A 72,089-nucleotide genomic window follows, 5' to 3' on the forward strand; every position below is an offset into this window, starting at 1 on the left:
TACTTACTCCTGTCAGTTGCTCCCCGTTTTACCACAGTCACATTTTCAATCTTATTCTGGCCAGTTCACCCGAAGCGATACGCCACTTGACGAGGCATTTGGCTACCTTAAGAGAGTCATAGTTACTCCTGTCAGTTGCTCCCCGTTAAACCACAGTCACATCTACGATTTTCCTCTGCCGCTTTCACCAGACGCGATACGCCATTATTTGTCGAAATTATGACTTTCACAGTACTCATGCTAGGGGTTCCTCCAGTTTACCAATGTATTTCGCCTGTTGACGAACAATTGGGCTACCTTAAGAGAGTCATAGTTACTCCTGTCAGTTGCTCCCCGTTTTACCACAGTCACATTTTCAATCTTATTCTGGCCAGTTCAATTGAAGCGATACGCCATTATCGGTCAACCTAAAGAATTTCACAGTACTCCTGCCGGGAGCTCTCGAGTTTGCCGATGTATTTCGCCTGTTGACGAGGCATTTGGTTACCTTAAGAGAGTCATAGTTACCCCTTGCTGTTGCTCCCCATTTTACAACAGGCACATCTACAAGCTTACTCTGGCCAATTCTCCTGAAGCGATACGATAATATCTATTGACATAAAGACTTTCACAGTACTCCTGCCGGGAGTTTTTCGACTTTGCCGATGTATTTCGCCTATTGACGAGGCGCTTGGCTACCTTAAGAGAGTCATAGTTACTCCTGCCAGTGTCTCTCCGTTAAACCACAGTCACATCTACCATTTTCCTCTGCCCCTTTCACCAGACGCGATACGCCATTATTTGTCGACAACATGACTTTCAAAGTACTCCTGCTAGGGGCTCCTCCAGTTTACCAATGTATTTCGCCTGTTGACGAGGCATTTGGCTACCTTAAGAGAGTCATACTTACTCCTGTCAGTTGCTCCCCGTTTTACCACAGTCACATTTTCAATCTTATTCTGGCCAGTTCACCTGAAGCGATACGCCATTATCGGTCAACCTAAAGAATTTCACAGTACTCCTGCCGGGAACTCTCGAGTTTGCCGATGTATTTCGCCTGTTGACGAGGCATTTGGTTACCTTAAGAGAGTCATAGTTACCTCTTGCTGTTGCTCCCCATTTTACAACAGGCACATCTACAAGCTTACTCTGGCCAATTCTCCTGAAGCGATACGCTAATATCTATTGACATAAAGACTTTCACAGTACTCCTGCCGGGGGCTTCTCGAGTTTGCCGATGTATTTCGCCTGTTGACGAGGCATTTGGATACCTTAAGAGAGTCATAGTTACACCTTGCTGTTGCTCACCATTTTACAACAGGCACATCTACAAGCTTACTCTATCCAATTCTGCTGAAGCGATACGCTAATATCTGTTGACATAAAGACTTTCACGGCTCTCCTGCCGGGAGCTTCTCGACTTTGCCGACGTATTTCGCATATTGACGAGGCACCTGGCTACCTTAAGAGAGTTATAGTTACTCCTGCCAGTGTCTCTCCGTTAAACCACATTCACATTTACAGTTTTCCTCTGCCCCTTTCACCAGACGCGATACGCCATTATTTGTAGACATCATGACTTTCAAAGTACTTATGCTAGGGGCTCCTCCAGTTTACCAATGTATTTCGCCTGTTGACGAGGCATTTGGCTACCTTAAGAGAGTCATACTTACTCCTGTCAGTTGCTCCCCGTTTTACCACAGTCACATTATCAATCTTATTCTGGCCAGTTCACCCGAAGCGATACGCCACTTGACGAGGCATTTGGCTACCTTAAGAGAGTCATAGTTACTCCTGTCAGTTGCTCCCCGTTAAACCACAGTCACATCTACGATTTTCCTCTGCCGCTTTCACCAGACGCGATACGCCATTATTTGTCGAAATTATGACTTTCACAGTACTCATGCTAGGGGTTCCTCCAGTTTACCAATGTATTTCGCCTGTTGACGAACCATTGGGCTACCTTAAGAGAGTCATAGTTACTCCTGTCAGTTGCTCCCCGTTTTACCACAGTCACATTTTCAATCTTATTCTGGCCAGTTCAATTGAAGCGATACGCCATTATCGGTCAACCTAAAGAATTTCACAGTACTCCTGCCGGGAGCTCTCGAGTTTGCCGATGTATTTCGCCTGTTGACGAGGCATTTGGTTACCTTAAGAGAGTCATAGTTACCTCTTGCTGTTGCTCCCCATTTTACAACAGGCACATCTACAAGCTTACTCTGGCCAATTCTCCTGAAGCGATACGATAATATCTATTGACATAAAGACTTTCACAGTACTCCTGCCGGGAGCTTTTCGACTTTGCCGATGTATTTCGCCTATTGACGAGGCGCTTGGCTACCTTAAGAGAGTCATAGTTACTCCTGCCAGTGTCTCTCCGTTAAACCACAGTCACATCTACCATTTTCCTCTGCCCCTTTCACCAGACGCGATACGCCATTATTTGTCGACAACATGACTTTCAAAGTACTCCTGCTAGGGGCTCCTCCAGTTTACCAATGTATTTCGCCTGTTGACGAGGCATTTGGCTACCTTAAGAGAGTCATAGTTACTCCTGTCAGTTGCTCCCCGTTAAACCACAATCACATCTACGATTTTCCTCTGCCGCTTTCACCAGACGCGATACGCCATTATTTGTCGAAATTATGACTTTCACAGTACTCATGCTAGGGGTTCCTCCAGTTTACCAATGTATTTCGCCTGTTGACGAACCATTGGGCTACCTTAAGAGAGTCATAGTTACTCCTGTCAGTTGCTCCCCGTTTTACCACAGTCACATTTTCAATCTTATTCTGGCCAGTTCACCCGAAGCGATACGCCACTTGACGAGGCATTTGGCTACCTTAAGAGAGTCATAGTTACTCCTGTCAGTTGCTCCCCGTTAAACCACAGTCACATCTACGATTTTCCTCTGCCGCTTTCACCAGACGCGATACGCCATTATTTGTCGAAATTATGACTTTCACAGTACTCATGCTAGGGGTTCCTCCAGTTTACCAATGTATTTCGCCTGTTGACGAACCATTGGGCTACCTTAAGAGAGTCATAGTTACTCCTGTCAGTTGCTCCCCGTTTTACCACAGTCACATTTTCAATCTTATTCTGGCCAGTTCAATTGAAGCGATACGCCATTATCGGTCAACATAAAGAATTTCACAGTACTCCTGCCGGGAGCTCTCGAGTTTGCCGATGTATTTCGCCTGTTGACGAGGCATTTGGTTACCTTAAGAGAGTCATAGTTACCTCTTGCTGTTGCTCCCCATTTTACAACAGGCACATCTACAAGCTTACTCTGGCCAATTCTCCTGAAGCGATACAATAATATCTATTGACATAAAGACTTTCACAGTACTCCTGCCGGGAGTTTTTCGACTTTGCCGATGTATTTCGCCTATTGACGAGGCGCTTGGCTACCTTAAGAGAGTCATAGTTACTCCTGCCAGTGTCTCTCCGTTAAACCACAGTCACATCTACCATTTTCCTCTGCCCCTTTCACCAGACGCGATACGCCATTATTTGTCGACAACATGACTTTCAAAGTACTCCTGCTAGGGGCTCCTCCAGTTTACCAATGTATTTCGCCTGTTGACGAGGCATTTGGCTACCTTAAGAGAGTCATACTTACTCCTGTCAGTTGCTCCCCGTTTTACCACAGTCACATTTTCAATCTTATTCTGGCCAGTTCACCTGAAGCGATACGCCATTATCGGTCAACCTAAAGAATTTCACAGTACTCCTGCCGGGAACTCTCGAGTTTGCCGATGTATTTCGCCTGTTGACGAGGCATTTGGTTACCTTAAGAGAGTCATAGTTACCTCTTGCTGTTGCTCCCCATTTTACAACAGGCACATCTACAAGCTTACTCTGGATAATTCTCCTGAAGCGATACGCTAATATCTATTGACATAAAGACTTTCACAGTACTCCTGCCGGGGGCTTCTCGAGTTTGCCGATGTATTTCGCCTGTTGACGAGGCATTTGGATACCTTAAGAGAGTCATAGTTACACCTTGCTGTTGCTCACCATTTTACAACAGGCACATCTACAAGCTTACTCTATCCAATTCTGCTGAAGCGATACGCTAATATCTGTTGACATAAAGACTTTCACGGTTCTCCTGCCGGGAGCTTCTCGACTTTGCCGACGTATTTCGCATATTGACGAGGCACCTGGCTACCTTAAGAGAGTTATAGTTACTCCTGCCAGTGTCTCTCCGTTAAACCACATTCACATTTACAATTTTCCTCTGCCCCTTTCACCAGACGCGATACGACATTATTTGTAGACATCATGACTTTCAAAGTACTTATGCTAGGGGCTCCTCCAGTTTACCAATGTATTTCGCCTGTTGACGAGGCATTTGGCTACCTTAAGAGAGTCATACTTACTCCTGTCAGTTGCTCCCCGTTTTACCACAGTCACATTTTCAATCTTATTCTGGCCAGTTCACCCGAAGCGATACGCCACTTGACGAGGCATTTGGCTACCTTAAGAGAGTCATAGTTACTCCTGTCAGTTGCTCCCCGTTAAACCACAGTCACATCTACGATTTTCCTCTGCCGCTTTCACCAGACGCGATACGCCATTATTTGTCGAAATTATGACTTTCACAGTACACATGCTAGGGGTTCCTCCAGTTTACCAATGTATTTCGCCTGTTGACGAACCATTGGGCTACCTTAAGAGAGTCATAGTTACTCCTGTCAGTTGCTCCCCGTTTTACCACAGTCACATTTTCAATCTTATTCTGGCCAGTTCACCTGAAGCGATACGCCATTATCGGTCAACCTAAAGAATTTCACAGTACTCCTGCCGGGAACTCTCGAGTTTGCCGATGTATTTCGCCTGTTGACGAGGCATTTGGTTACCTTAAGAGAGTCATAGTTACCTCTTGCTGTTGCTCCCCATTTTACAACAGGCACATCTACAAGCTTACTCTGGCCAATTCTCCTGAAGCGATACGCTAATATCTATTGACATAAAGACTTTCACAGTACTCCTGCCGGGGGCTTCTCGAGTTTGCCGATGTATTTCGCCTGTTGACGAGGCATTTGGATACCTTAAGAGAGTCATAGTTACACCTTGCTGTTGCTCACCATTTTACAACAGGCACATCTACAAGCTTACTCTATCCAATTCTGCTGAAGCGATACGCTAATATCTGTTGACATAAAGACTTTCACGGTTCTCCTGCCGGGAGCTTCTCGACTTTGCCGACGTATTTCGCATATTGACGAGGCACCTGGCTACCTTAAGAGAGTTATAGTTACTCCTCCCAGTGTCTCTCCGTTAAACCACATTCACATTTACAATTTTCCTCTGCCCCTTTCACCAGACGCGATACGCCATTATTTGTAGACATCATGACTTTCAAAGTACTTATGCTAGGGGCTCCTCCAGTTTACCAATGTATTTCGCCTGTTGACGAGGCATTTGGCTACCTTAAGAGAGTCATACTTACTCCTGTCAGTTGCTCCCCGTTTTACCACAGTCACATTTTCAATCTTATTCTGGCCAGTTCACCCGAAGCGATACGCCACTTGACGAGGCATTTGGCTACCTTAAGAGAGTCATAGTTACTCCTGTCAGTTGCTCCCCGTTAAACCACAGTCACATCTACGATTTTCCTCTGCCGCTTTCACCAGACGCGATACGCCATTATTTGTCGAAATTATGACTTTCACAGTACTCATGCTAGGGGTTCCTCCAGTTTACCAATGTATTTCGCCTGTTGACGAACCATTGGGCTACCTTATGAGAGTCATAGTTACTCCTGTCAGTTGCTCCCCGTTTTACCACAGTCACATTTTCAATCTTATTCTGGCCAGTTCAATTGAAGCGATACGCCATTATCGGTCAACCTAAAGAATTTCACAGTACTCCTGCCGGGAGCTCTCGAGTTTGCCGAAGTATTTCGCCTGTTGACGAGGCATTTGGTTACCTTAAGAGAGTCATAGTTACCTCTTGCTGTTGCTCCCCATTTTACAACAGGCACATCTACAAGCTTACTCTGGCCAATTCTCCTGAAGCGATACGATAATATCTATTGACATAAAGACTTTCACGGTTCTCCTGCCGGGAGCTTCTCGACTTTGCCGACGTATTTCGCATATTGACGAGGCACCTGGCTACCTTAAGAGAGTTATAGTTACTCCTGCCAGTGTCTCTCCGTTAAACCACATTCACATTTACAATTTTCCTCTGCCCCTTTCACCAGACGCGATACGCCATTATTTGTAGACATCATGACTTTCAAAGTACTTATGCTAGGGGCTCCTCCAGTTTACCAATGTATTTCGCCTGTTGACGAGGCATTTGGCTACCTTAAGAGAGTCATACTTACTCCTGTCAGTTGCTCCCCGTTTTACCACAGTCACATTTTCAATCTTATTCTGGCCAGTTCACCCGAAGCGATACGCCACTTGACGAGGCATTTGGCTACCTTAAGAGAGTCATAGTTACTCCTGTCAGTTGCTCCCCGTTAAACCACAGTCACATCTACGATTTTCCTCTGCCGCTTTCACCAGACGCGATACGCCATTATTTGTCGAAATTATGACTTTCACAGTACTCATGCTAGGGGTTCCTCCAGTTTACCAATGTATTTCGCCTGTTGACGAACCATTGGGCTACCTTAAGAGAGTCATAGTTACTCCTGTCAGTTGCTCCCCGTTTTACCACAGTCACATTTTCAATCTTATTCTGGCCAGTTCAATTGAAGCGATACGCCATTATCGGTCAACCTAAAGAATTTCACAGTACTCCTGCCGGGAGCTCTCGAGTTTGCCGATGTATTTCGCCTGTTGACGAGGCATTTGGTTACCTTAAGAGAGTCATAGTTACCTCTTGCTGTTGCTCCCCATTTTACAACAGGCACATCTACAAGCTTACTCTGGCCAATTCTCCTGAAGCGATACGATAATATCTATTGACATAAAGACTTTCACAGTACTCCTGCCGGGAGCTTTTCGACTTTGCCGATGTATTTCGCCTATTGACGAGGCGCTTGGCTACCTTAAGAGAGTCATAGTTACTCCTGCCAGTGTCTCTCCGTTAAACCACAGTCACATCTACCATTTTCCTCTGCCCCTTTCACCAGACGCGATACGCCATTATTTGTCGACAACATGACTTTCAAAGTACTCCTGCTAGGGGCTCCTCCAGTTTACCAATGTATTTCGCCTGTTGACGAGGCATTTGGCTACCTTAAGAGAGTCATACTTACTCCTGTCAGTTGCTCCCCGTTTTACCACAGTCACATTTTCAATCTTATTCTGGCCAGTTCACCTGAAGCGATACGCCATTATCGGTCAACCTAAAGAATTTCACAGTACTCCTGCCGGGAACTCAAGAGTTTGCCGATGTATTTCGCCTGTTGACGAGGCATTTGGTTACCTTAAGAGAGTCATAGTTACCACTTGCTGTTGCTCCCCATTTTACAACAGGCACATCTACAAGCTTACTCTGGATAATTCTCCTGAAGCGATACGCTAATATCTATTGACATAAAGACTTTCACAGTACTCCTGCCGGGGGCTTCTCGAGTTTGCCGATGTATTTCGCCTGTTGACGAGGCATTTGGATACCTTAAGAGAGTCATAGTTACACCTTGCTGTTGCTCACCATTTTACAACAGGCACATCTACAAGCTTACTCTATCCAATTCTGCTGAAGCGATACGCTAATATCTGTTGACACAAAGACTTTAACGGTTCTCCTGCCGGGAGCTTCTCGACTTTGCCGACGTATTTCGCATATTGACGAGGCACCTGGCTACCTTAAGAGAGTTATAGTTACTCCTGCCAGTGTCTCTCCGTTAAACCACATTCACATTTACAATTTTCCTCTGCCCCTTTCACCAGACGCGATACGCCATTATTTGTAGACATCATGACTTTCAAAGTACTTACGCTAGGGGCTCCTCCAGTTTACCAATGTATTTCGCCTGTTGACGAGGCATTTGGCTACCTTAAGAGAGTCATACTTACTCCTGTCAGTTGCTCCCCGTTTTACCACAGTCACATTTTCAATCTTATTCTGGATAGTTCACCCGAAGCGATACGCCACTTGACGAGGCATTTGGCTAGCTTAAGAGAGTCATAGATACTCCTGTCAGTTGCTCCCCGTTAAACCACAGTCACATCTACGATTTTCCTCTGCCGCTTTCACCAGACGCGATACGCCATTATTTGTCGAAATTATGACTTTCACAGTACTCATGCTAGGGGTTCCTCCAGTTTACCAATGTATTTCGCCTGTTGACGAACCATTGGGCTACCTTAAGAGAGTCATAGTTACTCCTGTCAGTTGCTCCCCGTTTTACCACAGTCACATTTTCAATCTTATTCTGGCCAGTTCAATTGAAGCGATACGCCATTATCGGTCAACCTAAAGAATTTCACAGTACTCCTGCCGGGAGCTCTCGAGTTTGCCGATGTATTTCGCCTGTTGACGAGGCATTTGGTTACCTTAAGAGAGTCATAGTTACCTCTTGCTGTTGCTCCCCATTTTACAACAGGCACATCTACAAGCTTACTCTGGCCAATTCTCCTGAAGCGATACGATAATATCTATTGACATAAAGACTTTCACAGTACTCCTGCCGGGAGCTTTTCGACTTTGCCGATGTATTTCGCCTATTGACGAGGCGCTTGGCTACCTTAAGAGAGTCATAGTTACTCCTGCCAGTGTCTCTCCGTTAAACCACAGTCACATCTACCATTTTCCTCTGCCCCTTTTACCAGACGCGATACGCCATTATTTGTCGACAACATGACTTTCAAAGTACTCCTGCTAGGGGCTCCTCCAGTTTACCAATGTATTTCGCCTGTTGACGAGGCATTTGGCTACCTTAAGAGAGTCATACTTACTCCTGTCAGTTGCTCCCCGTTTTACCACAGTCACATTTTCAATCTTATTCTGGCCAGTTCACCTGAAGCGATACGCCATTATCGGTCAACCTAAAGAATTTCACAGTACTCCTGCCGGGAACTCTCGAGTTTGCCGATGTATTTCGCCTGTTGACGAGGCATTTGGTTACCTTAAGAGAGTCATAGTTACCTCTTGCTGTTGCTCCCCATTTTACAACAGGCACATCTACAAGCTTACTCTGGCCAATTCTCCTGAAGCGATACGCTAATATCTATTGACATAAAGACTTTCACAGTACTCCTGCCGGGGGCTTCTCGAGTTTGCCGATGTATTTCGCCTGTTGACGAGGCATTTGGATACCTTAAGAGAGTCATAGTTACACCTTGCTGTTGCTCACCATTTTACAACAGGCACATCTACAAGCTTACTCTATCCAATTCTGCTGAAGCGATACGCTAATATCTGTTGACATAAAGACTTTCACGGTTCTCCTGCCGGGAGCTTCTCGACTTTGCCGACGTATTTCGCATATTGACGAGGCACCTGGCTACCTTAAGAGAGTTATAGTTACTCCTGCCAGTGTCTCTCCGTTAAACCACATTCACATTTACAATTTTCCTCTGCCCCTTTCACCAGACGCGATACGCCATTATTTGTAGACATCATGACTTTCAAAGTACTTATGCTAGGGGCTCCTCCAGTTTACCAATGTATTTCGCCTGTTGACGAGGCATTTGGCTACCTTAAGAGAGTCATACTTACTCCTGTCAGTTGCTCCCCGTTTTACCACAGTCACATTTTCAATCTTATTCTGGCCAGTTCACCCGAAGCGATACGCCACTTGACGAGGCATTTGGCTACCTTAAGAGAGTCATAGTTACTCCTGTCAGTTGCTCCCCGTTAAACCACAGTCACATCTACGATTTTCCTCTGCCGCTTTCACCAGACGCGATACGCCATTATTTGTCGAAATTATGACTTTCACAGTACTCATGCTAGGGGTTCCTCCAGTTTACCAATGTATTTCGCCTGTTGACGAACCATTGGGCTACCTTATGAGAGTCATAGTTACTCCTGTCAGTTGCTCCCCGTTTTACCACAGTCACATTTTCAATCTTATTCTGGCCAGTTCAATTGAAGCGATACGCCATTATCGGTCAACCTAAAGAATTTCACAGTACTCCTGCCGGGAGCTCTCGAGTTTGCCGAAGTATTTCGCCTGTTGACGAGGCATTTGGTTACCTTAAGAGAGTCATAGTTACCTCTTGCTGTTGCTCCCCATTTTACAACAGGCACATCTACAAGCTTACTCTGGCCAATTCTCCTGAAGCGATACGATAATATCTATTGACATAAAGACTTTCACAGTACTCCTGCCGAGAGCTTTTCGACTTTGCCGATGTATTTCGCCTATTGACGAGGCGCTTGGCTACCTTAAGAGAGTCATAGTTACTCCTGCCAGTGTCTCTCCGTTAAACCACAGTCACATCTACCATTTTCCTCTGCCCCTTTCACCAGACGCGATACGCCATTATTTGTCGACAACATGACTTTCAAAGTACTCCTGCTAGGGGCTCCTCCAGTTTACCAATGTATTTCGCCTGTTGACGAGGCATTTGGCTACCTTAAGAGAGTCATACTTACTCCTGTCAGTTGCTCCCCGTTTTACCACAGTCACATTTTCAATCTTATTCTGGCCAGTTCACCTGAAGCGATACGCCATTATCGGTCAACCTAAAGAATTTCACAGTACTCCTGCCGGGAACTCTCGCGTTTGCCGATGTATTTCGCCTGTTGACGAGGCATTTGGTTACCTTAAGAGAGTCATAGTTACCTCTTGCTGTTGCTCCCCATTTTACAACAGGCACATCTACAAGCTTACTCTGGCCAATTCTCCTGAAGCGATACGCTAATATCTATTGACATAAAGACTTTCACAGTACTCCTGCCGGGGGCTTCTCGAGTTTGCCGATGTATTTCGCCTGTTGACGAGGCATTTGGATACCTTAAGAGAGTCATAGTTACACCTTGCTGTTGCTCACCATTTTACAACAGGCACATCTACAAGCTTACTCTATCCAATTCTGCTGAAGCGATACGCTAATATCTGTTGACATAAAGACTTTCACGGTTCTCCTGCCGGGAGCTTCTCGACTTTGCCGACGTATTTCGCATATTGACGAGGCACCTGGCTACCTTAAGAGAGTTATAGTTACTCCTGCCAGTGTCTCTCCGTTAAACCACATTCACATTTACAATTTTCCTCTGCCCCTTTCACCAGACGCGATACGCCATTATTTGTAGACATCATGACTTTCAAAGTACTTATGCTAGGGGCTCCTCCAGTTTACCAATGTATTTCGCCTGTTGACGAGGCATTTGGCTACCTTAAGAGAGTCATACTTACTCCTGTCAGTTGCTCCCCGTTTTACCACAGTCACATTTTCAATCTTATTCTGGCCAGTTCAATTGAAGCGATACGCCATTATCGGTCAACCTAAAGAATTTCACAGTACTCCTGCCGGGAGCTCTCGAGTTTGCCGATGTATTTCGCCTGTTGACGAGGCATTTGGTTACCTTAAGAGAGTCATAGTTACCTCTTGCTGTTGCTCCCCATTTTACAACAGGCACATCTACAAGCTTACTCTGGCCAATTCTCCTGAAGCGATACGCTAATATCTATTGACATAAAGACTTTCACAGTACTCCTGCCGGGGGCTTCTCGAGTTTGCCGATGTATTTCGCCTGTTGACGAGGCATTTGGATACCTTAAGAGAGTCATAGTTACACCTTGCTGTTGCTCACCATTTTACAACAGGCACATCTACAAGCTTACTCTATCCAATTCTGCTGAAGCGATACGCTAATATCTGTTGACATAAAGACTTTCACGGTTCTCCTGCCGGGAGCTTCTCGACTTTGCCGACGTATTTCGCATATTGACGAGGCACCTGGCTACCTTAAGAGAGTTATAGTTACTCCTGCCAGTGTCTCTCCGTTAAACCACATTCACATTTACAATTTTCCTCTGCCCCTTTCACCAGACGCGATACGCCATTATTTGTAGACATCATGACTTTCAAAGTACTTATGCTAGGGGCTCCTCCAGTTTACCAATGTATTTCGCCTGTTGACGAGGCATTTGGCTACCTTAAGAGAGTCATACTTACTCCTGTCAGTTGCTCCCCGTTTTACCACAGTCACATTTTCAATCTTATTCTGGCCAGTTCAATTGAAGCGATACGCCATTATCGGTCAACCTAAAGAATTTCACAGTACTCCTGCCGGGAGCTCTCGAGTTTGCCGATGTATTTCGCCTGTTGACGAGGCATTTGGTTACCTTAAGAGAGTCATAGTTACCTCTTGCTGTTGCTCCCCATTTTACAACAGGCACATCTACAAGCTTACTCTGGCCAATTCTCCTGAAGCGATACGCTAATATCTATTGACATAAAGACTTTCACAGTACTCCTGCCGGGGGCTTCTCGAGTTTGCCGATGTATTTCGCCTGTTGACGAGGCATTTGGATACCTTAAGAGAGTCATAGTTACACCTTGCTGTTGCTCACCATTTTACAACAGGCACATCTACAAGCTTACTCTATCCAATTCTGCTGAAGCGATACGCTAATATCTGTTGACATAAAGACTTTCACGGTTCTCCTGCCGGGAGCTTCTCGACTTTGCCGACGTATTTCGCATATTGACGAGGCACCTGGCTACCTTAAGAGAGTTATAGTTACTCCTGCCAGTGTCTCTCCGTTAAACCACATTCACATTTACAATTTTCCTCTGCCCCTTTCACCAGACGCGATACGCCATTATTTGTAGACATCATGACTTTCAAAGTACTTATGCTAGGGGCTCCTCCAGTTTACCAATGTATTTCGCCTGTTGACGAGGCATTTGGCTACCTTAAGAGAGTCATACTTACTCCTGTCAGTTGCTCCCCGTTTTACCACAGTCACATTTTCAATCTTATTCTGGCCAGTTCACCCGAAGCGATACGCCACTTGACGAGGCATTTGGCTACCTTAAGAGAGTCATAGTTACTCCTGTCAGTTGCTCCCCGTTAAACCACAGTCACATCTACGATTTTCCTCTGCCGCTTTCACCAGACGCGATACGCCATTATTTGTCGAAATTATGATTTTCACAGTACTCATGCTAGGGGTTCCTCCAGTTTACCAATGTATTTCGCCTGTTGACGAACCATTGGGCTACCTTAAGAGAGTCATAGTTACTCCTGTCAGTTGCTCCCCGTTTTACCACAGTCACATTTTCAATCTTATTCTGGCCAGTTCAATTGAAGCGATACGCCATTATCGGTCAACCTAAAGAATTTCACAGTACTCCTGCCGGGAGCTCTCGAGTTTGCCGATGTATTTCGCCTGTTGACGAGGCATTTGGTTACCTTAAGAGAGTCATAGTTACCTCTTGCTGTTGCTCCCCATTTTACAACAGGCACATCTACAAGCTTACTCTGGCCAATTCTCCTGAAGCGATACGATAATATCTATTGACATAAAGACTTTCACAGTACTCCTGCCGGGAGCTTTTCGACTTTGCCGATGTATTTCGCCTATTGACGAGGCGCTTGGCTACCTTAAGAGAGTCATAGTTACTCCTGCCAGTGTCTCTCCGTTAAACCACAGTCACATCTACCATTTTCCTCTGCCCCTTTCACCAGACGCGATACGCCATTATTTGTCGACAACATGACTTTCAAAGTACTCCTGCTAGGGGCTCCTCCAGTTTACCAATGTATTTCGCCTGTTGACGAGGCATTTGGCTACCTTAAGAGAGTCATACTTACTCCTGTCAGTTGCTCCCCGTTTTACCACAGTCACATTTTCAATCTTATTCTGGCCAGTTCACCTGAAGCGATACGCCATTATCGGTCAACCTAAAGAATTTCACAGTACTCCTGCCGGGAACTCAAGAGTTTGCCGATGTATTTCGCCTGTTGACGAGGCATTTGGTTACCTTAAGAGAGTCATAGTTACCACTTGCTGTTGCTCCCCATTTTACAACAGGCACATCTACAAGCTTACTCTGGATAATTCTCCTGAAGCGATACGCTAATATCTATTGACATAAAGACTTTCACAGTACTCCTGCCGGGGGCTTCTCGAGTTTGCCGATGTATTTCGCCTGTTGACGAGGCATTTGGATCCCTTAAGAGAGTCATAGTTACACCTTGCTGTTGCTCACCATTTTACAACAGGCACATCTACAAGCTTACTCTATCCAATTCTGCTGAAGCGATACGCTAATATCTGTTGACACAAAGACTTTCACGGTTCTCCTGCCGGGAGCTTCTCGACTTTGCCGACGTATTTCGCATATTGACGAGGCACCTGGCTACCTTAAGAGAGTTATAGTTACTCCTGCCAGTGTCTCTCCGTTAAACCACATTCACATTTACAATTTTCCTCTGCCCCTTTCACCAGACGCGATACGCCATTATTTGTAGACATCATGACTTTCAAAGTACTTACGCTAGGGGCTCCTCCAGTTTACCAATGTATTTCGCCTGTTGACGAGGCATTTGGCTACCTTAAGAGAGTCATACTTACTCCTGTCAGTTGCTCCCCGTTTTACCACAGTCACATTTTCAATCTTATTCTGGCCAGTTCACCCGAAGCGATACGCCACTTGACGAGGCATTTGGCTACCTTAAGAGAGTCATAGATACTCCTGTCAGTTGCTCCCCGTTAAACCACAGTCACATCTACGATTTTCCTCTGCCGCTTTCACCAGACGCGATACGCCATTATTTGTCGAAATTATGACTTTCACAGTACTCATGCTAGGGGTTCCTCCAGTTTACCAATGTATTTCGCCTGTTGACGAACCATTGGGCTACCTTAAGAGAGTCATAGTTACTCCTGTCAGTTGCTCCCCGTTTTACCACAGTCACATTTTCAATCTTATTCTGGCCAGTTCAATTGAAGCGATACGCCATTATCGGTCAACCTAAAGAATTTCACAGTACTCCTGCCGGGAGCTCTCGAGTTTGCCGATGTATTTCGCCTGTTGACGAGGCATTTGGTTACCTTAAGAGAGTCATAGTTACCTCTTGCTGTTGCTCCCCATTTTACAACAGGCACATCTACAAGCTTACTCTGGCCAATTCTCCTGAAGCGATACGATAATATCTATTGACATAAAGACTTTCACAGTACTCCTGCCGGGAGCTTTTCGACTTTGCCGATGTATTTCGCCTATTGACGAGGCGCTTGGCTACCTTAAGAGAGTCATAGTTACTCCTGCCAGTGTCTCTCCGTTAAACCACAGTCACATCTACCATTTTCCTCTGCCCCTTTTACCAGACGCGATACGCCATTATTTGTCGACAACATGACTTTCAAAGTACTCCTGCTAGGGGCTCCTCCAGTTTACCAATGTATTTCGCCTGTTGACGAGGCATTTGGCTACCTTAAGAGAGTCATACTTACTCCTGTCAGTTGCTCCCCGTTTTACCACAGTCACATTTTCAATCTTATTCTGGCCAGTTCACCTGAAGCGATACGCCATTATCGGTCAACCTAAAGAATTTCACAGTACTCCTGCCGGGAACTCTCGAGTTTGCCGATGTATTTCGCCTGTTGACGAGGCATTTGGTTACCTTAAGAGAGTCATAGTTACCTCTTGCTGTTGCTCCCCATTTTACAACAGGCACATCTACAAGCTTACTCTGGCCAATTCTCCTGAAGCGATACGCTAATATCTATTGTCATAAAGACTTTCACAGTACTCCTGCCGGGGGCTTCTCGAGTTTGCCGATGTATTTCGCCTGTTGACGAGGCATTTGGATACCTTAAGAGAGTCATAGTTACACCTTGCTGTTGCTCACCATTTTTCAACAGGCACATCTACAAGCTTACTCTATCCAATTCTGCTGAAGCGATACGCTAATATCTGTTGACATAAAGACTTTCACGGTTCTCCTGCCGGGAGCTTCTCGACTTTGCCGACGTATTTCGCATATTGACGAGGCACCTGGCTACCTTAAGAGAGTTATAGTTACTCCTGCCAGTGTCTCTCCGTTAAACCACATTCACATTTACAATTTTCCTCTGCCCCTTTCACCAGACGCGATACGCCATTATTTGTAGACATCATGACTTTCAAAGTACTTATGCTAGGGGCTCCTCCAGTTTACCAATGTATTTCGCCTGTTGACGAGGCATTTGGCTACCTTAAGAGAGTCATACTTACTCCTGTCAGTTGCTCCCCGTTTTACCACAGTCACATTTTCAATCTTATTCTGGCCAGTTCACCCGAAGCGATACGCCACTTGACGAGGCATTTGGCTACCTTAAGAGAGTCATAGATACTCCTGTCAGTTGCTCCCCGTTAAACCACAGTCACATCTACGATTTTCCTCTGCCGCTTTCACCAGACGCGATACGCCATTATTTGTCGAAATTATGACTTTCACAGTACTCATGCTAGGGGTTCCTCCAGTTTACCAATGTATTTCGCCTGTTGACGAACCATTGGGCTACCTTAAGAGAGTCATAGTTACTCCTGTCAGTTGCTCCCCGTTTTACCACAGTCACATTTTCAATCTTATTCTGGCCAGTTCAATTGAAGCGATACGCCATTATCGGTCAACCTAAAGAATTTCACAGTACTCCTGCCGGGAGCTCTCGAGTTTGCCGATGTATTTCGCCTGTTGACGAGGCATTTGGTTACCTTAAGAGAGTCATAGTTACCTCTTGCTGTTGCTCCCCATTTTACAACAGGCACATCTACAAGCTTACTCTGGCCAATTCTCCTGAAGCGATACGATAATATCTATTGACATAAAGACTTTCACAGTACTCCTGCCGGGAGCTTTTCGACTTTGCCGATGTATTTCGCCTATTGACGAGGCGCTTGGCTACCTTAAGAGAGTCATAGTTACTCCTGCCAGTGTCTCTCCGTTAAACCACAGTCACATCTACGATTTTCCTCTGCCCCTTTCACCAGACGCGATACGCCATTATTTGTCGCCAACATGACTTTCAAAGTACTCCTGCTAGGGGCTCCTCCAGTTTACCAATGTATTTCGCCTGTTGACGAGGCATTTGGCTACCTTAAGAGAGTCATACTTACTCCTGTCAGTTGCTCCCCGTTTTACCACAGTCACATTTTCAATCTTATTCTGGCCAGTTCACCTGAAGCGATACGCCATTATCGGTCAACCTAAAGAATTTCACAGTACTCCTGCCGGGAACTCTCGAGTTTGCCGATGTATTTCGCCTGTTGACGATGCATTTGGTTACCTTAAGAGAGTCATAGTTACCCCTTGCTGTTGCTCCCCATTTTACAACAGGCACATCTACAAGCTTACTCTGGCCAATTCTCCTGAAGCGATACGCTAATATCTATTGACATAAAGACTTTCACAGTACTCCTGCCGGGGGCTTCTCGAGTTTGCCGATGTATTTCGCCTGTTGACGAGGCATTTGGATACCTTAAGAGAGTCATAGTTACACCTTGCTGTTGCTCACCATTTTACAACAGGCACATCTACAAGCTTACTCTATCCAATTCTGCTGAAGCGATACGCTAATATCTGTTGACATAAAGACTTTCACGGTTCTCCTGCCGGGAGCTTCTCGACTTTGCCGACGTATTTCGCATATTGACGAGGCACCTGGCTACCTTAAGAGAGTTATAGTTACTCCTGCCAGTGTCTCTCCGTTAAACCACATTCACATTTACAATTTTCCTCTGCCCCTTTCACCAGACGCGATACGCCATTATTTGTAGACATCATGACTTTCAAAGTACTTATGCTAGGGGCTCCTCCAGTTTACCAATGTATTTCGCCTGTTGACGAGGCACTTGGCTACCTTAAGAGAGTCATACTTACTCCTGTCAGTTGCTCCCCGTTTTACCACAGTCACATTTTCAATCTTATTCTGGCCAGTTCAATTGAAGCGATACGCCATTATCGGTCAACCTAAAGAATTTCACAGTACTCCTGCCGGGAGCTCTCGAGTTTGCCGATGTATTTCGCCTGTTGACGAGGCATTTGGTTACCTTAAGAGAGTCATAGTTACCTCTTGCTGTTGCTCCCCATTTTACAACAGGCACATCTACAAGCTTACTTTGGCCAATTCTCCTGAAGCGATACGATAATATCTATTGACATAAAGACTTTCACAGTACTCCTGCCGGGAGCTTTTCGACTTTGCCGATGTATTTCGCCTATTGACGAGGCGCTTGGCTACCTTAAGAGAGTCATAGTTACTCCTGCCAGTGTCTCTCCGTTAAACCACAGTCACATCTACCATTTTCCTCTGCCCCTTTCACCAGACGCGATACGCCATTATTTGTCGACAACATGACTTTCAAAGTACTCCTGCTAGGGGCTCCTCCAGTTTACCAATGTATTTCGCCTGTTGACGAGGCATTTGGCTACCTTAAGAGAGTCATACTTACTCCTGTCAGTTGCTCCCCGTTTTACCACAGTCACATTTTCAATCTTATTCTGGCCAGTTCACCTGAAGCGATACGCCATTATCGGTCAACCTAAAGAATTTCACAGTACTCCTGCCGGGAACTCTCGAGTTTGCCGGTGTATTTCGCCTGTTGACGAGGCATTTGGTTACCTTAAGAGAGTCATAGTTACCTCTTGCTGTTGCTCCCCATTTTACAACAGGCACATCTACAAGCTTACTCTGGCCAATTCTCCTGAAGCGATACGCTAATATCTATTGACATAAAGACTTTCACAGTACTCCTGCCGGGGGCTTCTCGAGTTTGCCGATGTATTTCGCCTGTTGACGAGGCATTTGGATACCTTAAAAGAGTCATAGTTACACCTTGCTGTTGCTCACCATTTTACAACAGGCACATCTACAAGCTTACTCTATCCAATTCTGCTGAAGCGATACGCTAATATCTGTTGACATAAAGACTTTCACGGTTCTCCTGCCGGGAGCTTCTCGACTTTGCCGACGTATTTCGCATATTGACGAGGCACCTGGCTACCTTAAGAGAGTTATAGTTACTCCTGCCAGTGTCTCTCCGTTAAACCACATTCACATTTACAATTTTCCTCTGCCCCTTTCACCAGACGCGATACGCCATTATTTGTAGACATCATGACTTTCAAAGTACTTATGCTAGGGGCTCCTCCAGTTTACCAATGTATTTCGCCTGTTGACGAGGCATTTGGCTACCTTAAGAGAGTCATACTTACTCCTGTCAGTTGCTCCCCGTTTTACCACAGTCACATTTTCAATCTTATTCTGGCCAGTTCACCCGAAGCGATACGCCACTTGACGAGGCATTTGGCTACCTTAAGAGAGTCATAGTTACTCCTGTCAGTTGCTCCCCGTTAAACCACAGTCACATCTACGATTTTCCTCTGCCGCTTTCACCAGACGCGATACGCCATTATTTGTCGAAATTATGACTTTCACAGTACTCATGCTAGGGGTTCCTCCAGTTTACCAATGTATTTCGCCTGTTGACGAACCGTTGGGCTACCTTAAGAGAGTCATAGTTACTCCTGTCAGTTGCTCCCCGTTTTACCACAGTCACATTTTCAATCTTATTCTGGCCAGTTCAATTGAAGCGATACGCCATTATCGGTCAACCTAAAGAATTTCACAGTACTCCTGCCGGGAGCTCTCGAGTTTGCCGATGTATTTCGCCTGTTGACGAGGCATTTGGTTACCTTAAGAGAGTCATAGTTACCTCTTGCTGTTGCTCCCCATTTTACAACAGGCACATCTACAAGCTTACTCTGGCCAATTCTCCTGAAGCGATACGATAATATCTATTGACATAAAGACTTTCACAGTACTCCTGCCGGGAGCTTTTCGACTTTGCCGATGTATTTCGCCTATTGACGAGGCGCTTGGCTACCTTAAGAGAGTCATAGTTACTCCTGCCAGTGTCTCTCCGTTAAACCACAGTCACATCTACCATTTTCCTCTGCCCCTTTCACCAGACGCGATACGCCATTATTTGTCGACAACATGACTTTCAAAGTACTCCTGCTAGGGGCTCCTCCAGTTTACCAATGTATTTCGCCTGTTGACGAGGCATTTGGCTACCTTAAGAGAGTCATACTTACTCCTGTCAGTTGCTCCCCGTTTTACCACAGTCACATTTTCAATCTTATTCTGGCCAGTTCACCTGAAGCGATACGCCATTATCGGTCAACCTAAAGAATTTCACAGTACTCCTGCCGGGAACTCTCGAGTTTGCCGATGTATTTCGCCTGTTGACGAGGCATTTGGTTACCTTAAGAGAGTCATAGTTACCTCTTGCTGTTGCTCCCCATTTTACAACAGGCACATCTACAAGCTTACTCTGGCCAATTCTCCTGAAGCGATACGCTAATATCTATTGACATAAAGACTTTCACAGTACTCCTGCCGGGGGCTTCTCGAGTTTGCCGATGTATTTCGCCTGTTGACGAGGCATTTGGATACCTTAAGAGAGTCATAGTTACACCTTGCTGTTGCTCACCATTTTACAACAGGCACATCTACAAGCTTACTCTATCCAATTCTGCTGAAGCGATACGCTAATATCTGTTGACATAAAGACTTTTACGGTTCTCCTGCCGGGAGCTTCTCGACTTTGCCGACGTATTTCGCATATTGACGAGGCACCTGGCTACCTTAAGAGAGTTATAGTTACTCCTGCCAGTGTCTCTCCGTTAAACCACATACACATTTACAATTTTCCTCTGCCCCTTTCACCAGACGCGATACGCCATTATTTGTAGACATCATGACTTTCAAAGTACTTCTGCTAGGGGCTCCTCCAGTTTACCAATGTATTTCGCCTGTTGACGAGGCATTTGGCTACCTTAAGAGAGTCATACTTACTCCTGTCAGTTGCTCCCCGTTTTACCACAGTCACATTTTCAATCTTATTCTGGCCAGTTCACCCGAAGCGATACGCCACTTGACGAGGCATTTGGCTACCTTAAGAGAGTCATAGTTACTCCTGTCAGTTGCTCCCCGTTAAACCACAGTCACATCTACGATTTTCCTCTGCCGCTTTCACCAGACGCGATACGCCATTATTTGTCGAAATTATGACTTTCACAGTACTCATGCTAGGGGTTCCTCCAGTTTACCAATGTATTTCGCCTGTTGACGAACCATTGGGCTACCTTAAGAGAGTCATAGTTACTCCTGTCAGTTGCTCCCCGTTTTACCACAGTCACATTTTCAATCTCATTCTGGCCAGTTCAATTGAAGCGATACGCCATTATCGGTCAACCTAAAGAATTTCACAGTACTCCTGCCGGGAGCTCTCGAGTTTGCCGATGTATTTCGCCTGTTGACGAGGCATTTGGTTACCTTAAGAGAGTCATAGTTACCTCTTGCTGTTGCTCCCCATTTTACAACAGGCACATCTACAAGCTTACTCTGGCCAATTCTCCTGAAGCGATACGATAATATCTATTGACATAAAGACTTTCACAGTACTCCTGCCGGGAGCTTTTCGACTTTGCCGATGTATTTCGCCTATTGACGAGGCGCTTGGCTACCTTAAGAGAGTCATAGTTACTCCTGCCAGTGTCTCTCCGTTAAACCACAGTCACATCTACCATTTTCCTCTGCCCCTTTCACCAGACGCGATACGCCATTATTTGTCGACAACATGACTTTCAAAGTACTCCTGCTAGGGGCTCCTCCAGTTTACCAATGTATTTCGCCTGTTGACGAGGCATTTGGCTACCTTAAGAGAGTCATACTTACTCCTGTCAGTTGCTCCCCGTTTTACCACAGTCACATTTTCAATCTTATTCTGGCCAGTTCACCTGAAGCGATACGCCATTATCGGTCAACCTAAAGAATTTCACAGTACTCCTGCCGGGAACTCTCGAGTTTGCCGATGTATTTCGCCTGTTGACGAGGCATTTGGTTACCTTAAGAGAGTCATAGTTACCTCTTGCTGTTGCTCCCCATTTTACAACAGGCACATCTACAAGCTTACTCTGGCCAATTCTCCTGAAGCGATACGCTAATATCTATTGACATAAAGACTTTCACAGTACTCCTGCCGGGGGCTTCTCGAGTTTGCCGATGTATTTCGCCTGTTGACGAGGCATTTGGATACCTTAAGAGAGTCATAGTTACACCTTGCTCTTGCTCACCATTTTACAACAGGCACATCTACAAGCTTACTCTATCCAATTCTGCTGAAGCGATACGCTAATATCTGTTGACATAAAGACTTTCACGGTTCTCCTGCCGGGAGCTTCTCGACTTTGCCGACGTATTTCGCATATTGACGAGGCACCTGGCTACCTTAAGAGAGTTATAGTTACTCCTGCCAGTGTCTCTCCGTTAAACCACATTCACATTTACAATTTTCCTCTGCCCCTTTCACCAGACGCGATACGCCATTATTTGTAGACATCATGACTTTCAAAGTACTTCTGCTAGGGGCTCCTCCAGTTTACAAATGTATTTCGCCTGTTGACGAGGCATTTGGCTACCTTAAGAGAGTCATACTTACTCCTGTCAGTTGCTCCCCGTTAAACCACAGTCACATCTACGATTTTCCTCTGCCGCTTTCACCAGACGCGAGTCGCCATTATTTGTCGAAATTATGACTTTCACAGTACTCATGCTAGGGGTTCCTCCAGTTTACCAATGTATTTCGCCTGTTGACGAACCATTTGGCTACCTTAAGAGAGGCATAGTTACTCCTGTCAGTTGCTCCCCGTTTTACCACAGTCACATTTTCAATCTTATTCTGGCCAGTTCAATTGAAGCGATACGCCATTATCGGTCAACCTAAAGAATTTCACAGTACTCCTGCCGGGAGCTCTCGAGTTTGCCGATGTATTTCGCCTGTTGACGAGGCATTTGGTTACCTTAAGAGAGTCATAGTTACCTCTTGCTGTTGCTCCCCATTTTACAACAGGCACATCTACAAGCTTACTCTGGCCAATTCTCCTGAAGCGATACGCTAATATCTATTGACATAAAGACTTTCACAGTACTCCTGCCGGGAGCTTTTCGACTTTGCCGATGTATTTCGCCTATTGACGAGGCGTTTGGCTACCTTAAGAGAGTCATAGTTACTCCTGCCAGTGTCTCTCCGTTAAACCACAGTCACATCTACCATTTTCCTCTGCCCCTTTCACCAGACGCGATACGCCATTATTTGTCGACAACATGACTTTCAAAGTACTCCTGCTAGGGGCTCCTCCAGTTTACCAATGTATTTCGCCTGTTGACGAGGCATTTGGCTACCTTAAGAGAGTCATACTTACTCCTGTCAGTTGCTCCCCGTTTTACCACAGTCACATTTTCAATCTTATTCTGGCCAGTTCACCTGAAGCGATACGCCATTATCGGTCAACCTAAAGAATTTCACAGTACTCCTGCCGGGAACTCTCGAGTTTGCCGATGTATTTCGCCTGTTGACGAGGCATTTGGTTACCTTAAGAGAGTCATAGTTACCTCTTGCTGTTGCTCCCCATTTTACAACAGGCACATCTACAAGCTTACTCTGGCCAATTCTCCTGAAGCGATACGCTAATATCTATTGACATAAAGACTTTCACAGTACTCCTGCCGGGGGCTTCTCGAGTTTGCCGATGTATTTCGCCTGTTGACGAGGCATTTGGATACCTTAAGAGAGTCATAGTTACACCTTGCTGTTGCTCACCATTTTACAACAGGCACATCTACAAGCTTACTCTATCCAATTCTGCTGAAGCGATACGCTAATATCTGTTGACATAAAGACTTTCACGGTTCTCCTGCCGGGAGCTTCTCGACTTTGCCGACGTATTTCGCATATTGACGAGGCACCTGGCTACCTTAAGAGAGTTATAGTTACTCCTGCCAGTGTCTCTCCGTTAAACCACATTCACATTTACAATTTTCCTCTGCCCCTTTCACCAGACGCGATACGCCATTATTTGTAGACATCATGACTTTCAAAGTACTTCTGATAGGGGCTCCTCCAGTTTACCAATGTATTTCGCCTGTTGACGAGGCATTTGGCTACCTTAAGAGAGTCATACTTACTCCTGTCAGTTGCTCCCCGTTTTACCACAGTCACATTTTCAATCTTATTCTGGCCAGTTCACCCGAAGCGATACGCCACTTGACGAGGCATTTGGCTACCTTAAGAGAGTCATAGTTACTCCTGTCAGTTGCTCCCCGTTAAACCACAGTCACATCTACGATTTTCCTCTGCCGCTTTCACCAGACGCGAGTCGCCATTATTTGTCGAAATTATGACTTTCACAGTACTCATGCTAGTGGTTCCTCCAGTTTACCAATGTATTTCGCCTGTTGACGAACCATTTGGCTACCTTAAGAGAGGCATAGTTACTCCTGTCAGTTGCTCCCCGTTTTACCACAGTCACATTTTCAATCTTATTCTGGCCAGTTCAATTGAAGCGATACGCCATTATCGGTCAACCTAAAGAATTTCACAGTACTCCTGCCGGGAGCTCTCGAGTTTGCCGATGTATTTCGCCTGTTGACGAGGCATTTGGTTACCTTAAGAGAGTCATAGTTACCTCTTGCTGTTGCTCCCCATTTTACAACAGGCACATCTACAAGCTTACTCTGGCCAATTCTCCTGAAGCGATACGCTAATATCTATTGACATAAAGACTTTCACAGTACTCCTGCCGGGAGCTTTTCGACTTTGCCGATGTATTTCGCCTATTGACGAGGCGTTTGGCTACCTTAAGAGAGTCATAGTTACTCCTGCCAGTGTCTCTCCGTTAAACCACAGTCACATCTACCATATTCCTCTGCCCCTTTCACCAGACGCGATACGCCATTATTTGTCGACATCATGACTTTCAAAGTACTCCTGCTAGGGGCTCCTCCAGTTTACCAATGTATTTCGCCTGTTGACGAGGCATTTGGCTACCTTAAGAGAGTCATACTTACTCCTGTCAGTTGCTCCCCGTTTTACCACAGTCACATTTTCAATCTTATTCTGGCCAGTTCACCTGAAGCGATACGCCATTATCGGTCAACCTAAAGAATTTCACAGTACTCCTGCCGGGAACTCTCGAGTTTGCCGATGTATTTCGCCTGTTGACGAGGCATTTGGTTACCTTAAGAGAGTCATAGTTACCTCTTGCTGTTGCTCCCCATTTTACAACAGGCACATCTACAAGCTTACTCTGGCCAATTCTCCTGAAGCGATACGCTAATATCTATTGACATAAAGACTTTCACAGTACTCCTGCCGGGGGCTTCTCGAGTTTGCCGATGTATTTCGCCTGTTGACGAGGCATTTGGATACCTTAAGAGAGTCATAGTTACACCTTGCTGTTGCTCACCATTTGACAACAGGCACATCTACAAGCTTACTCTATCCAATTCTGCTGAAGCGATACGCTAATATCTGTTGACATAAAGACTTTCACGGTTCTCCTGCCGGGAGCTTCTCGACTTTGCCGACGTATTTCGCATATTGACGAGGCACCTGGCTACCTTAAGAGAGTTATAGTTACTCCTGCCAGTGTCTCTCCGTTAAACCACATTCACATTTACAATTTTCCTCTGCCCCTTTCACCAGATGCGATACGCCATTATTTGTAGACATCATGACTTTCAAAGTACCTCTGCTAGGGGCTCCTCCAGTTTACCAATGTATTTCGCCTGTTGACGAGGCATTTGGCTACCTTAAGAGAGTCATACTTACTCCTGTCAGTTGCTCCCCGTTTTACCACAGTCACATTTTCAATCTTATTCTGGCCAGTTCACCCGAAGCGATACGCCACTTGACGAGGCATTTGGCTACCTTAAGAGAGTCATAGTTACTCCTGTCAGTTGCTCCCCGTTAAACCACAGTCACATCTACGATTTTCCTCTGCCGCTTTCACCAGACGCGAGTCGCCATTATTTGTCGAAATTATGACTTTCACAGTACTCATGCTAGGGGTTCCTCCAGTTTACCAATGTATTTCGCCTGTTGACGAACCATTTGGCTACCTTAAGAGAGGCATAGTTACTCCTGTCAGTTGCTCCCCGTTTTACCACAGTCACATTTTCAATCTTATTCTGGCCAGTTCAATTGAAGCGATACGCCATTATCGGTCAACCTAAAGAATTTCACAGTACTCCTGCCGGGAGCTCTCGACTTTGCCGATGTATTTCGCCTGTTGACGAGGCATTTGGTTACCTTAAGAGAGTCATAGTTACCTCTTGCTGTTGCTCCCCATTTTACAACAGGCACATCTACAAGCTTACTCTGGCCAATTCTCCTGAAGCGATACGCTAATATCTATTGACATAAAGACTTTCACAGTACTCCTGCCGGGAGCTTTTCAACTTTGCCGATGTATTTCGCCTATTGACGAGGCGTTTGGCTACCTTAAGAGAGTCATAGTTACTCCTGCCAGTGTCTCTCCGTTAAACCACAGTCACATCTACCATTTTCCTCTGCCCCTTTCACCAGACGCGATACGCCATTATTTGTCGACATCATGACTTTCAAAGTACTCCTGCTAGGGGCTCCTCCAGTTTACCAATGTATTTCGCCTGTTGACGAGGCATTTGGCTACCTTAAGAGAGTCATACTTACTCCAGTCAGTTGCTCCCCGTTTTACCACAGTCACATTTTCAATCTTATTCTGGCCAGTTCACCTGAAGCGATACGCCATTATCGGTCAACCTAAAGAATTTCACAGTACTCCTGCCGGGAGCTCACGAGTTTGCCGATGTATTTCGCCTGTTGACGAGGCATTTGGATACCTTAAGAGAGTCATAGTTACCCCTTGCTGTCGCTCCCCATTTTACAACAGGCACATCTACAAGCTTACTCTGGCCAATTCTCCTGAAGCGATACGCTAATATCTGTTGACATAAAGACTTTCACAGTACTCCTGCCGGGATCTTTACGACTTTGCCGATGTATTTCGCCTACTGACGAGGCGTTTGGCTACCTTAAGAGAGTCATAGTTACTCCAGCCCGTGTCTCTCCGTTAAACCACAGTCACATCTACCATTTTCCTCTGCCCCTTTCACCAGACGCGATACGCCATTATTTGTAGACATCATGACTTTCAAAGTACTTCTGCTAGGGGCTCCTCCAGTTTACCAATGTATTTCGCCTGTTGACGAGGCATTTGGCTACCTTAAGAGAGTCATACTTACTCCTGTCAGTTGCTCCCCGTTTTACCACAGTCACATTTTCAATCTTATTCTGGCCAGTTCACCCGAAGCGATACGCCACTTGACGAATCATTTGGCTACCTTAAGAGAGTCATAGTTACTCCTGTCAGTTGCTCCCCGTTAAACCACAGTCACAACTACGATTTTCCTCTGCCGCTTTCACCAGACGCGATACGCCATTATTTGTCGAAATTATGACTTTCACAGAACTCATGCTAGGGGTTCCTCCAGTTTACCAATGTATTTCGCCTGTTGACGAACCATTTGGCTACCTTAAGAGAGTCATACTTACTCCTGTCAGTTGCTCCCCGTTTTACCACAGTCACATTTTCAATCTTATTCTGGCCAGTTCACCTGAAGCGATACGCCATTATCGGTCAACCTAAAGAATTTCACAGTACTCCTGCCGGGAGCTCTCGAGTTTGCCGATGTATTTCGCCTGTTGACGAGGCATTTGGTTACCTTAAGACAGTCATAGTTACCTCTTGCTGTTGCTCCCCATTTTACAACAGGCACATCTACAAGCTTACTCTGGCCAATTCTCCTGAAGCGATACGCTAATATCTATTGACATAAAGACTTTCACAGTACTCTTGCCGGGGGCTTCTCGAGTTTGCCGATGTATTTCGCCTGTTGACGTGGCATTTGGATACCTTAAGAGAGTCATAGTTACACCTTGCTGTTGCTCACCATTTTACGACAGGCACATCTACAAGCTTACTCTATCCAATTCTGCTGAAGCGATACGCTAATATCTGATGACATAAAGACTTTCACGGTTCTCCTGCCGGGAGCTTCTCGACTTTGCCGACGTATTTCGCATATTGACGAGGCACCTGGCTACCTTAAGAGAGTTATAGTTACTCCTGCCAGTGTCTCTCCGTTAAACCACATTCACATTTACAATTTTCCTCTGCCCCTTTCACCAGACGCGATACGCCATTATTTGTAGACATCATGACTTTCAAAGTACTTCTGCTAGGGGCTCCTCCAGTTTACCAATGTATTTCGCCTGTTGACGAGGCATTTGGCAACCTTAAGAGAGTCATACTTACTCCTGTCAGTTGCTCCCCGTTAAACCACAGTCACATCTACGATTTTCCTCTGCCGCTTTCACCAGACGCGATACGCCATTATTTGTCGAAATTATGACTTTCACAGTACTCATGCTAGGGGTTCCTCCAGTTTACCAATGTATTTCGCCTGTTGACGAACCATTTGGCTACCTTAAGAGAGTCATAGTTACTCCTGTCAGTTGCTCCCCGTTTTACCACAGTCACATTTTCAATCTTATTCTGGCCAGTTCAATTGAAGCGATACGCCATTATCGGTCAACCTAAAGAATTTCACAGTACTCCTGCCGGGAGCTCTCGAGTTTGCCGATGTATTTCGCCTGTTGACGAGGCATTTGGTTACCTTAAGAGAGTCATAGTTACCTCTTGCTGTTGCTCCCCATTTTACAACAGGCACATCTACAAGCTTACTCTGGCCAATTCTCCTGAAGCGATACGCTAATATCTATTGACATAAAGACTTTCACAGTACTCCTGCCGGGAGCTTTTCGACTTTGCCGATGTATTTCGCCTATTGACGAGGCGTTTGGCTACCTTAAGAGAGTCATAGTTACTCCTGCCAGTGTCTCTCCGTTAAACACAGTCACATCTACCATTTTCCTCTGCCCCTTTCACCAGACGCGATACGCCATTATTTGTCGACATCATGACTTTCAAAGTACTCCTGCTAGGGGCTCCTCCAGTTTACCAATGTATTTCGCCTGTTGACGAGGCATTTGGCTACCTTAAGAGAGTCATACTTACTCCTGTCAGTTGCTCCCCGTTGTACCACAGTCAGATTTTCAATCTTATTCTGGCCAGTTCACCTGAAGCGATACGCCATTATCGGTCAACCTAAAGAATTTCACAGTACTCCTGCCGGGAGCTCTCGAGTTTGCCGATGTATTTCGCCTGTTGACGAGGCATTTGGATACCTTAAGAGAGTCATAGTTACCCCTTGCTGTCGCTCCCCATTTTACAACAGGCACATCTACAAGCTTACTCTGGCCAATTCTCCTGAAGCGATACGCTAATATCTGTTGACATAAAGACTTTCACAGTACTCCTGCCGGGATCTTTTCGACTTTGCCGATGTATTTCGCCTATTGACGAGGCGTTTGGCTACCTTAAGAGAGTCATAGTTACTCCTGCCCGTGTCTCTCCGTTAAACCACAGTCACATCTACCATTTTCCTCTGCCCCTTTCACCAGACGCGATACGCCATTATTTGTAGACATCATGACTTTCAAAGTACTTCTGCTAGGGGCTCCTCCAGTTTACCAATGTATTTCGCCTGTTGACGAGGCATTTGGCTACCTTAAGAGAGTCATACTTACTCCTGTCAGTTGCTCCCCGTTTTACCACAGTCACATTTTCAATCTTATTCTGGCCAGTTCACCCGAAGCGATACGCCATTATCGGTCAACCTAAAGAATTTCACAGTACTCCTGCCGGGAGCTCTCGAGTTTGCCGATGTATTTCGCCTGTTGACGAGGCATTTGGTTACCTTATGAGAGTCTTAGTTACCTCTTGCTGTTGCTCCCCATTTTACAACAGGCACATCTACAAGCTTACTCTGGCCAATTCTCCTGAAGCGATACATTAATATCTATTGACATAAAGACTTTCACAGTACTCCTGCCGGGGGCTTCTCGAGTTTGCCGATGTATTTCGCCTGTTGACGTGGCATTTGGATACCTTAAGAGAGTCATAGTTACACCTTGCTGTTGCTCACCATTTTACAACAGGCACATCTACAAGCTTACTCTATCCAATTCTGCTTAAGCGATACGCTAATATCTGATGACATAAAGACTTTCACGGTTCTCCTGCCGGGAGCTTCTCGACTTTGCCGATGTATTTCGCATATTGACGAGGCACCTGGCTACCTTAAGAGAGTTATAGTTACTCCTGCCAGTGTCTCTCCGTTAAACCACATTCACATTTACAATTTTTTTCTGCCCCTTTCACCAGACGCGATACGCCATTATTTGTAGACATCATGACTTTCAAAGTACTTCTGCTAGGGGCTCCTCCAGTTTACCAATGTATTTCGCCTGTTGACGAGGCATTTGGCAACCTTAAGAGAGTCATACTTACTCCTGTCAGTTGCTCCCCGTTAAACCACAGTCACATCTACGATTTTCCTCTGCCGCTTTCACCAGACGCGATACGCCATTATTTGTCGAAATTATGACTTTCACAGTACTCATGCTAGGGGTTCCTCCAGTTTACCAATGTATTTCGCCTGTTGACGAACCATTTGGCTACCTTAAGAGAGTCATAGTTACTCCTGTCAGTTGCTCCCCGTTTTACCACAGTCACATTTTCAATCTTATTCTGGCCAGTTCACCTGAAGCGATACGCCATTATCGGTCAACCTAAAGAATTTCACAGTACTCCTGCCGGGAGCTCTCGAGTTTGCCGATGTATTTCGCCTGTTGACGAGGCATTTGGTTACCTTAAGAGAGTCATAGTTACCTCTTGCTGTTGCTCCCCATTTTACAACAGGCACATCTACAAGCTTACTCTGGCCAATTCTCCTGAAGCGATACGCTAATATCTATTGACATAAAGACTTTCACAGTACTCCTGCCGGGAGCTTTTCGACTTTGCCGATGTATTTCGCCTATTGACGAGGCGTTTGGCTACCTTAAGAGAGTCATAGTTACTCCTGCCAGTGTCTCTCCGTTAAACCACAGTCACATCTACCATTTTCCTCTGCCCCTTTCACCAGACGCGATACGCCATTATTTGTCGACATCATGACTTTCAAAGTACTCCTGCTAGGGGCTCCTCCAGTTTACCAATGTATTTCGCCTGTTGACGAGGCATTTGGCTACCTTAAGAGAGTCATACTTACTCCTGTCAGTTGCTCCCCGTTTTACCACAGTCACATTTTCAATCTTATTCTGGCCAGTTCACCTGAAGCGATACGCCATTATCGGTCAACCTAAAGAATTTCACAGTACTCCTGCCGGGAGCTCTCGAGTTTGCCGATGTATTTCGCCTGTTGACGAGGCATTTGGTTACCTTAAGACAGTCATAGTTACCTCTTGCTGTTGCTCCCCATTTTACAACAGGCACATCTACAAGCTTACTCTGGCCAATTCTCCTGAAGCGATACGCTAATATCTATTGACATAAAGACTTTCACAGTACTCTTGCCGGGGGCTTCTCGAGTTTGCCGATGTATTTCGCCTGTTGACGTGGCATTTGGATACCTTAAGAGAGTCATAGTTACACCTTGCTGTTGCTCACCATTTTACGACAGGCACATCTACAAGCTTACTCTATCCAATTCTGCTGAAGCGATACGCTAATATCTGATGACATAAAGACTTTCACGGTTCTCCTGCCGGGAGCTTCTCGACTTTGCCGACGTATTTCGCATATTGACGAGGCACCTGGCTACCTTAAGAGAGTTATAGTTACTCCTGCCAGTGTCTCTCCGTTAAACCACATTCACATTTACAATTTTCCTCTGCCCCTTTCACCAGACGCGATACGCCATTATTTGTAGACATCATGACTTTCAAAGTACTTCTGCTAGGGGCTCCTCCAGTTTACCAATGTATTTCGCCTGTTGACGAGGCATTTGGCAACCTTAAGAGAGTCATACTTACTCCTGTCAGTTGCTCCCCGTTAAACCACAGTCACATCTACGATTTTCCTCTGCCGCTTTCACCAGACGCGATACGCCATTATTTGTCGAAATTATGACTTTCACAGTACTCATGCTAGGGGTTCCTCCAGTTTACCAATGTATTTCGCCTGTTGACGAACCATTTGGCTACCTTAAGAGAGTCATAGTTACTCCTGTCAGTTGCTCCCCGTTTTACCACAGTCACATTTTCAATCTTATTCTGGCCAGTTCAATTGAAGCGATACGCCATTATCGGTCAACCTAAAGAATTTCACAGTACTCCTGCCGGGAGCTCTCGAATTTGCCGATGTATTTCGCCTGTTGACGAGGCATTTGGTTACCTTAAGAGAGTCATAGTTACCTCTTGCTGTTGCTCCCCATTTTACAACAGGCACATCTACAAGCTTACTCTGGCCAATTCTCCTGAAGCGATACGCTAATATCTATTGACATAAAGACTTTCACAGTACTCCTGCCGGGAGCTTTTCGACTTTGCCGATGTATTTCGCCTATTGACGAGGCGTTTGGCTACCTTAAGAGAGTCATAGTTACTCCTGCCAGTGTCTCTCCGTTAAACACAGTCACATCTACCATTTTCCTCTGCCCCTTTCACCAGACGCGATACGCCATTATTTGTCGACATCATGACTTTCAAAGTACTCCTGCTAGGGGCTCCTCCAGTTTACCAATGTATTTCGCCTGTTGACGAGGCATTTGGCTACCTTAAGAGAGTCATACTTACTCCTGTCAGTTGCTCCCCGTTGTACCACAGTCAGATTTTCAATCTTATTCTGGCCAGTTCACCTGAAGCGATACGCCATTATCGGTCAACCTAAAGAATTTCACAGTACTCCTGCCGGGAGCTCTCGAGTTTGCCGATGTATTTCGCCTGTTGACGAGGCATTTGGATACCTTAAGAGAGTCATAGTTACCCCTTGCTGTCGCTCCCCATTTTACAACAGGCACATCTACAAGCTTACTCTGGCCAATTCTCCTGAAGCGATACGCTAATATCTGTTGACATAAAGACTTTCACAGTACTCCTGCCGGGATCTTTTCGACTTTGCCGATGTATTTCGCCTATTGACGAGGCGTTTGGCTACCTTAAGAGAGTCATAGTTACTCCTGCCCGTGTCTCTCCGTTAAACCACAGTCACATCTACCATTTTCCTCTGCCCCTTTCACCAGACGCGATACGCCATTATTTGTAGACATCATGACTTTCAAAGTACTTCTGCTAGGGGCTCCTCCAGTTTACCAATGTATTTCGCCTGTTGACGAGGCATTTGGCTACCTTAAGAGAGTCATACTTACTCCTGTCAGTTACTCCCCGTTTTACCACAGTCACATTTTCAATCTTATTCTGGCCAGTTCACCCGAAGCGATACGCCATTATCGGTCAACCTAAAGAATTTCACAGTACTCCTGCCGGGAGCTCTCGAGTTTGCCGATGTATTTCGCCTGTTGACGAGGCATTTGGTTACCTTATGAGAGTCTTAGTTACCTCTTGCTGTTGCTCCCCATTTTACAACAGGCACATCTACAAGCTTACTCTGGCCAATTCTCCTGAAGCGATACATTAATATCTATTGACATAAAGACTTTCACAGTACTCCTGCCGGGGGCTTCTCGAGTTTGCCGATGTATTTCGCCTGTTGACGTGGCATTTGGATACCTTAAGAGAGTCATAGTTACACCTTGCTGTTGCTCACCATTTTACAACAGGCACATCTACAAGCTTACTCTATCCAATTCTGCTTAAGCGATACGCTAATATCTGATGACATAAAGACTTTCACGGTTCTCCTGCCGGGAGCTTCTCGACTTTGCCGATGTATTTCGCATATTGACGAGGCACCTGGCTACCTTAAGAGAGTTATAGTTACTCCTGCCAGTGTCTCTCCGTTAAACCACATTCACATTTACAATTTTTTTCTGCCCCTTTCACCAGACGCGATACGCCATTATTTGTAGACATCATGACTTTCAAAGTACTTCTGCTAGGGGCTCCTCCAGTTTACCAATGTATTTCGCCTGTTGACGAGGCATTTGGCAACCTTAAGAGAGTCATACTTACTCCTGTCAGTTGCTCCCCGTTAAACCACAGTCACATCTACGATTTTCCTCTGCCGCTTTCACCAGACGCGATACGCCATTATTTGTCGAAATTATGACTTTCACAGTACTCATGCTAGGGGTTCCTCCAGTTTACCAATGTATTTCGCCTGTTGACGAACCATTTGGCTACCTTAAGAGAGTCATAGTTACTCCTGTCAGTTGCTCCCCGTTTTACCACAGTCACATTTTCAATCTTATTCTGGCCAGTTCACCTGAAGCGATACGCCATTATCGGTCAACCTAAAGAATTTCACAGTACTCCTGCCGGGAGCTCTCGAGTTTGCCGATGTATTTCGCCTGTTGACGAGGCATTTGGTTACCTTAAGAGAGTCATAGTTACCTCTTGCTGTTGCTCCCCATTTTACAACAGGCACATCTACAAGCTTACTCTGGCCAATTCTCCTGAAGCGATACGCTAATATCTATTGACATAAAGACTTTCACAGTACTCCTGCCGGGAGCTTTTCGACTTTGCCGATGTATTTCGCCTATTGACGAGGCGTTTGGCTACCTTAAGAGAGTCATAGTTACTCCTGCCAGTGTCTCTCCGTTAAACCACAGTCACATCTACCATTTTCCTCTGCCCCTTTCACCAGACGCGATACGCCATTATTTGTCGACATCATGACTTTCAAAGTACTCCTGCTAGGGGCTCCTCCAGTTTACCAATGTATTTCGCCTGTTGACGAGGCATTTGGCTACCTTAAGAGAGTCATACTTACTCCTGTCAGTTGCTCCCCGTTTTACCACAGTCACATTTTCAATCTTATTCTGGCCAGTTCACCTGAAGCGATACGCCATTATCGGTCAACCTAAAGAATTTCACAGTACTCCTGCCGGGAGCTCTCGAGTTTGCCGATGTATTTCGCCTGTTGACGAGGCATTTGGATACCTTAAGAGAGTCATAGTTACCCCTTGCTGTCGCTCCCCATTTTACAACAGGCACATCTACAAGCTTACTCTGGCCAATTCTCCTGAAGCGATACGCTAATATCTATTGACATAAAGACTTTCACAGTACTCTTGCCGGGGGCTTCTCGAGTTTGCCGATGTATTTCGCCTGTTGACGTGGCATTTGGATACCTTAAGAGAGTCATAGTTACACCTTGCTGTTGCTCACCATTTTACAACAGGCACATCTACAAGCTTACTCTATCCAATTCTGCTGAAGCGATACGCTAATATCGGATGACATAAAGACTTTCACGGTTCTCCTGCCGGGAGCTTCTCGACTTTGCCGACGTATTTCGCATATTGACGAGGCACCTGGCTACCTTAAGAGAGTTATAGTTACTCCTGCCAGTGTCTCTCCGTTAAACCACATTCACATTTACAATTTTCCTCTGCCCCTTTCACCAGACGCGATACGCCATTATTTGTAGACATCATGACTTTCAAAGTACTTCTGCTAGGGGCTCCTAAAGTTTACCAATGTATTTCGCCTGTTGACGAGGCATTTGGCAACCTTAAGAGAGTCATACTTACTCCTGTCAGTTGCTCCCCGTTAAACCACAGTCACATCTACGATTTTCCTCTGCCGCTTTCACCAGACGCGATACGCCATTATTTGTCGAAATTATGACTTTCACAGTACTCATGCTAGGGGTTCCTCCAGTTTACCAATGTATTTCGCCTGTTGACGAACCATTTGGCTACCTTAAGAGAGTCATAGTTACTCCTGTCAGTTGCTCCCCGTTTTACCACAGTCACATTTTCAATCTTATTCTGGCCAGTTCAATTGAAGCGATACGCCATTATCGGTCAACCTAAAGAATTTCACAGTACTCCTGCCGGGAGCTCTCGAGTTTGCCGATGTATTTCGCCTGTTGACGAGGCATTTGGTTACCTTAAGAGAGTCATAGTTACCTCTTGCTGTTGCTCCCCATTTTACAACAGGCACATCTACAAGCTTACTCTGGCCAATTCTCCTGAAGCGATACGCTAATATCTATTGACATAAAGACTTTCACAGTACTCCTGCCGGGAGCTTTTCGACTTTGCCGATGTATTTCGCCTATTGACGAGGCGTTTGGCTACCTTAAGAGAGTCATAGTTACTCCTGCCAGTGTCTCTCCGTTAAACACAGTCACATCTACCATTTTCCTCTGCCCCTTTCACCAGACGCGATACGCCATTATTTGTCGACATCATGACTTTCAAAGTACTCCTGCTAGGGGCTCCTCCAGTTTACCAATGTATTTCGCCTGTTGACGAGGCATTTGGCTACCTTAAGTGAGTCATACTTACTCCTGTCAGTTGCTCCCCGTTGTACCACAGTCACATTTTCAATCTTATTCTGGCCAGTTCACCTGAAGCGATACGCCATTATCGGTCAACCTAAAGAATTTCACAGTACTCCTGCCGGGAGCTCTCGAGTTTGCCGATGTATTTCGCCTGTTGACGAGGCATTTGGTTACCTTAAGAGAGTCATAGTTACCTCTTGCTGTTGCTCCCCATTTTACAACAGGCACATCTACAAGCTTACTCTGGCCAATTCTCCTGAAGCGATACGCTAATATCTGTTGACATAAAGACTTTCACAGTACTCCTGCCGGGATCTTTTCGACTTTGCCGATGTATTTCGCCTATTGACGAGGCGTTTGGCTACCTTAAGAGAGTCATAGTTACTCCTGCCCGTGTCTCTCCGTTAAACCACAGTCACATCTACCATTTTCCTCTGCCCCTTTCACCAGACGCGATACGCCATTATTTGTAGACATCATGACTTTCAAAGTACTTCTGCTAGGGGCTCCTCCAGTTTACCAATGTATTTCGCCTGTTGACGAGGCATTTGGCTACCTTAAGAGAGTCATACTTACTCCTGTCAGTTGCTCCCCGTTTTACCACAGTCACATTTTCAATCTTATTCTGGCCAGTTCACCCGAAGCGATACGCCATTATCGGTCAACCTAAAGAATTTCACAGTACTCCTGCCGGGAGCTCTCGAGTTTGCCGATGTATTTCGCCTGTTGACGAGGCATTTGGTTACCTTATGAGAGTCTTAGTTACCTCTTGCTGTTGCTCCCCATTTTACAACAGGCACATCTACAAGCTTACTCTGGCCAATTCTCCTGAAGCGATACATTAATATCTATTGACATAAAGACTTTCACAGTACTCCTGCCGGGGGCTTCTCGAGTTTGCCGATGTATTTCGCCTGTTGACGTGGCATTTGGATACCTTAAGAGAGTCATAGTTACACCTTGCTGTTGCTCACCATTTTACAACAGGCACATCTACAAGCTTACTCTATCCAATTCTGCTGAAGCGATACGCTAATATCTGATGACATAAAGACTTTCACGGTTCTCCTGCCGGGAGCTTCTCGACTTTGCCGACGTATTTCGCATATTGACGAGGCACCTGGCTACCTTAAGAGAGTTATAGTTACTCCTGCCAGTGTCTCTCCGTTAAACCACATTCACATTTACAATTTTTTTCTGCCCCTTTCACCAGACGCGATACGCCATTATTTGTAGACATCATGACTTTCAAAGTACTTCTGCTAGGGGCTCCTCCAGTTTACCAATGTATTTCGCCTGTTGACGAGGCATTTGGCAACCTTAAGAGAGTCATACTTACTCCTGTCAGTTGCTCCCCGTTAAACCACAGTCACATCTACGATTTTCCTCTGCCGCTTTCACCAGACGCGATACGCCATTATTTGTCGAAATTATGACTTTCACAGTACTCATGCTAGGGGTTCCTCCAGTTTACCAATGTATTTCGCCTGTTGACGAACCATTTGGCTACCTTAAGAGAGTCATAGTTACTCCTGTCAGTTGCTCCCCGTTTTACCACAGTCACATTTTCAATCTTATTCTGGCCAGTTCACCTGAAGCGATACGCCATTATCGGTCAACCTAAAGAATTTCACAGTACTCCTGCCGGGAGCTCTCGAGTTTGCCGATGTATTTCGCCTGTTGACGAGGCATTTGGATACCTTAAGAGAGTCATAGTTACCCCTTGCTGTCGCTCCCCATTTTACAACAGGCACATCTACAAGCTTACTCTGGCCAATTCTCCTGAAGCGATACGCTAATATCTGTTGACATAAAGACTTTCACAGTACTCCTGCCGGGATCTTTTCGACTTTGCCGATGTATTTCGCCTATTGACGAGGCGTTTGGCTACCTTAAGAGAGTCATAGTTACTCCTGCCCGTGTCTCTCCGTTAAACCACAGTCACATCTACCATTTTCCTCTGCCCCTTTCACCAGACGCGATACGCCATTATTTGTAGACATCATGACTTTCAAAGTACTTCTGATAGGGGCTCCTCCAGTTTACCAATGTATTTCGCCTGTTGACGAGGCATTTGGCTACCTTAAGAGAGTCATACTTACTCCTGTCAGTTGCTCCCCGTTTTACCACAGTCACATTTTCAATCTTATTCTGGCCAGTTCACCTGAAGCGATACGCCATTATCGGTCAACCTAAAGAATTTCACAGTACTCCTGCCGGGAGCTCTCGAGTTTGCCGATGTATTTCGCCTGTTGACGAGGCATTTGGATACCTTAAGAGAGTCATAGTTACCCCTTGCTGTCGCTCCCCATTTTACAACAGGCACATCTACAAGCTTACTCTGGCCAATTCTCCTGAAGCGATACGCTAATATCTGTTGACATAAAGACTTTCACAGTACTCCTGCCGGGATCTTTTCGACTTTGCCGATGTATTTCGCCTATTGACGAGGCGTTTGGCTACCTTAAGAGAGTCATAGTTACTCCTGCCCGTGTCTCTCCGTTAAACCACAGTCACATCTACCATTTTCCTCTGCCCCTTTCACCAGACGCGATACGCCATTATTTGTAGACATCATGACTTTCAAAGTACTTCTGATAGGGGCTCCTCCAGTTTACCAATGTATTTCGCCTGTTGACGAGGCATTTGGCTACCTTAAGAGAGTCATACTTACTCCTGTCAGTTGCTCCCCGTTTTACCACAGTCACATTTTCAATCTTATTCTGGCCAGTTCACCCGAAGCGATACGCCACTTGACGAGGCATTTGGCCACCTTAAGAGAGTCATAGTTACTCCTGTCAGTTGCTCCCCGTTAATCCACAGTCACATCTACGATTTTCCTCTGCCGCTTTCACCAGACGCGATACGCCATTATTTGTCGAAATTATGACTTTCACAGTACTCATGCTAGGGGTTCCTCCAGTTTACCAATGTATTTCGCCTGTTGACGAACCATTTGGCTACCTTAAGAGAGTCATAGTTACTCCTGTCAGTTGCTCCCCGTTTTACCACAGTCACATTTTCAATCTTATTCTGGCCAGTTCACCTGAAGCGATACGCCATTATCGGTCAACCTAAAGAATTTCACAGTACTCCTGCCGGGAGCTCTCGAGTTTGCCGATGAATTTCGCCTGTTGACGAGGCATTTGGTTACCTTAAGACAGTCATAGTTACCTCTTGCTGTTGCTCCCCATTTTACAACAGGCACATCTACAAGCTTACTCTGGCCAATTCTCCTGAAGCGATACGCTAATATCTATTGACATAAAGACTTTCACAGTACTCTTGCCGGGGGCTTCTCGAGTTTGCCGATGTATTTCGCCTGTTGACGTGGCATTTGGATACCTTAAGAGAGTCATAGTTACACCTTGCTGTTGCTCACCATTTTACAACAGGCACATCTACAAGCTTACTCTATCCAATTCTGCTGAAGCGATACGCTAATATCGGATGACATAAAGACTTTCACGGTTCTCCTGCCGGGAGCTTTTCGACTTTGCCGACGTATTTCGCATATTGACGAGGCACCTGGCTACCTTAAGAGAGTTATAGTTACTCCTGCCAGTGTCTCTCCGTTAAACCACATTCACATTTACAATTTTCCTCTGCCCCTTTCACCAGACGCGATACGCCATTATTTGTAGACATCATGACTTTCAAAGTACTTCTGCTAGGGGCTCCTCCAGTTTACCAATGTATTTCGCCTGTTGACGAGGCATTTGGCAACCTTAAGAGAGTCATACTTACTCCTGTCAGTTGCTCCCCGTTAAACCACAGTCACATCTACGATTTTCCTCTGCCGCTTTCACCAGACGCGATACGCCATTATTTGTCGAAATTATGACTTTCACAGTACTCATGCTAGGGGTTCCTCCAGTTTACCAATGTATTTCGCCTGTTGACGAACCATTTGGCTACCTTAAGAGAGTCATAGTTACTCCTGTCAGTTGCTCCCCGTTTTACCACAGTCACATTTTCAATCTTATTCTGGCCAGTACAATTGAAGCGATACGCCATTATCGGTCAACCTAAAGAATTTTACAGTACTCCTGCCGAGAGCTCTCGAGTTTGCCGATGTATTTCGCCTGTTGACGAGGCATTTGGTTACCTTAAGAGAGTCATAGTCACCTCTTGCTGTTGCTCCCCATTTTACAACAGGCACATCTACAAGCTTACTCTGGCCAATTCTCCTGAAGCGATACGCTAATATCTATTGACATAAAGACTTTCACAGTACTCCTGCCGGGAGCTTTTCGACTTTGCCGATGTATTTCGCCTATTGACGAGGCGTTTGGCTACCTTAAGAGAGTCATAGTTACTCCTGCCAGTGTCTCTCCGTTAAACACAGTCACATCTACCATTTTCCTCTGCCCCTTTCACCAGACGCGATACGCCATTATTTGTCGACATCATGACTTTCAAAGTACTCCTGCTAGGGGCTCCTCCAGTTTACGAATGTATTTCGCCTGTTGACGAGGCATTTGGCTACCTTAAGTGAGTCATACTTACTCCTGTCAGTTGCTCCCCGTTGTACCACAGTCACATTTTCAATCTTATTCTGGCCAGTTCACCTGAAGCGATACGCCATTATCGGTCAACCTAAAGAATTTCACAGTACTCCTGCCGGGAGCTCTCGAGTTTGCCGATGTATTTCGCCTGTTGACGAGGCATTTGGTTACCTTAAGAGAGTCATAGTTACCTCTTGCTGTTGCTCCCCATTTTACAACAGGCACATCTACAAGCTTACTCTGGCCAATTCTCCTGAAGCGATACGCTAATATCTGTTGACATAAAGACTTTCACAGTACTCCTGCCGGGATCTTTTCGACTTTGCCGATGTATTTCGCCTATTGACGAGGCGTTTGGCTACCTTAAGAGAGTCATAGTTACTCCTGCCCGTGTCTCTCCGTTAAACCACAGTCACATCTACCATTTTCCTCTGCCCCTTTCACCAGACGCGATACGCCATTATTTGTAGACATCATGACTTTCAAAGTACTTCTGCTAGGGGCTCCTCCAGTTTACCAATGTATTTCGCCTGTTGACGAGGCATTTGGCTACCTTAAGAGAGTCATACTTACTCCTGTCAGTTGCTCCCCGTTTTACCACAGTCACATTTTCAATCTTATTCTGGCCAGTTCACCCGAAGCGATACGCCATTATCGGTCAACCTAAAGAATTTCACAGTACTCCTGCCGGGAGCTCTCGAGTTTGCCGATGTATTTCGCCTGTTGACGAGGCATTTGGTTACCTTATGAGAGTCTTAGTTACCTCTTGCTGTTGCTCCCCATTTTACAACAGGCACATCTACAAGCTTACTCTGGCCAATTCTCCTGAAGCGATACATTAATATCTATTGACATAAAGACTTTCACAGTACTCCTGCCGGGGGCTTCTCGAGTTTGCCGATGTATTTCGCCTGTTGACGTGGCATTTGGATACCTTAAGAGAGTCATAGTTACACCTTGCTGTTGCTCACCATTTTACAACAGGCACATCTACAAGCTTACTCTATCCAATTCTGCTGAAGCGATACGCTAATATCTGATGACATAAAGACTTTCACGGTTCTCCTGCCGGGAGCTTCTCGACTTTGCCGACGTATTTCGCATATTGACGAGGCACCTGGCTACCTTAAGAGAGTTATAGTTACTCCTGCCAGTGTCTCTCCGTTAAACCACATTCACATTTACAATTTTTTTCTGCCCCTTTCACCAGACGCGATACGCCATTATTTGTAGACATCATGACTTTCAAAGTACTTCTGCTAGGGGCTCCTCCAGTTTACCAATGTATTTCGCCTGTTGACGAGGCATTTGGCAACCTTAAGAGAGTCATACTTACTCCTGTCAGTTGCTCCCCGTTAAACCACAGTCACATCTACGATTTTCCTCTGCCGCTTTCACCAGACGCGATACGCCATTATTTGTCGAAATTATGACTTTCACAGTACTCATGCTAGGGGTTCCTCCAGTTTACCAATGTATTTCGCCTGTTGACGAACCATTTGGCTACCTTAAGAGAGTCATAGTTACTCCTGTCAGTTGCTCCCCGTTTTACCACAGTCACATTTTCAATCTTATTCTGGCCAGTTCACCTGAAGCGATACGCCATTATCGGTCAACCTAAAGAATTTCACAGTACTCCTGCCGGGAGCTCTCGAGTTTGCCGATGTATTTCGCCTGTTGACGAGGCATTTGGTTACCTTAAGAGAGTCATAGTTACCTCTTGCTGTTGCTCCCCATTTTACAACAGGCACATCTACAAGCTTACTCTGGCCAATTCTCCTGAAGCGATACGCTAATATCTATTGACATAAAGACTTTCACAGTACTCCTGCCGGGAGCTTTTCGACTTTGCCGATGTATTTCGCCTATTGACGAGGCGTTTGGCTACCTTAAGAGAGTCATAGTTACTCCTGCCAGTGTCTCTCCGTTAAACCACAGTCACATCTACCATTTTCCTCTGCCCCTTTCACCAGACGCGATACGCCATTATTTGTCGACATCATGACTTTCAAAGTACTCCTGCTAGGGGCTCCTCCAGTTTACCAATGTATTTCGCCTGTTGACGAGGCATTTGGCTACCTTAAGAGAGTCATACTTACTCCTGTCAGTTGCTCCCCGTTTTACCACAGTCACATTTTCAATCTTATTCTGGCCAGTTCACCTGAAGCGATACGCCATTATCGGTCAACCTAAAGAATTTCACAGTACTCCTGCCGGGAGCTCTCGAGTTTGCCGATGTATTTCGCCTGTTGACGAGGCATTTGGATACCTTAAGAGAGTCATAGTTACCCCTTGCTGTCGCTCCCCATTTTACAACAGGCACATCTACAAGCTTACTCTGGCCAATTCTCCTGAAGCGATACGCTAATATCTGTTGACATAAAGACTTTCACAGTACTCCTGCCGGGATCTTTTCGACTTTGCCGATGTATTTCGCCTATTGACGAGGCGTTTGGCTACCTTAAGAGAGTCATAGTTACTCCTGCCCGTGTCTCTCCGTTAAACCACAGTCACATCTACCATTTTCCTCTGCCCCTTTCACCAGACGCGATACGCCATTATTTGTAGACATCATGACTTTCAAAGTACTTCTGCTAGGGGCTCCTCCAGTTTACCAATGTATTTCGCCTGTTGACGAGGCATTTGGCTACCTTAAGAGAGTCATACTTACTCCTGTCAGTTGCTCCCCGTTTTACCACAGTCACATTTTCAATCTTATTCTGGCCAGTTCACCCGAAGCGATACGCCACTTGACGAGGCATTTGGCTACCTTAAGAGAGTCATAGTTACTCCTGTCAGTTGCTCCACGTTAAACCACAGTCACATCTACGATTTTCCTCTGCCGCTTTCACCAGACGCGATACGCCATTATTTGTCGAAATTATGACTTTCACAGTACTCATGCTAGGGGTTCCTCCAGTTTACCAATGTATTTCGCCTGTTGACGAACCATTTGGCTACCTTAAGAGAGTCATAGTTACTCCTGTCAGTTGCTCCCCGTTTTACCACAGTCACATTTTCAATCTTATTCTGGCCAGTTCACCTGAAGCGATACGCCATTATCGGTCAACCTAAAGAATTTCACAGTACTCCTGCCGGGAGCTCTCGAGTTTGCCGATGTATTTCGCCTGTTGACGAGGCATTTGGTTACCTTAAGAGAGTCATAGTTACCTCTTGCTGTTGCTCCCCATTTTACAACAGGCACATCTACAAGCTTACTCTGGCCAATTCTCCTGAAGCGATACGCTAATATCTGTTGACATAAAGACTTTCACAGTACTCCTGCCGGGATCTTTTCGACTTTGCCGATGTATTTCGCCTATTGACGAGGCGTTTGGCTACCTTAAGAGAGTCATAGTTACTCCTGCCCGTGTCTCTCCGTTAAACCACAGTCACATCTACCATTTTCCTCTGCCCCTTTCACCAGACGCGATACGCCATTATTTGTAGACATCATGACTTTCAAAGTACTTCTGCTAGGGGCTCCTCCAGTTTACCAATGTATTTCGCCTGTTGACGAGGCATTTGGCTACCTTAAGAGAGTCATACTTACTCCTGTCAGTTGCTCCCCGTTTTACCACAGTCACATTTTCAATCTTATTCTGGCCAGTTCACCCGAAGCGATACGCCATTATCGGTCAACCTAAAGAATTTCACAGTTCTCCTGCCGGGAGCTCTCGAGTTTGCCGATGTATTTCGCCTGTTGACGAGGCATTTGGTTACCTTATGAGAGTCTTAGTTACCTCTTGCTGTTGCTCCCCATTTTACAACAGGCACATCTACAAGCTTACTCTGGCCAATTCTCCTGAAGCGATACATTAATATCTATTGACATAAAGACTTTCACAGTACTCCTGCCGGGGGCTTCTCGAGTTTGCCGATGTATTTCGCCTGTTGACGTGGCATTTGGATACCTTAAGAGAGTCATAGTTACACCTTGCTGTTGCTCACCATTTTACAACAGGCACATCTACAAGCTTACTCTATCCAATTCTGCTGAAGCGATACGCTAATATCTGATGACATAAAGACTTTCACGGTTCTCCTGCCGGGAGCTTCTCGACTTTGCCGACGTATTTCGCATATTGACGAGGCACCTGGCTACCTTAAGAGAGTTATAGTTACTCCTGCCAGTGTCTCTCCGTTAAACCACATTCACATTTACAATTTTTTTCTGCCCCTTTCACCAGACGCGATACGCCATTATTTGTAGACATCATGACTTTCAAAGTACTTCTGCTAGGGGCTCCTCCAGTTTACCAATGTATTTCGCCTGTTGACGAGGCATTTGGCAACCTTAAGAGAGTCATACTTACTCCTGTCAGTTGCTCCCCGTTAAACCACAGTCACATCTACGATTTTCCTCTGCCGCTTTCACCAGACGCGATACGCCATTATTTGTCGAAATTATGACTTTCACAGTACTCATGCTAGGGGTTCCTCCAGTTTACCAATGTATTTCGCCTGTTGACGAACCATTTGGCTACCTTAAGAGAGTCATAGTTACTCCTGTCAGTTGCTCCCCGTTTTACCACAGTCACATTTTCAATCTTATTCTGGCCAGTTCACCTGAAGCGATACGCCATTATCGGTCAACCTAAAGAATTTCACAGTACTCCTGCCGGGAGCTCTCGAGTTTGCCGATGTATTTCGCCTGTTGACGAGGCATTTGGTTACCTTAAGAGAGTCATAGTTACCTCTTGCTGTTGCTCCCCATTTTACAACAGGCACATCTACAAGCTTACTCTGGCCAATTCTCCTGAAGCGATACGCTAATATCTATTGACATAAAGACTTTCACAGTACTCCTGCCGGGAGCTTTTCGACTTTGCCGATGTATTTCGCCTATTGACGAGGCGTTTGGCTACCTTAAGAGAGTCATAGTTACTCCTGCCAGTGTCTCTCCGTTAAACCACAGTCACATCTACCATTTTCCTCTGCCCCTTTCACCAGACGCGATACGCCATTATTTGTCGACATCATGACTTTCAAAGTACTCCTGCTAGGGGCTCCTCCAGTTTACCAATGTATTTCGCCTGTTGACGAGGCATTTGGCTACCTTAAGAGAGTCATACTTACTCCTGTCAGTTGCTCCCCGTTTTACCACAGTCACATTTTCAATCTTATTCTGGCCAGTTCACCTGAAGCGATACGCCATTATCGGTCAACCTAAAGAATTTCACAGTACTCCTGCCGGGAGCTCTCGAGTTTGCCGATGTATTTCGCCTGTTGACGAGGCATTTGGATACCTTAAGAGAGTCATAGTTACCCCTTGCTGTCGCTCCCCATTTTACAACAGGCACATCTACAAGCTTACTCTGGCCAATTCTCCTGAAGCGATACGCTAATATCTGTTGACATAAAGACTTTCACAGTACTCCTGCCGGGATCTTTTCGACTTTGCCGATGTATTTCGCCTATTGACGAGGCGTTTGGCTACCTTAAGAGAGTCATAGTTACTCCTGCCCGTGTCTCTCCGTTAAACCACAGTCACATCTACCATTTTCCTCTGCCCCTTTCACCAGACGCGATACGCCATTATTTGTAGACATCATGACTTTCAAAGTACTTCTGCTAGGGGCTCCTCCAGTTTACCAATGTATTTCGCCTGTTGACGAGGCATTTGGCTACCTTAAGAGAGTCATACTTACTCCTGTCAGTTGCTCCCCGTTTTACCACAGTCACATTTTCAATCTTATTCTGGCCAGTTCACCCGAAGCGATACGCCACTTGACGAGGCATTTGGCTACCTTAAGAGAGTCATAGTTACTCCTGTCAGTTGCTCCACGTTAAACCACAGTCACATCTACGATTTTCCTCTGCCGCTTTCACCAGACGCGATACGCCATTATTTGTCGAAATTATGACTTTCACAGTACTCATGCTAGGGGTTCCTCCAGTTTACCAATGTATTTCGCCTGTTGACGAACCATTTGGCTACCTTAAGAGAGTCATAGTTACTCCTGTCAGTTGCTCCCCGTTTTACCACAGTCACATTTTCAATCTTATTCTGGCCAGTTCACCTGAAGCGATACGCCATTATCGGTCAACCTAAAGAATTTCACAGTACTCCTGCCGGGAGCTCTCGAGTTTGCCGATGTATTTCGCCTGTTGACGAGGCATTTGGTTACCTTAAGAGAGTCATAGTTACCTCTTGCTGTTGCTCCCCATATTACAACAGGCACATCTACAAGCTTACTCTGGCCAATTCTCCTGAAGCGATACGCTAATATCTATTGACATAAAGACTTTCACAGTACTCCTGCCGGGGGCTTCTCGAGTTTGCCGATGTATTTCGCCTGTTGACGTGGCATTTGGATACCTTAAGAGAGTCATAGTTACACCTTGCTGTTGCTCACCATTTTACAACAGGCACATCTACAAGCTTACTCTATCCAATTCTGCTGAAGCGATACGCTAATATCTGATGACATAAAGACTTTCACGGTTCTCCTGCCGGGAGCTTCTCGACTTTGCCGACGTATTTCGCATATTGACGAGGCACCTGGCTACCTTAAGAGAGTTATAGTTACTCCTGCCAGTGTCTCTCCGTTAAACCACATTCACATTTACAATTTTCCTCTGCCCCTTTCACCAGACGCGATACGCCATTATTTGTAGACATCATGACTTTCAAAGTACTTCTGCTAGGGGCTCCTCCAGTTTACCAATGTATTTCGCCTGTTGACGAGGCATTTGGCAACCTTAAGAGAGTCATACTTACTCCTGTCAGTTGCTCCCCGTTAAACCACAGTCACATCTACGATTTTCCTCTGCCGCTTTCACCAGACGCGATACGCCATTATTTGTCGAAATTATGACTTTCACAGTACTCATGCTAGGGGTTCCTCCAGTTTACCAATGTATTTCGCCTGTTGACGAACCATTTGGCTACCTTAAGAGAGTCATAGTTACTCCTGTCAGTTGCTCCCCGTTTTACAACAGTCACATTTTCAATCTTATTCTGGCCAGTTCAATTGAAGCGATACGCCATTATCGGTCAACCTAAAGAATTTCACAGTACTCCTGCCGGGAGCTCTCGAGTTTGCCGATGTATTTCGCCTGTTGACGAGGCATTTGGTTACCTTAAGAGAGTCATAGTTACCTCTTGCTGTTGCTCCCCATTTTACAACAGGCACATCTACAAGCTTACTCTGGCCAATTCTCCTGAAGCGATACGCTAATATCTATTGACATAAAGACTTTCACAGTACTCCTGCCGGGAGCTTTTCGACTTTGCCGATGTATTTCGCCTATTGACGAGGCGTTTGGCTACCTTAAGAGAGTCATAGTTACTCCTGCCAGTGTCTCTCCGTTAAACCACAGTCACATCTACCATTTTCCTCTGCCCCTTTCACCAGACGCGATACGCCATTATTTGTCGACATCATGACTTTCAAAGTACTCCTGCTAGGGGCTCCTCCAGTTTACCAATGTATTTCGCCTGTTGACGAGGCATTTGGCTACCTTAAGAGAGTCATACTTACTCCTGTGAGTTGCTCCCCGTTTTACCACAGTCACATTTTCAATCTTATCCTGGCCAGTTCACCTGAAGCGATACGCCATTATCGGTCAACCTAAAGAATTTCACAGTACTCCTGCCGGGAGCTCTCGAGTTTGCCGATGTATTTCGCCTGTTGACGAGGCATTTGGATACCTTAAGAGAGTCATAGTTACCCCTTGCTGTCGCTCCCCATTTTACAACAGGCACATCTACAAGCTTACTCTGGCCAATTCTCCTGAAGCGATACGCTAATATCTGTTGACATAAAGACTTTCACAGTACTCCTGCCGGGATCTTTTCGACTTTGCCGATGTATTTCGCCTATTGACGAGGCGTTTGGCTACCTTAAGAGAGTCATAGTTACTCCTGCCCGTGTCTCTCCGTTAAACCACAGTCACATCTACCATTTTCCTCTGCCCCTTTCACCAGACGCGATACGCCATTATTTGTAGACATCATGACTTTCAAAGTACTTCTGCTAGGGGCTCCTCCAGTTTACCAATGTATTTCGCCAGTTGACGAGGCATTTGGCTACCTTAAGAGAGTCATACTTACTCCTGTCAGTTGCTCCCCGTTTTACCACAGTCACATTTTCAATCTTATTCTGGCCAGTTCACCCGAAGCGATACGCCACTTGACGAGGCATTTGGCTACCTTAAGAGAGTCATAGTTACTCCTGTCAGTTGCTCCCCGTTAAACCACAGTCACATCTACGATTTTCCTCTGCCGCTTTCACCAGACGCGATACGCCATTATTTGTCGAAATTATGACTTTCACAGTACTCATGCTAGGGGTTCCTCCAGTTTACCAATGTATTTCGACTATTGACGAACAATTTGGCTAAATTAAGAGAGTCATAGTTACTCCTGTCAGTTGCTCCCCGTTTTACCACAGTCACATTTTCAATCTTATTCTGGCCAGTTCACCTGAAGCGATACGCCATTATCGGTCAACCTAAAGAATTTCACAGTACTCCTGCCGGGAGCTCTCGAGTTTGCCGATGTATTTCGCCTGTTGACGAGGCATTTGGTTACCTTAAGAGAGTCATAGTTACCTCTTGCTGTTGCTCCCCATTTTACAACAGGCACATCTACAAGCTTACTCTGGCCAATTCTCCTGAAGCGATACGCTAATATATATTGACATAAAGACTTTCACAGTACTCCTGCCGGGAGCTTTTCGACTTTGCCGATGTATTTCGCCTATTGACGAGGCGTTTGGCTACCTTAAGAGAGTCATAGTTACTCCTGCCAGTGTCTCTCCGTTCAACCACAGTCACATCTACCATTTTCCTCTGCCCCTTTCACCAGACGCGATACGCCATTATTTGTCGACATCATGACTTTCAAAGTACTCCTGCTAGGGGCTCCTCCAGTTTACCAATGTATTTCGCCTGTTGACGAGGCATTTGGCTACCTTAAGAGAGTCATACTTACTCCTGTCAGTTGTTCCCCGTTTTACCACAGTCACATTTTCAATCTTATTCTGGCCAGTTCACCTGAAGCGATACGCCATTATCGGTCAACCTAAAGAATTTCACAGTACTCCTGCCGGGAGCTCTCGAGTTTGCCGATGTATTTCGCCTGTTGACGAGGCATTTGTTTACCTTAAGAGAGTCATAGTTACCTCTTGCTGTTGCTCCCCATTTTACAACAGGCACATCTACAAGCTTACTCTGGCCAATTCTCCTGAAGCGATACGCTAATATCTATTGACATAAAGACTTTCACAGTACTCCTGCCGGGGGCTTCTCGAGTTTGCCGATGTATTTCGCCTGTTGACGTGGCATTTGGATACCTTAAGAGAGTCATAGTTACACCTTGCTGTTGCTCACCATCTTACAACAGGCACATCTACAAGCTTACTCTATCCAATTCTGCTGAAGCGATACGCTAATATCTGATGACATAAAGACTTTCACGGTTCTCCTGCCGGGAGCTTCTCGACTTTGCCGACGTATTTCGCATATTGACGAGGCACCTGGCTACCTTAAGAGAGTTATAGTTACTCCTGCCAGTGTCTCTCCGTTAAACCACATTCACATTTACAATTTTCCTCTGCCCATTTCACCAGACGCGATACGCCATTATTTGTAGACATCATGACTTTCAAAGTACTTCTGCTAGGGGCTCCTCCAGTTTACCAATGTATTTCGCCTGTTGACGAGGCATTTGGCAACCTTAAGAGAGTCATACTTACTCCTGTCAGTTGCTCCCCGTTAAACCACAGTCACATCTACGATTTTCCTCTGCCGCTTTCACCAGACGCGATACGCCATTATTTGTCGAAATTATGACTTTCACAGTACTCATGCTAGGGGTTCCTCCAGTTTACCAATGTATTTCGCCTGTTGACGAACCATTTGGCTACCTTAAGAGAGTCATAGTTACTCCTGTCAGTTGCTCCCCGTTTTACCGCAGTCACATTTTCAATCTTATTCTGGCCAGTTCAATTGAAGCGATACGCCATTATCGGTCAACCTAAAGAATTTCACAGTACTCCTGCCGGGAGCTCTCGAGTTTGCCGATGTATTTCGCCTGTTGACGAGGCATTTGGTTACCTTAAGAGAGTCATAGTTACCTCTTGCTGTTGCTCCCCATTTTACAACAGGCACATCTACAAGCTTACTCTGGCCAATTCTCCTGAAGCGATACGTTAATATCTATTGACATAAAGACTTTCACAGTACTCCTGCCGGGAGCTTTTCGACTTTGCCGATGTATTTCGCCTATTGACGAGGCGTTTGGCTACCTTAAGAGAGTCATAGTTACTCCTGCCAGTGTCTCTCCGTTAAACCACAGTCACATCTACCATTTTCCTCTGCCCCTTTCACCAGACGCGATACGCCATTATTTGTCGACATCATGACTTTCAAAGTACTCCTGCTAGGGGCTCCTCCAGTTTACCAATGTATTTCGCCTGTTGACGAGGCATTTGGCTACCTTAAGAGAGTCATACTTACTCCTGTGAGTTGCTCCCCGTTTTACCACAGTCACATTTTCAATCTTATCCTGGCCAGTTCACCTGAAGCGATACGCCATTATCGGTCAACCTAAAGAATTTCACAGTACTCCTGCCGGGAGCTCTCGAGTTTGCCGATGTATTTCGCCTGTTGACGAGGCATTTGGATACCTTAAGAGAGTCATAGTTACCCCTTGCTGTCGCTCCCCATTTTACAACAGGCACATCTACAAGCTTACTCTGGCCAATTCTCCTGAAGCGATACGCTAATATCTGTTGACATAAAGACTTTCACAGTACTCCTGCCGGGATCTTTTCGACTTTGCCGATGTATTTCGCCTATTGACGAGGCGTTTGGCTACCTTAAGAGAGTCATAGTTACTCCTGCCCGTGTCTCTCCGTTAAACCACAGTCACATCTACCATTTTCCTCTGCCCCTTTCACCAGACGCGATACGCCATTATTTGTAGACATCATGACTTTCAAAGTACTTCTGCTAGGGGCTCCTCCAGTTTACCAATGTATTTCGCCAGTTGACGAGGCATTTGGCTACCTTAAGAGAGTCATACTTACTCCTGTCAGTTGCTCCCCGTTTTACCACAGTCACATTTTCAATCTTATTCTGGCCAGTTCACCCGAAGCGATACGCCACTTGACGAGGCATTTGGCTACCTTAAGAGAGTCATAGTTACTCCTGTCAGTTGCTCCCCGTTAAACCACAGTCACATCTACGATTTTCCTCTGCCGCTTTCACCAGACGCGATACGCCATTATTTGTCGAAATTATGACTTTCACAGTACTCATGCTAGGGGTTCCTCCAGTTTACCAATGTATTTCGACTATTGACGAACAATTTGGCTAAATTAAGAGAGTCATAGTTACTCCTGTCAGTTGCTCCCCGTTTTACCACAGTCACATTTTCAATCTTATTCTGGCCAGTTCACCTGAAGCGATACGCCATTATCGGTCAACCTAAAGAATTTCACAGTACTCCTGCCGGGAGCTCTCGAGTTTGCCGATGTATTTCGCCTGTTGACGAGGCATTTGGTTACCTTAAGAGAGTCATAGTTACCTCTTGCTGTTGCTCCCCATTTTACAACAGGCACATCTACAAGCTTACTCTGGCCAATTCTCCTGAAGCGATACGCTAATATCTATTGACATAAAGACTTTCACAGTACTCCTGCCGGGAGCTTTTCGACTTTGCCGATGTATTTCGCCTATTGACGAGGCGTTTGGCTACCTTAAGAGAGTCATAGTTACTCCTGCCAGTGTCTCTCCGTTCAACCACAGTCACATCTACCATTTTCCTCTGCCCCTTTCACCAGACGCGATACGCCATTATTTGTCGACATCATGACTTTCAAAGTACTCCTGCTAGGGGCTCCTCCAGTTTACCAATGTATTTCGCCTGTTGACGAGGCATTTGGCTACCTTAAGAGAGTCATACTTACTCCTGTCAGTTGTTCCCCGTTTTACCACAGTCACATTTTCAATCTTATTCTGGCCAGTTCACCTGAAGCGATACGCCATTATCGGTCAACCTAAAGAATTTCACAGTACTCCTGCCGGGAGCTCTCGAGTTTGCCGATGTATTTCGCCTGTTGACGAGGCATTTGTTTACCTTAAGAGAGTCATAGTTACCTCTTGCTGTTGCTCCCCATTTTACAACAGGCACATCTACAAGCTTACTCTGGCCAATTCTCCTGAAGCGATACGCTAATATCTATTGACATAAAGACTTTCACAGTACTCCTGCCGGGGGCTTCTCGAGTTTGCCGATGTATTTCGCCTGTTGACGTGGCATTTGGATACCTTAAGAGAGTCATAGTTACACCTTGCTGTTGCTCACCATCTTACAACAGGCACATCTACAAGCTTACTCTATCCAATTCTGCTGAAGCGATACGCTAATATCTGATGACATAAAGACTTTCACGGTTCTCCTGCCGGGAGCTTCTCGACTTTGCCGACGTATTTCGCATATTGACGAGGCACCTGGCTACCTTAAGAGAGTTATAGTTACTCCTGCCAGTGTCTCTCCGTTAAACCACATTCACATTTACAATTTTCCTCTGCCCATTTCACCAGACGCGATACGCCATTATTTGTAGACATCATGACTTTCAAAGTACTTCTGCTAGGGGCTCCTCCAGTTTACCAATGTATTTCGCCTGTTGACGAGGCATTTGGCAACCTTAAGAGAGTCATACTTACTCCTGTCAGTTGCTCCCCGTTAAACCACAGTCACATCTACGATTTTCCTCTGCCGCTTTCACCAGACGCGATACGCCATTATTTGTCGAAATTATGACTTTCACAGTACTCATGCTAGGGGTTCCTCCAGTTTACCAATGTATTTCGCCTGTTGACGAACCATTTGGCTACCTTAAGAGAGTCATAGTTACTCCTGTCAGTTGCTCCCCGTTTTACCGCAGTCACATTTTCAATCTTATTCTGGCCAGTTCAATTGAAGCGATACGCCATTATCGGTCAACCTAAAGAATTTCACAGTACTCCTGCCGGGAGCTCTCGAGTTTGCCGATGTATTTCGCCTGTTGACGAGGCATTTGGTTACCTTAAGAGAGTCATAGTTACCTCTTGCTGTTGCTCCCCATTTTACAACAGGCACATCTACAAGCTTACTCTGGCCAATTCTCCTGAAGCGATACGCTAATATCTATTGACATAAAGACTTTCACAGTACTCCTGCCGGGAGCTTTTCGACTTTGCCGATGTATTTCGCCTATTGACGAGGCGTTTGGCTACCTTAAGAGAGTCATAGTTACTCCTGCCAGTGTCTCTCCGTTAAACCACAGTCACATCTACCATTTTCCTCTGCCCCTTTCACCAGACGCGATACGCCATTATTTGTCGACATCATGACTTTCAAAGTACTCCTGCTAGGGGCTCCTCCAGTTTACCAATGTATTTCGCCTGTTGACGAGGCATTTGGCTACCTTAAGAGAGTCATACTTACTCCTGTCAGTTGCTCCCCGTTTTACCACAGTCACATTTTCAATCTTATTCTGGCCAGTTCACCTGAAGCGATACGCCATTATCGGTCAACCTAAAGAATTTCACAGTACTCCTGCCGGGAGCTCTCGAGTTTGCCGATGTATTTCGCCTGTTGACGAGGCATTTGGATACCTTAAGAGAGTCATAGTTACCCCTTGCTGTCGCTCCCCATTTTACAACAGGCACATCTACAAGCTTACTCTGGCCAATTCTCCTGAAGCGATACGCTAATATCTGTTGACATAAAGACTTTCACAGTACTCCTGCCGGGATCTTTTCGACTTTGCCGATGTATTTCGCCTATTGACGAGGCGTTTGGCTACCTTAAGAGAGTCATAGTTACTCCTGCCCGTGTCTCTCCGTTAAACCACAGTCACATCTACCATTTTCCTCTGCCCCTTTCACCAGACGCGATACGCCATTATTTGTAGACATCATGACTTTCAAAGTACTTCTGCTAGGGGCTCCTCCAGTTTACCAATGTATTTCGCCTGTTGACGAGGCATTTGGCTACCTTAAGAGAGTCATACTTACTCCTGTCAGTTGCTCCCCGTTTTACCACAGTCACATTTTCAATCTTATTCTGGCCAGTTCACCCGAAGCGATACGCCACTTGACGAGGCATTTGGCTACCTTAAGAGAGTCATAGTTACTCCTGTCAGTTGCTCCCCGTTAAACCACAGTCACATCTACGATTTTCCTCTGCCGCTTTCACCAGACGCGATACGCCATTATTTGTCGAAATTATGACTTTCACAGTACTCATGCTAGGGGTTCCTCCAGTTTACCAATGTATTTCGACTGTTGACGAACCATTTGGCTACCTTAAGAGAGTCATAGTTACTCCTGTCAGTTGCTCCCCGTTTTACCACAGTCACATTTTCAATCTTATTCTGGCCAGTTCACCTGAAGCGATACGCCATTATCGGTCAACCTAAAGAATTTCACAGTACTCCTGCCGGGAGCTCTCGAGTTTGCCGATGTATTTCGCCTGTTGACGAGGCATTTGGTTACCTTAAGAGAGTCACAGTTACCTCTTGCTGTTGCTCCCCATTTTACAACAGGCACATCTACAAGCTTACTCTGGCCAATTCTCCTGAAGCGATACGCTAATATCTATTGACATAAAGACTTTCACAGTACTGCTGCCGGGAGCTTTTCGACTTTGCCGATGTATTTCGCCTATTGACGAGGCGTTTGGCTACCTTAAGAGAGTCATAGTTACTCCTGCCAGTGTCTCTCCGTTAAACCACAGTCACATCTACCATTTTCCTCTGCCCCTTTCACCAGACGCGATACGCCATTATTTGTCGACATCATGACTTTCAAAGTACTCCTGCTAGGGGCTCCTCCAGTTTACCAATGTATTTCGCCTGTTGACGAGGCATTTGGCTACCTTAAGAGAGTCATACTTACTCCTGTCAGTTGCTCCCCGTTTTACCACAGTCACATTTTCAATCTTATTCTGGCCAGTTCACCTGAAGCGATGCGCCATTATCGGTCAACCTAAAGAATTTCACAGTACTCCTGCCGGGAGCTCTCGAGTTTGCCGATGTATTTCGCCTGTTGACGAGGCATTTGTTTACCTTAAGAGAGTCATAGTTACCTCTTGCTGTTGCTCCCCATTTTACAACAGGCACATCTACAAGCTTACTCTGGCCAATTCTCCTGAAGCGATACGCTAATATCTATTGACATAAAGACTTTCACAGTACTCCTGCCGGGGGCTTCTCGAGTTTGCCGATGTATTTCGCCTGTTGACGTGGCATTTGGATACCTTAAGAGAGTCATAGTTACACCTTGCTGTTGCTCACCATTTTACAACAGGCACATCTACAAGCTTACTCTATCCAATTCTGCTGAAGCGATACGCTAATATCTGATGACATAAAGACTTTCACGGTTCTCCTGCCGGGAGCTTCTCGACTTTGCCGACGTATTTCGCATATTGACGAGGCACCTGGCTACCTTAAGAGAGTTATAGTTACTCCTGCCAGTGTCTCTCCGTTAAACCACATTCACATTTACAATTTTCCTCTGCCCCTTTCACCAGACGCGATACGCCATTATTTGTAGACATCATGACTTTCAAAGTACTTCTGCTAGGGGCTCCTCCAGTTTACCAATGTATTTCGCCTGTTGACGAGGCATTTGGCAACCTTAAGAGAGTCATACTTACTCCTGTCAGTTGCTCCCCGTTAAACCACAGTCACATCTACGATTTTCCTCTGCCGCTTTCACCAGACGCGATACGCCATTATTTGTCGAAATTATGACTTTCACAGTACTCATGCTAGGGGTTCCTCCAGTTTACCAATGTATTTCGCCTGTTGACGAACCATTTGGCTACCTTAAGAGAGTCATAGTTACTCCTGTCAGTTGCTCCCCGTTTTACCACAGTCACATTTACAATCTTATTCTGGCCAGTTCAATTGAAGCGATACGCCATTATCGGTCAACCTAAAGAATTTCACAGTACTCCTGCCGGGAGCTCTCGAGTTTGCCGATGTATTTCGCCTGTTGACGAGGCATTTGGTTACCTTAAGAGAGTCATAGTTACCTCTTGCTGTTGCTCCCCATTTTACAACAGGCACATCTACAAGCTTACTCTGGCCAATTCTCTTGAAGCGATACGCTAATATCTATTGACATAAAGACTTTCACAGTACTCCTGCCGGAAGCTTTTCGACTTTGCCGATGTATTTCGCCTATTGACGAGGCGTTTGGCTACCTTAAGAGAGTCATAGTTACTCCTGCCAGTGTCTCTCCGTTAAACCACAGTCACATCTACCATTTTCCTCTGCCCCTTTCACCAGACGCGATACGCCATTATTTGTCGACATCATGACTTTCAAAGTACTCCTGCTAGGGGCTCCTCCAGTTTACCAATGTATTTCGCCTGTTGACGAGGCATTTGGCTACCTTAAGAGAGTCATACTTACTCCTGTCAGTTGCTCCCCGTTTTTCCACTGTCACATTTTCAATCTTATTCTGGCCAGTTCACCTGAAGCGATACGCCATTATCGGTCAACCTAAAGAATTTCACAGTACTCCTGCCGGGAACTTTCGAGTTTGCAGATGTATTTCGCCTGTTGACGAGGCATTTGGATACCTTAAGAGAGTCATAGTTACCCCTTGCTGTCGCTCCCCATTTTACAACAGGGACATCTACAAGCTTACTCTGGCCAATTCTCCTGAAGCGATACGCTAATATCTGTTGACATAAAGACTTTCACAGTACTCCTGCCGGGATCTTTTCGACTTTGCCGATGTATTTCGCCTATTGACGAGGCGTTTGGCTACCTTAAGAGAGTCATAGTTACTCCTGCCCGTGTCTCTCCGTTAAACCACAGTCACATCTACCATTTTCCTCTGCCCCTTTCACCAGACGCGATACGCCATTAATTGTAGACATCATGACTTTCAAAGTACTTCTGCTAGGTTCTCCTCCAGTTTACCAATGTATTTCGCCTGTTGACGAGGCATTTGGCTACCTTAAGAGAGTCATACTTACTCCTGTCAGTTGCTCCCCGTTTTACCACAGTCACATTTTCAATCTTATTCTGGCCAGTTCACCCGAAGCGATACGCCACTTGACGAGGCATTTGGCTACCTTAAGAGAGTCATAGTTACTCCTGTCAGTTGCTCCCCGTTAAACCATAGTCACATCTACGATTTTCCTCTGCCGCTTTCACCAGACGCGATACGCCATTATTTGTCGAAATTATGACTTTCACAGTACTCATGCTAGGGGTTCCTCCAGTTTACCAATGTATTTCGACTGTTGACGAACCATTTGGCTACCATAAGAGAGTCATAGTTACTCCTGTCAGTTGCTCCCCGTTTTACCACAGTCACATTTTCAATCTTATTCTGGCCAGTTCACCTGAAGCGATACGCCATTATCGGTCAACCTAAAGAATTTCACAGTACTCCTGCCGGGAGCTCTCGAGTTTGCCGATGTATTTCGCCTGTTGACGAGGCATTTGGTTACCTTAAGAGAGTCATAGTTACCTCTTGCTGTTGCTCCCCATTTTACATCAGGCACATCTACAAGCTTACTCTGGCCAATTCTCCTGAAGCGATACGCTAATATCTATTGACATAAAGACTTTCACAGTACTCCTGCCGGGAGCTTTTCGACTTTGCCGATGTATTTCGCCTATTGACGAGGCGTTTGGCTACCTTAAGAGAGTCATAGTTACTCCTGCCAGTGTCTCTCCGTTAAACCACAGTCACATCTACCATTTTCCTCTGCCCCTTTCACCAGACGCGATACGCCATTATTTGTCGACATCATGACTTTCAAAGTACTCCTGCTAGGGGCTCCTCAAGTTTACCAATGTATTTCGCCTGTTGACGAGGCATTTGGCTACCTTAAGAGAGTCATACTTACTCCTGTCAGTTGCTCCCCGTTTTACCACAGTCACATTTTCAATCTTATTCTGGCCAGTTCACCTGAAGCGATACGCCATTATCGGTCAACCTAAAGAATTTCACAGTACTCCTGCCGGGAGCTCTCGAGTTTGCCGATGTATTTCGCCTGTTGACGAGGCATTTGGTTACCTTAAGAGAGTCATAGTTACCTCTTGCTGTTGCTCCCCATTTTACAACAGGCACATCTACAAGCTTACTCTGGCCAATTCTCCTGAAGCGATACGCTAATATCTATTGACATAAAGACTTTCACAGTACTCCTGCCGGGGGCTTCTCGAGTTTGCCGATGTATTTCGCCTGTTGACGTGGCATTTGGATACCTTAAGAGAGTCATAGTTACACCTTGCTGTTGCTCACCATTTTACAACAGGCACATCTACAAGCTTACTCTATCCAATTCTGCTGAAGCGATACGCTAATATCCGATGACATAAAGACTTTCACGGTTCTCCTGCCGGGAGCTTCTCGACTTTGCCGACGTATTTCGCATATTGACGAGGCACCTGGCTACCTTAAGAGAGTTATAGTTACTCCTTCCAGTGTCTCTCCGTTAAACCACAGTCACATCTACCATTTTCCTCTGCCCCTTTCACCAGACGCGATACGCCATTATTTGTAGACATCATGACTTTCAAAGTACTTCTGCTAGGGGCTCCTCCAGTTTACCAATGTATTTCGCCTGTTGACGAGGCATTTGGCTACCTTAAGAGAGTCATACTTACTCCTGTCAGTTGCTCCCCGTTTTACCACAGTCACATTTTCAATCTTATTCTGGCCAGTTCACCCGAAGCGATACGCCACTTGACGAGGCATTTGGCTACCTTAAGAGAGTCATAGTTACTCCTGTCAGTTGCTCCCCGTTAAACCACAGTCACATCTACGATTTTCCTCTGCCGCTTTCACCAGACGCGATACGCCATTATTTGTCGAAATTATGACTTTCACAGTACTCATGCTAGGGGTTCCTCCAGTTTACCAATGTATTTCGACTGTTGACGAACCATTTGGCTACCTTAAGAGAGTCATAGTTACTCCTGTCAGTTGCTCCCCGTTTTACCACAGTCACATTTTCAATCTTATTCTGGCCAGTTCACCTGAAGCGATACGCCATTATCGGTCAACCTAAAGAATTTCACAGTACTCCTGCCGGGAGCTCTCGAGTTTGCCGATGTATTTCGCCTGTTGACGAGGCATTTGGTTACCTTAAGAGAGTCACAGTTACCTCTTGCTGTTGCTCCCCATTTTACAACAGGCACATCTACAAGCTTACTCTGGCCAATTCTCCTGAAGCGATACGCTAATATCTATTGACATAAAGACTTTCACAGTACTGCCGCCGGGAGCTTTTCGACTTTGCCGATGTATTTCGCCTATTGACGAGGCGTTTGGCTACCTTAAGAGAGTCATAGTTACTCCTGCCAGTGTCTCTCCGTTAAACCACAGTCACATCTACCATTTTCCTCTGCCCCTTTCACCAGACGCGATACGCCATTATTTGTCGACATCATGACTTTCAAAGTACTCCTGCTAGGGGCTCCTCCAGTTTACCAATGTATTTCGCCTGTTGACGAGGCATTTGGCTACCTTAAGAGAGTCATACTTACTCCTGTCAGTTGCTCCCCGTTTTACCACAGTCACATTTTCAATCTTATTCTGGCCAGTTCACCTGAAGCGATACGCCATTATCGGTCAACCTAAAGAATTTCACAGTACTCCTGCCGGGAGCTCTCGAGTTTGCCGATGTATTTCGCCTGTTGACGAGGCATTTGTTTACCTTAAGAGAGTCATAGTTACCTCTTGCTGTTGCTCCCCATTTTACAACAGGCACATCTACAAGCTTACTCTGGCCAATTCTCCTGAAGCGATACGCTAATATCTATTGACATAAAGACTTTCACAGTACTCCTGCCGGGGGCTTCTCGAGTTTGCCGATGTATTTCGCCTGTTGACGTGGCATTTGGATACCTTAAGAGAGTCATAGTTACACCTTGCTGTTGCTCACCATTTTACAACAGGCACATCTACAAGCTTACTCTATCCAATTCTGCTGAAGCGATACGCTAATATCTGATGACATAAAGACTTTCACGGTTCTCCTGCCGGGAGCTTCTCGACTTTGCCGACGTATTTCGCATATTGACGAGGCACCTGGCTACCTTAAGAGAGTTATAGTTACTCCTGCCAGTGTCTCTCCGTTAAACCACATTCACATTTACAATTTTCCTCTGCCCCTTTCACCAGACGCGATACGCCATTATTTGTAGACATCATGACTTTCAAAGTACTTCTGCTAGGGGCTCCTCCAGTTTACCAATGTATTTCGCCTGTTGACGAGGCATTTGGCAACCTTAAGAGAGTCATACTTACTCCTGTCAGTTGCTCCCCGTTAAACCACAGTCACATCTACGATTTTCCTCTGCCGCTTTCACCAGACGCGATACGCCATTATTTGTCGAAATTATCACTTTCACAGTACTCATGCTAGGGGTTCCTCCAGTTTACCAATGTATTTCGCCTGTTGACGAACCATTTGGCTACCTTAAGAGAGTCATAGTTACTCCTGTCAGTTGCTCCCCGTTTTACCACAGTCACATTTACAATCTTATTCTGGCCAGTTCAATTGAAGCGATACGCCATTATCGGTCAACCTAAAGAATTTCACAGTACTCCTGCCGGGAGCTCTCGAGTTTGCCGATGTATTTCGCCTGTTGACGAGGCATTTGGTTACCTTAAGAGAGTCATAGTTACCTCTTGCTGTTGCTCCCCATTTTACAACAGGCACATCTACAAGCTTACTCTGGCCAATTCTCTTGAAGCGATACGCTAATATCTATTGACATAAAGACTTTCACAGTACTCCTGCCGGAAGCTTTTCGACTTTGCCGATGTATTTCGCCTATTGACGAGGCGTTTGGCTACCTTAAGAGAGTCATAGTTACTCCTGCCAGTGTCTCTCCGTTAAACCACAGTCACATCTACCATTTTCCTCTGCCCCTTTCACCAGACGCGATACGCCATTATTTGTCGACATCATGACTTTCAAAGTACTCCTGCTAGGGGCTCCTCCAGTTTACCAATGTATTTCGCCTGTTGACGAGGCATTTGGCTACCTTAAGAGAGTCATACTTACTCCTGTCAGTTGCTCCCCGTTTTTCCACTGTCACATTTTCAATCTTATTCTGGCCAGTTCACCTGAAGCGATACGCCATTATCGGTCAACCTAAAGAATTTCACAGTACTCCTGCCGGGAGCTCTCGAGTTTGCCGATGTATTTCGCCTGTTGACGAGGCATTTGGATACCTTAAGAGAGTCATAGTTACCCCTTGCTGTCGCTCCCCATTTTACAACAGGGACATCTACAAGCTTACTCTGGCCAATTCTCCTGAAGCGATACGCTAATATCTGTTGACATAAAGACTTTCACAGTACTCCTGCCGGGATCTTTTCGACTTTGCCGATGTATTTCGCCTATTGACGAGGCGTTTGGCTACCTTAAGAGAGTCATAGTTACTCCTGCCCGTGTCTCTCCGTTAAACCACAGTCACATCTACCATTTTCCTCTGCCCCTTTCACCAGACGCGATACGCCATTAATTGTAGACATCATGACTTTCAAAGTACTTCTGCTAGGTTCTCCTCCAGTTTACCAATGTATTTCGCCTGTTGACGAGGCATTTGGCTACCTTAAGAGAGTCATACTTACTCCTGTCAGTTGCTCCCCGTTTTACCACAGTCACATTTTCAATCTTATTCTGGCCAGTTCACCCGAAGCGATACGCCACTTGACGAGGCATTTGGCTACCTTAAGAGAGTCATAGTTACTCCTGTCAGTTGCTCCCCGTTAAACCATAGTCACATCTACGATTTTCCTCTGCCGCTTTCACCAGACGCGATACGCCATTATTTGTCGAAATTATGACTTTCACAGTACTCATGCTAGGGGTTCCTCCAGTTTACCAATGTATTTCGACTGTTGACGAACCATTTGGCTACCATAAGAGAGTCATAGTTACTCCTGTCAGTTGCTCCCCGTTTTACCACAGTCACATTTTCAATCTTATTCTGGCCAGTTCACCTGAAGCGATACGCCATTATCGGTCAACCTAAAGAATTTCACAGTACTCCTGCCGGGAGCTCTCGAGTTTGCCGATGTATTTCGCCTGTTGACGAGGCATTTGGTTACCTTAAGAGAGTCATAGTTACCTCTTGCTGTTGCTCCCCATTTTACATCAGGCACATCTACAAGCTTACTCTGGCCAATTCTCCTGAAGCGATACGCTAATATCTATTGACATAAAGACTTTCACAGTACTCCTGCCGGGAGCTTTTCGACTTTGCCGATGTATTTCGCCTATTGACGAGGCGTTTGGCTACCTTAAGAGGGTCATAGTTACTCCTGCCAGTGTCTCTCCGTTAAACCACAGTCACATCTACCATTTTCCTCTGCCCCTTTCACCAGACGCGATACGCCATTATTTGTCGACATCATGACTTTCTAAGTACTCCTGCTAGGGGCTCATCAAGTTTACCAATGTATTTCGCCTGTTGACGAGGCATTTGGCTACCTTAAGAGAGTCATACTTACTCCTGTCAGTTGCTCCCCGTTTTACCACAGTCACATTTTCAATCTTATTCTGGCCAGTTCACCTGAAGCGATACGCCATTATCGGTCAACCTAAAGAATTTCACAGTACTCCTGCCGGGAGCTCTCGAGTTTGCCGATGTATTTCGCCTGTTGACGAGGCATTTGGTTACCTTAAGAGAGTCATAGTTACCTCTTGCTGTTGCTCCCCATTTTACAACAGGCACATCTACAAGCTTACTCTGGCCAATTCTCCTGAAGCGATACGCTAATATCTATTGACATAAAGACTTTCACAGTACTCCTGCCGGGGGCTTCTCGAGTTTGCCGATGTATTTCGCCTGTTGACGTGGCATTTGGATACCTTAAGAGAGTCATAGTTACACCTTGCTGTTGCTCACCATTTTACAACAGGCACATCTACAAGCTTACTCTATCCAATTCTGCTGAAGCGATACGCTAATATCCGATGACATAAAGACTTTCACGGTTCTCCTGCCGGGAGCTTCTCGACTTTGCCGACGTATTTCGCATATTGACGAGGCACCTGGCTACCTTAAGAGAGTTATAGTTACTCCTGCCAGTGTCTCTCCGTTAAACCACATTCACATTTACAATTTTCCTCTGCCCCTTTCACCAGACGCGATACGCCATTATTTGTAGACATCATGACTTTCAAAGTACTTCTGCTAGGGGCTCCTCCAATTTACCAATGTATTTCGCCTGTTGACGAGGCATTTGGCAACCTTAAGAGAGTCATACTTACTCCTGTCAGTTGCTCCCCGTTAAACCACAGTCACATCTACGATTTTCCTCTGTCGCTTTCACCAGACGCGATACGCCATTATTTGTCGAAATTATGACTTTCACAGTACTCATGCTAGGGGATCCTCCAGTTTACCAATGTATTTCGCCTGTTGACGAACCATTTGGCTACCTTAAGAGAGTCATAGTTACTCCTGTCAGTTGCTCCCCGTTTTACCACAGTCACATTTTCAATCTTATTCTGGCCAGTTCAATTGAAGCGATACGCCATTATCGGTCAACCTAAAGAATTTCACAGTTCTCCTGCCGGGAGCTCTCGAGTTTGCCGATGTATTTCGCCTGTTGACGAGGCATTTGGTTACCTTAAGAGAGTCATAGTTACCTCTTGCTGTTGCTCCCCATTTTACAACAGGCACATCTACAAGCTTACTCTGGCCAATTCTCCTGAAGCGATACGCTAATATCTATTGACATAAAGACTTTCACAGTACTCCTGCCGGGAGCTTTTCGACTTTGCCGATGTATTTCGCCTATTGACGAGGCGTTTGGCTACCTTAAGCGAGTCATAGTTACTCCTGCCAGTGTCTCTCCGTTAAACCACAGTCACATCTACCATTTTCCTCTGCCCCTTTCACCAGACGCGATACGCCATTATTTGTCGACATCATGACTTTCAAAGTACTCCTGCTAGGGGCTCCTCCAGTTTACCAATGTATTTCGCCTGTTGACGAGGCATTTGGCTACCTTAAGAGAGTCATACTTACTCCTGTCAGTTGCTCCCCGTTTTACCACAGTCACATTTTCAATCTTATTCTGGCCAGTTCACCTGAAGCGATACGCCATTATCGGTCAACCTAAAGAATTTCACAGTACTCCTGCCGGGAGCTCTCGAGTTTGCCGATGTATTTCGCCTGTTGACGAGGCATTTGGATACCTTAAGAGAGTCATAGTTACCCCTTGCTGTCGCTCCCCATTTTACAACAGGCACATCTACAAGCTTACTCTGGCCAATTCTCCTGAAGCGATACGCTATATATCTGTTGACATAAAGACTTTCACAGTACTCCTGCCGGGATCTTTTCGACTTTGCCGATGTATTTCGCCTATTGACGAGGCGTTTGGCTACCTTAAGAGAGTCATAGTTACTCCTGCCCGTGTCTCTCCGTTAAACCACAGTCACATCTACCATTTTCCTCTGCCCCTTTCACCAGACGCGATACGCCATTATTTGTAGACATCATGACTTTCAAAGTACTTCTGCTAGGGGCTCCTCCAGTTTACCAATGTATTTCGCCTGTTGACGAGGCATTTGGCTACCTTAAGAGAGTCATACTTACTCCTGTCAGTTGCTCCCCGTTTTACCACAGTCACATTTTCAATCTTATTCTGGCCAGTTCACCCGAAGCGATACGCCACTTGACGAGGCATTTGGCTACCTTAAGAGAGTCATAGTTACTCCTGTCAGTTGCTCCCCGTTAAACCACAGTCACATCTACGATTTTCCTCTGCCGCTTTCACCAGACGCGATACGCCATTATTTGTCGAAATTATGACTTTCACAGTACTCATGCTAGGGGTTCCTCCAGTTTACCAATGTATTTCGACTGTTGACGAACCATTTGGCTACCTTAAGAGAGTCATAGTTACTCCTGTCAGTTGCTCCCCGTTTTACCACAGTCACATTTTCAATCTTACTCTGGCCAGTTCACCTGAAGCGATACGCCATTATCGGTCAACCTAAAGAATTTCACAGTACTCCTGCCGGGAGCTCTCGAGTTTGCCGATGTATTTCGCCTGTTGACGAGGCATTTGGTTACCTTAAGAGAGTCATAGTTACCTCTTGCTGTTGCTCCCCATTTTACAACAGGCACATCTACAAGCTTACTCTGGCCAATTCTCCTGAAGCGATACGCTAATATCTATTGACATAAAGACTTTCACAGTACTCCTGCCGGGAGCTTTTCGACTTTGCCGATGTATTTCGCCTATTGACGAGGCGTTTGGCTACCTTAAGAGAGTCATAGTTACTCCTGCCAGTGTCTCTCCGTTAAACCACAGTCACATCTACCATTTTCCTCTGCCCCTTTCACCAGACGCGATACGCCATTATTTGTCGACATCATGACTTTCAAAGTACTCCTGCTAGGGGCTCCTCCAGTTTACCAATGTATTTCGCCTGTTGACGAGGCATTTGGCTACCTTAAGAGAGTCATACTTACTCCTGTCAGTTGCTCCCCGTTTTACCACAGTCACATTTTCAATCTTATTCTGGCCAGTTCACCTGAAGCGATACGCCATTATCGGTCAACCTAAAGAATTTCACAGTACTCCTGCCGGGAGCTCTCGAGTTTGCCGATGTATTTCGCCTGTTGACGAGGCATTTGTTTACCTTAAGAGAGTCATAGTTACCTCTTGCTGTTGCTCCCCATTTTACAACAGGCACATCTACAAGCTTACTCTGGCCAATTCTCCTGAAGCGATACGCTAATATCTATTGACATAAAGACTTTCACAGTACTCCTGCCGGGGGCTTCTCGAGTTTGCCGATGTATTTCGCCTGTTGACGTGGCATTTGGATACCTTAAGAGAGTCATAGTTACACCTTGCTGTTGCTCACCATTTTACAACAGGCACATCTACAAGCTTACTCTATCCAATTCTGCTGAAGCGATACGCTAATATCTGATGACATAAAGACTTTCACGGTTCTCCTGCCGGGAGCTTCTCGACTTTGCCGACGTATTTCGCATATTGACGAGGCACCTGGCTACCTTAAGAGAGTTATAGTTACTCCTGCCAGTGTCTCTCCGTTAAACCACATTCACATTTACAATTTTCCTCTGCCCCTTTCACCAGACGCGATACGCCATTATTTGTAGACATCATGACTTTCAAAGTACTTCTGCTAGGGGCTCCTCCAGTTTACCAATGTATTTCGCCTGTTGACGAGGCATTTGGCAACCTTAAGAGAGTCATACTTACTCCTGTCAGTTGCTCCCCGTTAAACCACAGTCACATCTACGATTTTCCTCTGCCGCTTTCACCAGACGCGATACGCCATTATTTGTCGAAATTATGACTTTCACAGTACTCATGCTAGGGGATCCTCCAGTTTACCAATGTATTTCGCCTGTTGACGAACCATTTGGCTACCTTAAGAGAGTCATAGTTACTCCTGTCAGTTGCTCCCCGTTTTACCACAGTCACATTTTCAATCTTATTCTGGCCAGTTCAATTGAAGCGATACGCCATTATCGGTCAACCTAAAGAATTTCACAGTTCTCCTGCCGGGAGCTCTCGAGTTTGCCGATGTATTTCGCCTGTTGACGAGGCATTTGGTTACCTTAAGAGAGTCATAGTTACCTCTTGCTGTTGCTCCCCATTTTACAACAGGCACATCTACAAGCTTACTCTGGCCAATTCTCCTGAAGCGATACGCTAATATCTATTGACATAAAGACTTTCACAGTACTCCTGCCGGGAGCTTTTCGACTTTGCCGATGTATTTCGCCTATTGACGAGGCGTTTGGCTACCTTAAGAGAGTCATAGTTACTCCTGCCAGTGTCTCTCCGTTAAACCACAGTCACATCTACCATTTTCCTCTGCCCCTTTCACCAGACGCGATACGCCATTATTTGTCGACATCATGACTTTCAAAGTACTCCTGCTAGGGGCTCCTCCAGTTTACCAATGTATTTCGCCTGTTGACGAGGCATTTGGCTACCTTAAGAGAGTCATACTTACTCCTGTCAGTTGCTCCCCGTTTTACCACAGTCACATTTTCAATCTTATTCTGGCCAGTTCACCTGAAGCGATACGCCATTATCGGTCAACCTAAAGAATTTCACAGTACTCCTGCCGGGAGCTCTCGAGTTTGCCGATGTATTTCGCCTGTTGACGAGGCATTTGGATACCTTAAGAGAGTCATAGTTACCCCTTGCTGTCGCTCCCCATTTTACAACAGGCACATCTACAAGCTTACTCTGGCCAATTCTCCTGAAGCGATACGCTATATATCTGTTGACATAAAGACTTTCACAGTACTCCTGCCGGGATCTTTTCGACTTTGCCGATGTATTTCGCCTATTGACGAGGCGTTTGGCTACCTTAAGAGAGTCATAGTTACTCCTGCCCGTGTCTCTCCGTTAAACCACAGTCACATCTACCATTTTCCTCTGCCCCTTTCACCAGACGCGATACGCCATTATTTGTAGACATCATGACTTTCAAAGTACTTCTGCTAGGGGCTCCTCCAGTTTACCAATGTATTTCGCCTGTTGACGAGGCATTTGGCTACCTTAAGAGAGTCATACTTACTCCTGTCAGTTGCTCCCCGTTTTACCACAGTCACATTTTCAATCTTATTCTGGCCAGTTCACCCGAAGCGATACGCCACTTGACGAGGCATTTGGCTACCTTAAGAGAGTCATAGTTACTCCTGTCAGTTGCTCCCCGTTAAACCACAGTCACATCTACGATTTTCCTCTGCCGCTTTCACCAGACGCGATACGCCATTATTTGTCGAAATTATGACTTTCACAGTACTCATGCTAGGGGTTCCTCCAGTTTACCAATGTATTTCGACTGTTGACGAACCATTTGGCTACCTTAAGAGAGTCATAGTTACTCCTGTCAGTTGCTCCCCGTTTTACCACAGTCACATTTTCAATCTTACTCTGGCCAGTTCACCTGAAGCGATACGCCATTATCGGTCAACCTAAAGAATTTCACAGTACTCCTGCCGGGAGCTCTCGAGTTTGCCGATGTATTTCGCCTGTTGACGAGGCATTTGGTTACCTTAAGAGAGTCATAGTTACCTCTTGCTGTTGCTCCCCATTTTACAACAGGCACATCTACAAGCTTACTCTGGCCAATTCTCCTGAAGCGATACGCTAATATCTATTGACATAAAGACTTTCACAGTACTCCTGCCGGGAGCTTTTCGACTTTGCCGATGTATTTCGCCTATTGACGAGGCGTTTGGCTACCTTAAGAGAGTCATAGTTACTCCTGCCAGTGTCTCTCCGTTAAACCACAGTCACATCTACCATTTTCCTCTGCCCCTTTCACCAGACGCGATACGCCATTATTTGTCGACATCATGACTTTCAAAGTACTCCTGCTAGGGGCTCCTCCAGTTTACCAATGTATTTCGCCTGTTGACGAGGCATTTGGCTACCTTAAGAGAGTCATACTTACTCCTGTCAGTTGCTCCCCGTTTTACCACAGTCACATTTTCAATCTTATTCTGGCCAGTTAACCTGAAGCGATACGCCATTATCGGTCAACCTAAAGAATTTCACAGTACTCCTGCCGGGAGCTCTCGAGTTTGCCGATGTATTTCGCCTGTTGACGAGGCATTTGTTTACCTTAAGAGAGTCATAGTTACCTCTTGCTGTGGCTCCCCATTTTACAACAGGCACATCTACAAGCTTACTCTGGCCAATTCTCCTGAAGCGATACGCTAATATCTATTGACATAAAGACTTTCACAGTACTCCTGCCGGGGGCTTCTCGAGTTTGCCGATGTATTTCGCCTGTTGACGTGGCATTTGGATACCTTAAGAGAGTCATAGTTACACCTTGCTGTTGCTCACCATTTTACAACAGGCACATCTACAAGCTTACTCTATCCAATTCTGCTGAAGCGATACGCTAATATCTGATGACATAAAGACTTTCACGGTTCTCCTGCCGGGAGCTTCTCGACTTTGCCGACGTATTTCGCATATTGACGAGGCACCTGGCTACCTTAAGAGAGTTATAGTTACTCCTGCCAGTGTCTCTCCGTTAAACCACATTCACATTTACAATTTTCCTCTGCCCCTTTCACCAGACGCGATACGCCATTATTTGTAGACATCATGACTTTCAAAGTACTTCTGCTAGGGGCTCCTCCAGTTTACCAATGTATTTCGCCTGTTGACGAGGCATTTGGCAACCTTAAGAGAGTCATACTTACTCCTGTCAGTTGCTCCCCGTTAAACCACAGTCACATCTACGATTTTCCTCTGCCGCTTTCACCAGACGCGATACGCCATTATTTGTCGAAATTATGACTTTCACAGTACTCATGCTAGGGGTTCCTCCAGTTTACCAATGTATTTCGCCTGTTGACGAACCATTTGGCTACCTTAAGAGAGTCATAGTTACTCCTGTCAGTTGCTCCCCGTTTTACCACAGTCACATTTTCAATCTTATTCTGGCCAGTTCAATTGAAGCGATACGCCATTATCGGTCAACCTAAAGAATTTCACAGTACTCCTGCCGGGAGCTCTCGAGTTTGCCGATGTATTTCGCCTGTTGACGAGGCATTTGGTTACCTTAAGAGAGTCATAGTTACCTCTTGCTGTTGCTCCCCATTTTACAACAGGCACATCTACAAGCTTACTCTGGCCAATTCTCCTGAAGCGATACGCTAATATCTATTGACATAAAGACTTTCACAGTACTCCTGCCGGGAGCTTTTCGACTTTGCCGATGTATTTCGCCTATTGACGAGGCGTTTGGCTACCTTAAGAGAGTCATAGTTACTCCTGCCAGTGTCTCTCCGTTAAACCACAGTCACATCCACCATTTTCCTCTGCCCCTTTCACCAGACGCGATACGCCAGTATTTGTCGACATCATGACTTTCAAAGTACTCCTGCTAGGGGCTCCTCCAGTTTACCAATGTATTTCGCCTGTTGACGAGGCATTTGGCTACCTTAAGAGAGTCATACTTACTCCTGTCAGTTGCTCCCCGTTTTACCACAGTCACATTTTCAATCTTATTCTGGCCAGTTCACCCGAAGCGATACGCCACTTGACGAGGCATTTGGCTACCTTGAGAGAATCATAGTTACTCCTGTCAGTTGCTCCCCGTTAAACCACAGTCACATCTACGATTTTCCTCTGCCGCTTTCACCAGACGCGATACGCCATTATTTGTCGAAATTATGACTTTCACAGTACTCATGCTAGGGGTTCCTCCAGTTTACCAATGTATTTTGCCTGTTGACGAACCATTTGGCTACCTTAAGAGAGTCATAGTTACTCCTGTCAGTTGCTCCCAGTTTTACCACAGTCACATTTTCAATCTTATTCTGGCCAGTTCAATTGAAGCGATACGCCATTATCGGTCAACCTAAAGAATTTCACAGTACTCCTGCTGGGAGCTCTCGAGTTTGCCGATGTATTTCGCCTGTTGACGAGGCATTTGGTTACCTTAAGAGAGTCATAGTTACCTCTTGCTGTTGCTCCCCATTTTACAACAGGCACATCTACAAGCTTACTCTGGCCAATTCTCCTGAAGCGATACGCTAATATCTATTGACATAAAGACTTTCACAGTACTCCTGCCGGGAGCTTTTCGACTTTGCCGATGTATTTCGCCTATTGACGAGGCGTTTGGCTACCTTAAGAGAGTCATAGTTACTCCTGCCAGTGTCTCTCCGTTAAACCACAGTCACATCTACCATTTTCCTCTGCCCCTTTCACCAGACGCGATACGCCATTATTTGTCGACATCATGACTTTCAAAGTACTCCTGCTAGGGGCTCCTCCAGTTTACCAATGTATTTCGCCTGTTGACGAGGCATTTGGCTACCTTAAGAGAGTCATACTTACTCCTGTCAGTTGCTCCCCGTTTTACCACAGTCACATTTTCAATCTTATTCTGGCCAGTTCACCTGAAGCGATACGCCATTATCGGTCAACCTAAAGAATTTCACAGTACTCCTGCCGGGAGCTCTCGAGTTTGCCGATGTATTTCGCCTGTTGACGAGGCATTTGTTTACCTTAAGAGAGTCATAGTTACCTCTTGCTGTGGCTCCCCATTTTACAACAGGCACATCTACAAGCTTACTCTGGCCAATTCTCCTGAAGCGATACGCTAATATCTATTGACATAAAGACTTTCACAGTACTCCTGCCGGGGGCTTCTCGAGTTTGCCGATGTATTTCGCCTGTTGACGTGGCATTTGGATACCTTAAGAGAGTCATAGTTACACCTTGCTGTTGCTCACCATTTTACAACAGGCACATCTACAAGCTTACTCTATCCAATTCTGCTGAAGCGATACGCTAATATCTGATGACATAAAGACTTTCACGGTTCTCCTGCCGGGAGCTTCTCGACTTTGCCGACGTATTTCGCATATTGACGAGGCACCTGGCTACCTTAAGAGAGTTATAGTTACTCCTGCCAGTGTCTCTCCGTTAAACCACATTCACATTTACAATTTTCCTCTGCCCCTTTCACCAGACGCGATACGCCATTATTTG

The sequence above is a fragment of the Schistocerca americana genome, chromosome X (assembly GCF_021461395.2).
Source record: "Schistocerca americana isolate TAMUIC-IGC-003095 chromosome X, iqSchAmer2.1, whole genome shotgun sequence".
NCBI classification, from domain to species: domain Eukaryota; kingdom Metazoa; phylum Arthropoda; class Insecta; order Orthoptera; family Acrididae; genus Schistocerca; species Schistocerca americana.